We start from the raw sequence: 71990 nt of genomic DNA, 5'->3' as shown, positions 1-71990 counted from the left end.
TTGGCTTTACTCATACGTGTTTCAATAACGAGCTTTTCTATTGCTGTGCTTTTTGTAGGAGGAATGTGGTGAGAACAGAACCGGAACATATGGTACAGTTACCTCCCCTTTCTACCCCAGTATTTACACGACAAACCTACACTGCACCTACATCATTGACGCTGGATCCACGTTGATCCGACTTGTGTTCGTGGACTTTGAAGTTGAGGAAGACTATGACTATGTCCAGGCATGTACCCAAAATTTATCGAATCAATATAAATGCAAAACAAGAATGCAACGCCCATTATAGACGAACGTCACAAGAATGAGAGAGCTGAGGGTAGATCAAGTAACGAACATCAATGGTCAGTGATCATAAATATAAGCACATATGTGACGACGGGGCATTGAGCATACGCACATATGAGAAGAGGGCATTGGTATCAACGGTAGGAATCTCGAACATAGTAAGAGAAGAAAGAGTGTTTAGTGGTGTAGATGAAGAACATTTATGAGATGGTCCGTATCTGTTGGCGGATTACCCTTGAGCATGATCATATTATCATATTATCATGTAACATCTGCTATTATTCGAAGGGAAAATGCTGATGGCATCCCACATTCTAAAGTAGCAAATCGTTGGTAATTAGACGAGAGCATTCAGTAGACATCACCTGCTGCGGATGGCACTTATCACGCACACACGACGCATATTTCGACTACAAATACCACATGTCTCTCTGTGTCTGTGTGCAGATAATATATGGATATCAGATACAAACGATGAAGGTTACTGAAAGGTGGGGGCATTGTGTTAAAAGCCCTATTGTTCTCTCCTTCTGTCTCTCTCTCTCTCACACACACACATACACACACACACTTTAGTAGCTTGTTGACAGAAATTTGATAGAGATACATAATCTTTAATTTGAAAGAACATTTTCTATCAGAGGTCACTCAAAGATATTGATACACAATACCAACTTTCCTTGAGTTCAAATAACGTACTGAAATATCCTGATGGGACATTGCCTTTTAAATATGGGGTTTCCTTACACCAACCCATGTTCCCCTCGTCAAGAAGATTGATTAGAATGTCAAAGCACATAATTCCCGGTCTCGTTCTTAAGTTGATAATAACGTGACCCCATTGTCAAATATATGCTGAGGGAAACAAATAAGGGAGCACCACTTCCCGGCAGTGTTATATCCCGATTTCCTCCAATAACGCTATTTAAAGCTGATGATGACATTGTTGCTATGTTCCTTTATTTGTTTTTCTCAGTATGTTCAGACTACCACACCTACAGTGTACCTCACACGCACGTTGTTTGTAGGTATACGATGCCTCTGGAAGCCAGGTTGCCTCTCTGGATGGTGAGAAGTCTGGGTGCGTCATGCAGCCTTCCAACTACTACCGCCTGCAATTCACCAGCGATAATATCATCCCGAAACGGGGATTCAACGTCACTTGGACCAGTAAGCACATAGTTATGCACATGAATTATGTTTGAGTTCATATTTACTAACTACACTAACCAATACAACACGACAAAATGTTTGTTATATGAGCTCCGAATAGTGACTGCCCATACTATATTTATAAATGCTATGGTTGAAGAAACAGTTTTACTTTCAGCCGCTGCTGCCTTTCTGAAACACAACATCAAGGAACGCATTTATGGGACTTGTGGGTATGACGAGAATTTTGTGCGCATGTCATCATCCGGACTCTCGCTGGGTCACCTTGAGACGCTCAACTCAACCATCTTCTTTGATTGTATGCACATTTGCCGGATTGATATCTTCTGTGCAGCTATCAGTTTTGTTGGCGACACTTGCTCGTTGTTTCATAACATAGACGGTAACGACGGCCCAGAAAGTATTTTCAAGCGAATGCAGATTTGGATTTGATGATGATTGTTGTTGGGAAAAACAGATTGTAACTTTTACGATTAACAAAGATTAATTTTAACCTCACGTGGCAACGAAACCGGGAGAATGAGCTTGACCACCCGATCCTTCTTGTCGCCTCTTCGACAAGGGCGTATTAATGATCTTCACGGGTCAAATGTATTTGATTAAATTTAAAAGCTGAAAGATGGATAAGCTCCATGCAAGTTGTCATAGATGTGTTAGACGTTGAATGAAAACACCATGTTTACATGGATTTCCATTACCCCTTTCTGTCTTTGCAGTCACCACTAACACATACTCAAGCTCCAGATACGAACACAGAGGAACATACTTTGCCTTAACGTTTTGTACCTACAAACATTGAACAATAGCGGTGGACATTAACTCAACCAATGAAATAATCGATTACACACATCAAAAATACATTACCCAGTATACCTACGTTTCATAACTTGTTAAGGTTTGACTTGATGATGGGACAAGAGCAAGCCCTGAAACGTTCTATTCAAGAAGATGTAACCCAGAAAAAATATCTATGTTCATCTAACAGCATCTCCTAAAATGTCAATCAAACAACTATCTCTTTGATTTACTATATCAGTATTAACTACAGTCTTTGCTGCCTGTTGACCAGCTTTCAAAGAATTGTGAATAATTCATTTGTGAAATGTAGTTCTAATAGCTTGAGAGCAAAAGTGTTCACAAAACTCTCACATGGCTCTTTTTCCTTCTGGAGCCGATGATTCTGGAAAGGATAATCCGATTCCCTGGAAAGGCTGCATTCTTGAAGCTTGGCTGAACAGTTATCTCTCTGGCCTCGGTTGTTCAGTACTCAGTTCTCTTAACCGCGGGTTAACTCCAAATAGCCGGGTAAATCCTTGACCAGTCGTTAGTTAATCGAACGTTAAATATGCGTTGTGCATCGTCATAGGTTTACCTTGCCAAATGAACGTTTAAATCTTAGAATTTTATTCAACTTAAGATGAAAGTTGCTCAACAAACGATCATAGATTCAAATCGCCATTATTGGTTTGTATTACAAAGGGGTAAGCGCAGTAATTTGAATAGGAAAGAAATGCACGTGCGGTACGTGATGAGCGTGAACTTAGGCCAACCCTACTTGTTCTTGAGAATAGACCATCAGCAACCCATGCTTGCCATAAAAAGCGACTATGCAGGTCGTAAGAGGCGACCAACAGGTGATCAGGCTCGCTGAGTTGGTTGACATATGTCATCTTTTCCTAATTGCACAGATCGATGCTCATGTTGTTGATTACTGGCCTGTCTGGACCAGACTCGATTATTTACAGACCGCCGCCACATAGCTGGAACATTGCTGAGTGCGGCGTAAAACTAAACTCGGTCAGTCACTTGTTCTCGGTGTTTCATTTAGTGTGCATAGCCCTTTTAATACAAACGAGTAGTAGCGATTTGAAACTATAATTGTTTCTAAAACAACTTTTACCCTAAGTTTAATAAATTTCTGAGATTTAAATGTTACATTGGCAAGGTAACCTTAGAACGATTCGCAATCCATATTTCACTTTATTTGATTTACTTTATTGCTCAAAATGAAATTTCTAGGCATGTTTTCACTGGAAACAGAGCTCTACTTTTAGAAGGATACAGTTTACAGTAATGAATCTTTGAATTCCCACAAGACCTATCACTCACTTTTCACCCCTTAAATTGTCACGACTGTATGGCCGAGTCATGAAGATGCTATCAGTATCATGTGTTAATTATTTGCCAAGTCTGTCAAAAATTGTGATGCATGACCACATATCGCAACTCTTTTAAAATCAAACAATATAGATGTTGTGAAATTAATACCATTTTTTTTTGTCTGAAATCTACATTCATTGCCGATATAAACTTCATATTTTAGTAGCACTTTGTGCAAGCAGATCGAACTATTGAATAACATCGATCTATTATCCAATCATACTATTGACAGGAGTCTCATGAATAATACTGTGCAATATCATGTGAACGCCTTCACAGACGCATACTCCGGAAGGACGTCTAGAAACACTTGAAGCTGCGTCTGATTTATAGATGAAGATATGCTTATTAATCAGATAAACGTCCATTTAGTCCAATTCACAAATGCCTACAAAAAGCATAGACAGTTCTTTTCAATGTCTTCAAGGACAGAAAACATCTATTACGTGTCATAAGTCCATTATGGACCGGTACAGCGATTCGACAGAGAAATACTATTGTGCCATTGTATTCCTTATATGAACCTGTCAGTGTATAACAACAGCACTGAGATATTGTTATACAGTAAGTTAACAATGTCAAACATTATTGTGTGTTCGGTATTCAGTGTTGTACAGGGTTTCATCTTACACCGTCACCGTTACCTTTATGTGACCTAATCGTTTGGACTGCTGAACCCTTAAGCACTCTTGTAGATGAATAGGCATTTCCCGAAGGTTCGGGCGCAAACGAACACCGTCACCACCGTAGAATGCCCTAGAATAAGTCTCCCGGAAGTAAACACCGAAAACTAGGAGCAGATAAATTTCGGAAAACCAGAATGCTAAAAGTGTTGACCAGCTATTAAAACGAAATGTGACCCATCATAATAAATATTCAAAACACTAAATGTTGTGACCCAATAATAATAATTACTTAATTAATAACAAAAATATACAGAAAATACACACTCGCAACAATAGGTGATTGGTACAGAAGGAACAACAACGAAGTTTCCACATCTGTGAACAATAAATGATTGTAGCTGTTAGCAAAATCGTTAATTTAATGTGTACAGATATGTTCAAACTGATGTGTTTACATCCTGTGTGTGGCTTCCTGTGCTCGCACGCAAAGTTAGCCGGTTCAAGTTGACCAGAAATTGTTTAATAATAATTGATACTTTTCAATGTGCTGGTGTTCAGCCACAATTGGTCAGCTTTTGTTATGTTGGGAGTGTCTGACTGGAATTAAAGACAGGACATAGTATGCAGATGAGGACTGATGTTCACTGAATATCTCAAGTAGTGTGTCAAATGATTGTACAAAGATGAAATGGTATAGCATTTGTCATATGTATGTTAACAAAATAAGAAAACAAACTTACACTTAAAAACCTACCTGTAAAACTTTCAAATTCAAATATTTAAAGTTGATCTATAATTGCTGTCAAATTCGCTTTACCACCTCACCTATTCCCTAACCTACTAGAGTCGTTGGGATGAATTAGCAACTATCCTTCTCTATCCCTCTGTCCTCCACTGCTATTCGAGACTTTTCAAAGTCAAGACCGGTCCAGTCTTTGATGTTGTCTTCCCATATTGTCTTCTGTCTTCCTCGCTTTCTTCCACTTTTCACTGTTGTATGCAGGATGTTTTTTCAAAGATAAGAAGAACACGAACAATAGCATTTAAGTTTGGGCTTTTCCACGGTCGTTAGTTCTTATTATGGCCCTATTGCTGGCTGGTTGACCGTTGGTTGGTTATGTGGTCTTTGTATGAGATGTATTTTGTAGGACCATCTCACTTCCACTGCTTGGATTAGTATCTGAATGTCTGATGCAGGTGATCATTTTCTCACCAACAGATGACTGGAGTTCGGCAAAGCTTCTTGTCTTTTACCGCTCACAGCATTGACAAACGGTCTGAAGTATTAAGCTCTTAATTCAGACTGCTTCAGAAAGACAAGAAGAAGGATGCTGGAAATCGTCCCAAGAACGACTGAAGAACATATACATAGTCTGTAAATGTCAAAAGTGTGATGCATTAGGTTTCAAATGAACTGTTAAATGTTACTATACATCAAGCAGTCCTACTCTTAACACCGGAAGTTGTCTCTCGCACCTATGGCCACGAGCATCTGAATTCAGCACGTAAATAGAATGAAAGGTGGTGTCATGTTTTCAGCTTATAAATATATCTCAAGAGTAATGAAGTTTTCTTCATCTTTGCACCATTGTTGCACTGTCTGGTCCTCTCCGTGACAGGAATATCAGAGGGATTGATGGCCCTGACGGATTATGGCTCTGTACAGTTGGGAAAGGGTTGCCGTCGAGATGGAAACAATGTATAGTATATCAGTTGTCTTCACGCATGTATTTGACGAAATATTATACACGGAACTGCAAAAGAAACGGAAATTTCGAAAAAAGTGAAATCTCAGAAAGGTAAGCTTTTATGTGAATATCTTCAATAAAACAACTTGACAAAAAAGACTTGCTGTTCAGTATATATGTGTCCGAAATACATGACTAATGTACAATTATAATAGGAGTACCTTCTACAAGTAATTCCGGGTTGTTATGAGGCGTGTATTTTTGACAAAAAGTGGATACAATTAGGTTTTGATGTTGAAAATTTGAGCTGTTGTTTTCTAAATACTACTTAATAAAATTATTGAAACATAACTGCTGTCAACTTTCAGTAGTATGCATGCTTTTGCCACGACAAACATTAAATTCATCCTGGTTGGATTAAGGGCGTGAAAATTCGCCGTCCGGGTCCGGAAGCGCGGGGTCCGGTTAAGCGAGTACAATTAATGAACGTAAGTTTCGTTTCATATAACAGTCGTCCGGAAGGAGGGGTGTCCGGATATGAGGAGTCCGAGTAAACGGACCAGGTTCGACTGTACTCAGATTCGTCCAAGAAAACCGGGCGTGCAAATTTTTAAAAACTGACCCTCCGGTTGCAAAACAGATCGTCCCTGACGGGAGTTTTCAACGTTGCAATGTCCAGTTTGCAGGACAGTTTGCAAATGATTTCTATGTTTTAGGGATTGCTCAGACTGTTTAATGGTTATTGAAGCACATGTTCCGTTAAGTTCGGATCTTTGGGCATCTGCGAAATGTTTTTTTTTTTTGGATGAATTTGGCTTTGTTAATTTCCATCTGATGTTTCCAAAACGAACCCTTTTCAATGATATGGAGGTGTTTGTCTGATCAGTTGGTGCATGTTTTAAAAATACTGTCAAAATGTTCTGTTGTGTCTTCTCACCACAGATACTGTACAAGTGTGCACACATCATGGTCACACCTTTGGCGTTTGCAGCATCTTTTATAATTAAATGTAGGTATCGACACTGATGTTACAGTATCCTTCATTAGGTTTTCGTGGGGTCTTCTGACGTAGACGCAACTTGAATCTTCATTTCCAGAGAGTACCGATATCACTGGAACCTTCTCTGTTACAACTGGCCCGTGCTTTGCCTTTGATGCATAATAACCTTATAACGATATGAAAGGGAGCTGTAAAGGATACTCAGGTTTATACAAGATACCAATGTACTAGTTAGTACCGATAAAGTTTGTGAGCGGTCGACTAGTATCGAATTACCAGAAAGTTAGATTAAAAAATGTTAAAATTGACCCCGGTCTCTCCTACATATTAAAGTGCCAGTGGGTAAATTGGTGCGGGTTATTCCATTCAATGAAGGTCTCAGACCTTTCCCTTATTGGTAAAACTGTTTCATTTAGTCTCTAACATCGAAGATCAGTCACATTTGTCAAACTTGCACTAGGTTTAAAATTTTAGTTCCATCAGTGGCATTGCACATTAAACTGAACATTGCTGGCGCATTTGTAGATTTGTCTAGTAGCTACATGAAAAGCCGAACAAAAATGTAATAATCTTTATGGTTTCATTTAGTGTATTGCTGAGCCTTCCTCTCAGTTTCTGAAATAATTTCAGATTTCTATTAGCCATATACAGAACCGGGATAAATTCAAACAAGCCCGATAATAGGTGACCGGAAATGTGTATCTGTGTGAGTGTACTTCAACGACTCTTTAAACGTTTGTTTTTAACTGAGAGATGATAAATAATTGATCCACGAAAAGTATCTACTTTGCCTTGCATTTTGGTATAAATTTATATCTACATCACTACCTAGACGGGTAAGTGACTGGAAAGGCGAGGTATTTGTGTCGACACAATATTGTTTGTTTGTCTTTGTTTTCCATGCACCCAACTGATGTGCTGTGGGCGAAAAAAGCGAAAAAGGAGAAACCCTCAAAGAAAGGTAAATCAATATTTATTACATTAGTTAAAAAGTCATAGGCATAAACAATATACATATATAGTCTTAAGAATCTGCTACCCCATGCAATGCAGTTTTTTTACCATGATTTGACCAGGTTAGCTGAATCAGAAACAATACCAGTGAACGCATGTATCAGTCTGTCTGCGTGTTCAAGACCTATTATTCACATGATGTGTGATCGTTTCACATTAGCAAAGAGCTCAGCACGTACCATCTAACGCGGTTGACCATTGTCTTGGTAAGGCAATATGCATAGAACAGCTAGAACCACCACCACCTCAAGACACATGTGAATTGAGCTTACAGTTGGCCTCATGTAATGATATAACATGAAAATGCTATTCAATTACCAATGGTGTCTCGGTTTCTTGGGAAACCGGGCAACCAGCTGACAATTGACCTTTGATCTCCATAAACCGACTATTGGTTGTTTGCCTAATGTAACAATGTAACAATGTAATAAGTCATAAGCGGAATAATAAGCGTAAGAGGTGCTAGTGGGCAAATGCTTGGCTGATTTCCTTACTATAGTATGTGCTTGGCATCTAGGGAGTTTTTAGACAGAAAATAACGGAAATGTATCGTGATACATGTCGTATTATGACCTCCGTATCGTGATACGTATCGAATTGTGACCTCCATGTCGTGATAAGTATAGTATCTTAATCTCCGTATCGTAATAGGTATCCTATCGTGACCTCCGCATTGTGATACGTGTTGTATCGTGACCTCCGCATCATGATACGTATTGTATCGTGACCTCCGCATCACGATACGTATTGCATCTTGATCTCCGTATCGTGATACCTATCGTATCTTGATCTCCGCATCGTGTTAAGTATCATATCGTGAACTTCGTATCGTGACATGTATTGTATCGTGACCTCTGTATCATATCTTGACCTCCGTATCGTGATATGTATCCTTTCATGACCTCCGTATTGTGATAGTACAGTATCGTGACCGCAGGATCAAAATACGTATGTAATGTGATGTGCCCGTATTATGACATTCCGACGTCGTACACAGTTGATTTGGTGAAGTCTTGCATAATGCGCTTCATTTCATGTAATCTGCATGCGACTCAATAACACACTTCTAAAGCAAACATGAGGGTAGCCCAGAGGTTAAAGTGTTCGGTCGTCTCACCGTATGCCTGGGTTCGATTCATTACACCTGTGACGCCCATTTCTGGTGTCCTAAGCCGTGATATTTCTGGAATATTGCTTGACTATTGCTGAAGCTGCACAACACCATATTCCGTCAGTCAGTCAGCAAACATAAACTTTCAACTGCAGAGTGCGTGTAAAAATCAGTTGCATAAAAAGTAATATATATTTGATGATAGGCAAATGTCAACATTAGTACTATGGTAAAAGATAAATTGCTTTCTTCCCATATACAGATCCAACAGTAAGCTCCCAACCTATAAAAATCACCGAAACAATTGCAGGGATGTTGTCACGGTTGAAGTGACAACCTTCAAATGTAACTTCTACATCAGCATTAAAATGCTTGCGGGGATGTTGTCACCCTTGAAGTTAAGAAACAAAGAGCAATTCGTGTCAACAAAATCGAAAGCTACACAAAATACGTCAATACTGCAGACGTACATACACTCATATATGGTGTCTGAGTCGAAGACCTCCAGATGACCCAGTGATAGTCCGGATGTTGACATGCGCACTGACGTCATGTAGTACCCACAGGTGCCATGAAGGTTCCCTTTGATAGAGACAGCAGCAACTAAAAATCAGAGTATACGTACAGACAATGCGAAATTTAAATACAAGATGCACACACTAACCAGGAAGATCAACCTAGCAAAAATCTATTCCTGGCCTCTCCTGCCACGACATTGCTTATTTACTGTTAACAAAGGAGTAAAAACACACTCACCCATATCGAGATGTGTAACATATGTTCCAGGATATCCACCCCTTGTTGTTGGAGTTTTACTGGATCCACCACGTAACGCCGGCGCCATCTCAACTAAGTCGTCGTTCATGAAGTACTATGAGTGTTCCTACCCCGGTCGACCCGCGAAGGTCCAGGATAGAATAGGTCTTTAGCAACCCATGCCTGCCACAAAAGGCACCTACGCTTGTCGTAAGAAGTGCCTAATGGGATCGGGTGGTCAGGTTTATTGACTTAGTTGACACATATCATCGGTTCTCAATTGTGCAGATCGGTGCTCATGCTGTTGATCACTGGAGTGTGTGGTCCAGGCTCAATTATTTACAGACGACCGCCATATAGCTTGAAAATTGCTGAGTGCGGCATAAAACGAAACTTATTCCTTTGATGTTCATGCTGTTGATCTGGTAGAAACTCGATTATTTGTAGACCACCCCTATACAGCGGGAATATTGCTGTAAAACAAAATTGACTCACTCATTGCACCCTCATCATGTTCACACGTACATTTTACTCGCCCTTTCAAGCTTTATATGCAGTTCAGTGATTATGAACTTACTGGTCCATGTGGCGTTAAATCCACGCCTAGTTATCTGTGCATCGCTGGTGAAGTGCAGGCGGTAATAGTTAGATGGCTGCATGGCGTACCATGACTTCCAACCTTCAAGAGACACAAGGAGTTTGCCAGATGCGCTGAATGCCTGCAAATATATACTGGCATGGTAAAGTCGTGGGCATTGGCAAACATGTTCAACGACCCTGGTTATACCCTAATCATTATAATATTATGATTTTCCATAGAAAACAGTGAGTGAGTTTAGTGTTACGCCGCACTCAGCAATATTCCAGCTATATTACAGCGGGCTGTAAATATTCGAGTGTTGACCAGATAATCCAGTGATCAACACCATCAGTATCGATCTGCACAATTGGGAACCGATGACGTGTGCCAACCAAGTCAGCGAGCCTGACAACCCGATCCCTCTTACGACAAGCGTGGGCTACTGATTGCCAATATTCTAACCCGGACCTCCACGGGCAAGAGTGGTCTGAAGCAACCCATGGTTGTCGTAAGAGGCAACTAACGGGGTTCACCCGACTTTGTATTGATTCTGATGAGCTGGATACAAATCAGTGAGTAAGTGAGTGAGGGACTGAGTTTAGTTTTACGCCGCACACAGCAATTTTCCAGCTATATGGCGGTGGCCTGTAAAGAATTGAGTCTGACCCAGACTATCCAGTGATCCACAAATGAGCATCGATCTGCGCAATTGGGAACCGATGACATGTGTCAACCAAGTCAGCGAGCCTGACCACCCGATCCCGTTAGTCGCCTCTTACGACAGGTATAGTCGCCTTTCATGGCAAGCATGGGTTGCTGAAAGCCTATTATACCCCAGGGCGGCACGCATGAAAGCACTGTTTGCATCTTGTATACGCATAAATTACGCACTTGACGAGCAATTCGTGACCGAAAATGGTGCGCATTGTCACGCAATTTCACGCTACGCACTATTATTTACGTCGAGGTCAAGTTGGCGCATTGTTCACGTCTAGTGTACGGCACGCATTGTTCCAGCATCAGGAAGCAGTCGTGGTATTATTTGGTCCCCCTTTACGCCACGCTATAAAAAAGCAAGCCCCACCGCCAGCTTAACCCTCATACGTATACCTCTTTTAACATCCAATTTCGTACGAGACGGACCTCAAAGACCCAGTCATACCATATTTTCAGGAGGGAGAAAATTCCAGTATTCTTTATATAGTGTGGTGCACTTGCGCTTTGGCAACATCATCATGGAGCATCTTGTACAAACGTTTGTGTCCAAAGGGCTTGTACCGCGATGTTTAATTGATATTTTGATGTTTAGTTCGTCATTTTCATGTTTAAATCGAGAATGTTTTTAAGCTATACTACCGAAATTGTATGACTGGTGAGAGACTACATACCATTAGCATACTGTAGGCAAGCAGTTTACACTATACATTGGGAAACGTGTGTACGTGTGTGTGTGTGTGTGTGTGTGTGTGTGTGTGTGTGTGTGTGTGTGTGTGTGTGTGTGTGTGTGTGTGTGTGTTTTGCATGCATTTGCATTTTGTGTATGTGTGGTCAGTGTATGTGGAGTATGTGTGTGTGGATGTATATGCATTGTGGTGGATGTGCAATGTGTGTGTGATGGATGTGTGTGATGGATGTGTGTGTGTGTTTGTGGATGCATGTGCAGTGTATGTGTGGGGTGTGTGGATTGTCTGTGGTGGATGCATGTGTGTCGTGTGCGGGGATGTATCTGTACTGTGTGGATGTGTGCGTGTGAGGTGATGTATGCATGTGCTTCTGTGTGGTAGATGTACGCCCATTGTGTGTGGTGGATGCAATTGCATTGTGCGTGTGGATGTGCATTGGATGTGTGTGTGTGTGTGTGTGTGTGTGTGTGTGTATGTGTGTGTGTGTATGTATGTGTGTGTGCATGTGCTTTGTGTGTTTGTGACGCATGTATATGTGCAGTAATGTATATGTGCGGTTGTATTTGTATTGTGTGAAATAGTTCATCAGCAGATGATTCAAAATTTGTCAAGTAACTCATCTGAAACGTTCACAGGAACAGAATCACTATCGGAAGAACTGTCGTGAGAAAGGAAGCTATCACTTGCAGATTGAGAAGTGCTACTGACGTTCTTATACCATTTAGCAGATGGAGCGTTTTCACAGTCCGTAGTTAGAAAAATAGTCACTTACCAGGCCCAGGATATACCTCACTGTTATTAAAATATACTTGGTAATAACTCTCTACGTCTGCTATCAATAAATTTGAAGAATTAAAGATTTTGGCCTCTTAGAGGAATACGTGAAGCGAAATTAACGTGACTTTAATGTTAAAGTTTCTGTGTAGCTGAAAACCCCTATGTGGGCCCCAAAAGCCCAGTGTATATGGTTGAGGGGTAATGCATTGCCGTGGGACTGCAGGATGTTGAACACCAGAGAATAGGCTCTCAATGCAGAAAAGGACAGGTGTCTGTCGACAAGGAAGATCCAGAGACTACAGACATTACCTGAGAATTTCCCTCGTCTTGTTCCAAGAGATTGTGGAGGTGGGACCCAAGCTGGCAACCACTCTTCGATTCCTAACCGTTCGTAATTGTTGTGCAAATCTACGGTACAGCTTCAGAGTTGAAGTTAGCACAATCTGCAAGTTCGTACTAGAGGTCTTCAAAGCCATCACTGAGGTCCACAAGCACGAAGTACTCACGCGCCCCAAACTGACGAGGAGTGGAAGGAGTTTGCTGAAGGTTTTAGTTGCAGATGGAACTTCCACAACTGCCAGGGGGTTTCGGATGGCAAGCTGGATCACTCTATTACAATCACATAGGCTTTCACAGCATCGTACTCATGACAAGTGGAGATGATGTATGCAGGTTCTTGCATAATACAAGACACTATTATGGATGACAGCTTCTTTAATTCTTTGCATGTTGATTTGGGGTACAGGGGGTGCAACAGATGGAGGAACACGGTATGTATGTATATATGTATGTATGTATGTATGTATGATGTATGATGTATGTATGTATGTTTGTATGTATGTATGATGTATGTATGTATGTATGTATGTATGTATGTATGTATGTATGTATGTATGTATGTATGTATGTATGTATGTATGTATGTATGTATGTATGTATGTATGTATGTATGTATGTATGATGTATGTATGTATGATGTATGATGTATGATGTATGATGTATGTATGATGTATGATGTATGATGTATGATGTATGTATGTATGATGTATGTATGTATGATGTATGATGTATGATGTATGTATGATGTATGATGTATGATGTATGTATGTATGTATGTATGTATGTATGTATGATGTATGATGTATGATGTATGATGTATGTATGATGTATGATGTATGTATGTATGTATGTATGATGTATGATGTATGATGTATGATGTACGTATGATGTACGTATGATGTATGATGTATGATGTATGATGTATGTATGTATGTATGTATGATGTATGATGTATGATGTATGATGTATGTATGATGTATGTATGTATGATGTATGATGTATGATGTATGTATGTATGTATGTATGATGTATGATGGATGATGTATGATGTATGATGTATGTATGATGTATGTATGTATGTATGTATGTATGTATGTATGTATGTATGTATGTATGTATGTATGTATGTATGTATGATGTATGATGTATGAAGTATGATGTATGATGTATGTATGTATGTATGATGTATGATGTATGATGTATGATGTATGTATGTATGTATGTATGATGTATGATGTATGATGCATGTATGATGTATGTATGTATGTATGTATGTATGTATGTATGTATGTATGTATGTATGTATGTATGTATGATGTATGATGTATGAAGTATGATGTATGTATGTATGTATGTATGTATGATGTATGATGTATGAAGTATGATGTATGTATGTATGTATGATGTATGATGTATGATGTATGTATGATGTATGATGTATGTATGATGTATGATGTATGATGTATGATGTATGATGTATGATGTATGTATGTATGTATGTATGATGTATGATGTATGTATGTATGATGTATGATGTATGATGTATGATGTATGATGTATGTATGTATGTATGTATGATGTATGATGTATGTATGTATGTATGTATGATGTATGATGTATGATGTATGTTTGATGTATGTATGATGTATGATGTATGATGTATGTATGATGTATGATGTATGTATGTATGTATGATGTATGATGTATGATGTATGATGTATGTATGATGTATGTATGATGTATGTATGATGTATGATGTATGTATGTATGTATGTATGATGTATGATGTATGTATGATATATGTATGATGTATGATGTATGATGTATGATGTATGTATGATGTATGATGTATGTATGTATGTATGTATGATGTACGTATGATGTATGATGTATGATGTATGATGTATGATGTATGATGTGTATGATGTATGATGTATGATGTATGATGTATGATGTATGTATGTATGTATGATGTATGATGTATGTATGATGTATGATGTATGTATGTATGATGTATGATGTATGATGTATGTATGTATGTATGGGTGATGTATGATGTATGATGTATGATGTATATATGTATGTATGTATGTATGATGTATGTATGTATGATGTATGATGTATGTATGTATGTATGTGTGTATGATGTATGATGTATGATGTATGATGTACGTATGATGTATGTATGATGTATGATGTATGATGTATGATGTATGATGTATGTATGATGTATGATGTATGATGTATGATGTATGTATGTATGTATGTATGATGTATGATGTATGTATGTATGTATGTATGATGTATGATGTATGATGTATGTATGATGTATTATGTATGTATGTATGATGTATGATGTATGATGTATGTATGTATGTATGATGTATGATGTATGATGTATGATGTATGATGTATGTATGTATGTATGTATGATGTATGATGTATGTATGTATGATGTATGATGTATGATGTATGTATGATGTATGTATGATGTATGATGTATGATGAATGTATGTATGTATGATGTATGATGTATGATGTATGATGTATGATGTATGTATGTATGTATGTATGTATGTATGTATGATGTATGATGTATGTATGTATGTATGTATGATGTATGATGTATGTATGTATGATGTATGATGTATGATGTATGATGTATGTATGATGTATGATGTATGATGTATGTATGTATGATGTATGATGTATGATGTACGTATGATGTATGTATGATGTATGATGTATGATGTATGTATGTATGTATGTATGATGTATGATGTATATATGATGTATGTATGATGTATGATGTATGATGTATGTATGTATGTATGTATGTATGATGTATGATGTATGATGTATGATGTATGTAAGTATGTATGTATGTATGTATGATGTATGTTTGTATGTATGTATGATGTATGATGTATGATGTATGATGTGTGTATGTATGATGTATGATGTGTGATGTGTGATGTATGATGTATGTATGTATGTATGTATGTATGTATGTTTGTATGTATGTGTGTGCGTGTATTTATGTGTGTGCGTGCGTGCGTGAGTGCGTATGTATGCATGCATGAATTGATATATGTGTGTGTGGATGTATGTATTACTTGCCTTTGACAGAGAGAATGGTCACACCCTGTCCATAGTGACCGCAAATGTGGACCATGACGTTTCAGCAACACATGCTTTAATACATGTTAATTACTGTCATTACTATTCTCTGAACTCGCTGTGTAAAGAGAGGTATTAAAGAAAGTGATTTTGTTTACCCCACAGGTTTCCCTACAAAATATGGACGGGAATGCGAAAGCATATTTACAAGAGAAGGATCGAGTTAACGTTAAGTATATGTACAGGAGATAAAGGTATGAACACCCTCAGTGTCGGTGGTTATGACAGGTATGCCCATATCCTTTGGAAAATGGCGACATTCCAATGCTGCTGTCCACGGAACCCGGTGTAAAATCATTCTCCCTGACCCGTGAAGGTCCCGGGGTAGAATAGGCCTTCAGCAACCCCTGCTTGCCATAAAAGGCGACTCAGCTTGTCGTAAGAGGCGACTAACAGGATCGGGTGGTCAGGCTCGCTGACTTGGTTGACGCGTTTCATCGGTTCCCAATTGCGCAGATCGATGTTCATGTTGTTGATCACTGGATTGTCTGGTCCAGACTCGATTATTTACAGACCGCCGCCATATAGCTGTAATATTGCTGAATGCGGCGTAAAACTAAACTCACTCACTCACTCATTCTCCCTCTTTGTGTCTCTGGTTCTTGTCCAGTCTGTTCTTCGTGTCTTCTGTCCTGCTCTTCCTCTGGTTGTTTTCTTCTTGTTGACTGTTCGCTGTCGACTTGCTCAGTGTGGGGACTGGCGATGGACACGCGTTTATGTACATGTTCGGTCATCGCTGATTTATGTGCCATTGTGACTTGAGTGAAGTAAGCGCGCCCAGTGCGTATCCGTTTCCTGACATGCGCAGACTATTCGTGCCGCGCACAAACTATGCGAGATCTCGTCGTGCCATAATCACGTGAAGAAGTCGTGACAATACACAAGTCCTGCCCGCCGACTTCACGATACGTAGGGAGGCGTAACTAAGCGCAGTCTGCTGCGACCCTGTTACGCACAGGTCGTGATAAAGCGGGCCAATGCGTGAGACTGTGTGTAAATGCGCGAAGGGATGGAAATTCACGCGATTTGATACGCATCGTCCGCAGTGTTTCCAGTAGATTGCCCAATGTTCACGACTAGATAATGCGTACCATAATTTTGAACATTTTCTTTCCGCACAGTTTATGCATACTTCTTACGCCGAGTTTATTCGATGAATGGCACGCAAAATTGCGTATCAGTGACATAATTCCTGCAAGTGTAGGGTGGCGTTAGTTATAAGGTGAATGTTTCAATACGAATCGCCTTAATGACGACACCATTTCTGTTTCTCCGTGCCCGTTTGCCGAATTGAGATCTTGGTAAATACTTTACTATATTACATACTAGCCACATAAAGAAATTATGTACATAGAAAATTCATAAAAATAGAATGCCACTCAGTAAAAACGAGACGATGTTGATACTTTATAAGCTGAGGTATCCGATCACAACAAAATGTCAAAAGACCATGAACAATATCCTTTATGATGACGAATGGGTCTTACAGCAGGGCGTCGGAGTCGAATCCCAAACTGACGTACCTGACGATTTCTGACAATTTTGGGATGGACACAGCTCAGTCCTGGAATGGTCTTGGGCGTGGTCACTGCCGTCTGGAACCTGTGTCGAGGGTGAGTCACCCTAATCCATCTGTCCTGTTTTGACGTTGTTGCTAGGGACTCACAGAACATGGGTGGTTGGCGACGCAATTACTGGTAGTGTTTCGATAACTTTTGACCAACGCTGGAATCGTGTTGTGATGACATTGGAAGTGTGCTGCCACCTGTTGTCGATTCATTCCAGCTCGAACGATTCCAAAGGATTCCTATGACGTGCGTGTGACTTCTCACATGAATTTGTAACGTTTGAATGACCAAAGATCGAGCTTTCGACAGTGACAGCAATTTCGGAGTTTCACATGTTGTGTTCAGCTGTACGGCGTAAGTCCATAGGCTACCACCAATAACGTCACGTCGCCTGGCACGTGCATGAGCGTTTGAGTGTCTCCAATACTTGCAGTGTTTACACGGTCCTGTATTAGTGTATAAAGACACCGTGGGCCTAAATTAATATTTTCGGTGTGCACAGTTTCTTTATGTGGCTAGTATATAATATTATTCTCGTTACCTACCCTTAATTGTAACCAAGTGATCAAGAATCAATGGCCATTTTGAGCATTTTTCTTAATATAATGTATCTATCTCTTTCGCAACGTTCGCAGCGTTCGTATTCATATGTTAAGGTATGAGTTATGAGTTAGCGCCACAATAGCTTTGTGAAACGGGTACCTGTTTTGTATGTGATTTCTAAAGCATCCGGAACCTTACCTTGACTTTGTCATAACCTTCCTCAAGTTCAATGTCCACGAACACAAGGCGGATCAGCGTAGTCCCAGCGGAAATGGTGTAGATGCAATGACGTTCGTTGTCGTTGTTTGGGTAATAAGGGGAGGTAACTGAACCATTTGTCCTGTTTATGTTTCCGCCACATTCCTCCAAGGAAAAGCACAAAAACGAGGTGAGTTCAAGCACATAGTGTCAAATGTACAGACAATACGGTTTCACCCTTAATAATGCAGCGGCATGATTTCCAAGTTTCCTTTTACAACAACCCAACACAGATCCTGACATAGAAACAATGGTAAGTCTGGCATTCCGGCCGTTTGCAGGAGTACACGACTCCCCATGTTGTGTATGGTAAGTTGATTTCTTCAGAAATGTTAGCCAACAATACCAAACCTGGCTGAGAATATGGGTAGTTTGGCAAAGATTAACTTAAATAATAACATAGTACCTGGATTTGAATAATGAAATCATACATACCTCAGAGTCTTTCTTTGTCAGATTAGACAGTATAATATTAATGTTAAGATTCATTTTTTAACGTAATGTAATACACTAATACGCGCCAACGAGATAAAACTCGAATTATGCCTGATCCATCTTATTAACATGCAAATTGTTGCAAGGGCGGAAAGTAGATGAGGGTAAAAACTGGATATAGACCGGAATATTTGCATTTAGCTCAGCTTGAATGATGAATATACATAGTGTTCAAAGCGTCACACCGCAGACCCGGTTCGATTCACCAAATGGGTACAATGAGTGAAGGCCATTTCCGGTCTCTCACGCCATTGTATTGCTGGAATATTGCTGAAAGCGTAAACCATACTCACTCACTCACTCAGATCGGACAGTACAAGAGTAAAATAGAGGCACAGTAAATGTATATACTGTTATATTCCTACTGATAAAATACGAGTGATTCCCGAACCTTTTGAAGTCTGTATACGGTGTCATACTGTTTTTAGCTTTTTAAACATGTAAAAAAATCGTTTTTGTTTCCAATAGTAACTTTGCACTTACCTGTCGAGTGACGTCTATCATCAAATAGACGCAGATGTGAGTCATGAAGGATTGTATAAATGTTGATCTCATTTTCTCATCAACAGACGATTGGAGTTCTGAAAAGTTGGTTTGGTTGTACTGCTCCAAGTTTGTTCTGACAAGCGGTCTAAGAATGATGATCTCATAATGAAGTTTCTGCATGCATGGACGATTTGTTCATGTCAATAAGTGTGATGTATTATGTGCAAAATTTACTGTCTGGTGTGGTTATGAATTATGCATCCCTACTCGTAGGCCTGTCTGATCTCTTTACTCTTTGGTGTTATTGTTTGTCTCTTTATAACATGCATTGAGTGCAGGGCTGAAAGGCAGTGAATGACGACCCTTTTAACTTCTTTGAGTTTCATTTAGACGTTGTTAAGGCAAATATTAGTTTAGAGTGGGTGTGGTTTTGCGTCGTTTTCAGCAATATTCCAGCAATATTCCAGCAATATCACAACGGGGAACACCAGAGATGGTCTTCACACATTGTACCCACATTGTGAATAGAACCCGAGTCGGCGGCGTGACGAGCGAACGCTTTAACCTACTAGGCTACCCAACCGCCCCCATTAATGTTTTATTCCAAAGTGTGTGTAAAACCAGTTAGACAGAAAGTAAATTATGCTTCATGACAACAAAATATCAACCAACTTCTTTGGTTGGCATTTAGAAACTTAGGAGCAATTGTGCACTGCATATTGTCATTAGCAGGCAGACAGGCAGGCATGTGAGTGTCAGTAAACCAGACACTGAGTTTCCTCTGTGACAGAGTCTGTTTACCTCAATCAATATGATGTTTTACTGTAACGAGTAGATTATTTGCTTGTTTGTGTACACAATCAAAATTAGACTGCTGCTCACGATCCCATACTCAGGGCAGGCATACTGTCTCAAGCTCCGCGAACATTTTTACTGCGCATGCGTTATGAGCATAGCTGTTGAACCAGTTTTTGCACCGAGGGGGAAATTAGTGAATCGTTTGAACTCAGATTTCGCAGGCTTTTTTTCAGCGCGTATTTTTTTCAACTGTATAGGTTGAATTGGCATTTGTCATGATTTGTTTCGGTAAGTGCATACCAAAAGATATCAGAATCTGCAAAGTTGTGTTTTACGTTGCACGTGACATTTAAAAGCGGCGTAAACACAGTAACTAACATCATTTTCATTGCAGAAGCTTTTGCCATACTCACTGCTTTTAAATACATCTGTGGAAAGACCAAATGTATACAATACACATTATTTTCAAGCACATAGTGTCAAATGTCGTACTCGCCTTCATGCCTTGAAATTGTAAATATATATCAAATAATCATTCACTATTTATCGAAATAATTTAGATTTTTTAGATTTATTGATTCGTCAGTAGATACAAATGTACAACATACATAATGCAACAGTACCATAAGACAGAAGTTCATATGGGTAGATATTATACAGACTGGATATGTCATTAATTTTATGCGGGGAGTCTATGCAATAGTGGTGACCATTTTCTGTCAAATTGCAATATTTTATTATTCCTAAATGTAATTAACTTTTCGGTTTTGAAAATATCACTCAATAGTTTAGAAATGTGTCTAGTGATAACATTTTTTTTCGATACTTGATACATGGATGTACGTTTTACCACCAAGTATGTGGTTCATTAGGTCGGTATTATTTCCGCCATGTAAGACTATATATTTTGTCAGGGTAAAATGTTCTGTTGATTTATCTACAGTGAATTATTTCAGTTTCAATCAAAATGTTTTTACACATTCACGTTCCCAATATTTATCAATCAAATGTTCTGACGTTAACTTACAAAACGAACAAAGTTCATCGTCAAGTTATTTCATTCTCACTAATTCTTTTTTTTGTTGTTTCTTTTGATAGATTTTATTAGATTCGAATATCTTGCTGCTGGTCAATACATGAACGAATATGGCTCTACGCCGCTTTTAATAATATTCCAGCAATATCATCTTGGGAGACACTAGAAATTGGTTTCACAGTGTGGGGAAATGACCAATACGGCACCGTATTTTGTTGGCTGCCCTGCAAAGGCAGCACTCAGCGAATCTGAGATAATAGTGTACCTTATATGGTGATAATAACTCCGTGATTAGATCCAACGTAAGTCATCTAATGCAAACCTGTGATTAGATCCTACATCAGTGATCTAATGCAAAAGAAGTGGTACAATGAAGTAGGTATAAATAAGTTTGTTACACGTATCGTCTCTTTCTGGTAAAAACGTACCGATGGATTTCATTTTAAACAAAAAAGCAAACCAAATAATGTGAAATTCAGATTGCGATTCCTCATGAGTTTAGCTTGCCAACTGAAAATGTGAGTCTCAGAATTTTAGTTGAAAATTAGATAAAAGTTGTTTTAGAAACGATCATAGATTAAAATCGTTATTATTGGATTGTTTTACAAGGAGTAGGGGAAACAAATGCATGTGCGGTACTTGATGAGCGTTGACACAGACCAACCCTAATTGTTCTAGATGTTTGACTATATCCCCTTGCAATACAAACAAATAAAGCGGTTTGAAATTCACTCACTTACAGAAAACTACAATCAAACCATCAAAGCTTTGAGAAATTATTTTCACTACGAATTTCTGTCATTTAAAACATTCACTGTTTAAGAAGCACAGAAGTTTATAAATGTCACTTTTTGTTCAATTTAGAAAAACAAAACAAAAAACAAACAAACAAACAAACAAAAATACAACCAAAAGCACCTAACTTCTAGGAAACAGATCATCATATGTCACTGGTATATTTTTTATGCAGGACGTGTGAAATAAATTGTTTTATGTTGAAGAACTCTTGCTTTCTTATTTCCTTGTATACCATGTGCAGTGTAAAGGATCCCGGATCTTGCAAGCCCAGCTGGAAGTGATGTGAGTCTCTATATGCGCATGCGTACTTTGAAACGACCTGCTATAGTTCGTTAGTAGTAGGAATCACGTAACAGTTGAAAATCGAGTTTTGGATTACCAAATTTCAACCACTGAAAGGAGGAAAACAGTGTAAACTTTCTCAGAGATATATAGTAACTTCAGAGCGTCGGCCTCCGTCACATCCGAGGCAGTCCCTATGACCCGGACATTTTCGACTTGAGTGGTTTCGTCTCGTACCGTTCGTAGTGTTAAGTGACCGGTTATTCGTGTGGCTTGTGAGGTCGATTTGAACTCGAATGTTATACCATGTTCGAGTTTCTGGGCGAATGTGACAACAAAATGACAGACTTGAATGCTTACTGATACATTGGAAAATGCCAGCGGACATATGGGTCTTTAAGGGTCGTTAGCGTTCCACTTTCCTTCACGGACTGGCACATGTATGTATAACTATGGTTGTATTTGTTCATCTATTTATCACACACATATCTGTTCTTTAAAATGTATTTGTGTCTCGTGATAAACGCAACATACACTGGTATTCTCGCCTGAGAATATTATGAACTGTGTGAATACAGAGGATTGTAATACCAGTATGTCGGACGCAAAGGTACATATAGTGACATGCTTTAACGATGAGTGTGAAATAGAGTATGCTCGCATGTGTGAGGATCTGGAGACCCGAGGGGTCGGATGTGTCATGGAAGGGAGGGGGGATTATGGCATCGGATCTACCTTTATGGAGAAATTCAAGGAAATGGTGGAAAAAACTCATGTTACAATCATACATCTCTGTCCTGACATGATCAACCGTCTGACGGATCTCACTGACGTTCTCCAAGGGCACCAAAGTCAGAAATATTTATTCATTCACGTCAGATCTACGCCGAAAGAAATTCCGGAGATTTACAAGAAAGTTACTAGGATGCTGTTAGTAAACGATTCATATTACAACAAGATCATAGAGAAAGTTGTGGGGATTGTACAACAACCAATCTCTGCGTCGTCTGGTACTGAACTGATCTATACGTCTGCTACAATACTGACGTCTGCTACAAAACTGTCGTCTACTCCAGAATTGCCATCCGCTGAAAGAAAGGATGATGAATATTATTCAGATTCTGGTATTCGTGGTCATTCCGACATCCCGCTAAGAAAGCATGACAGGTTTATCCGTCACGTAGAAGATGAGCAGTGTGGAGACACTGGTGTGTATTTCTTGTCCAGCAAGATACAGTACAAGGCTCACCATCGCCTGAAATGTGAGTACACGCAGTCCATTCTGACATTCTGCTAATTATATTACCGGATCTTTAAGCTTATTACAGTGAATAAGATCATTCTAACAGCCCACACACTCCAGGAACCTGAATGCATCCAACTTCACATTACTCTCAGGCATTTTGTTGACGGTGTGTCTTGGTCTATCCAAAACCTGTTGATGTATTTCTGGTAGTAAGATGACGGTTGGGTAGAAGGAAGCTTCGTGCTCAAAACTAATTCGTCCATTTCCCATATGGGTACCCCATATGAAACCCATTTCCGGTCTTCCCCTCCGTGATATTTCTGGAATATTGCTAAGGCGGCGTAAAACCATGCTCACTCAGTCAATCAATTAGAACATTTTTACATCTAGGGGATTTCACATCTCATGGCGACGCCACACACAAACATGACGACCAAACAAGCGTTTAAGTATGTAGAAAACAAGTTCCAAAAAGCTCCTGTTTCAGAGATATATGTTTTATTTCAAGGTCAGAAACATACATGCAGTATAACACATGACGTTGGTAACTTTATGATATGACCCGAGTTTCTTCAAGCGCAACAACCTAAGTGAGTGATTGATTTAGGTTTCCGCTGCAATAATCCAGTAATACCATTAGAAATGGGCGTCATACAATGTGCACATATAAGGAATCGAACCCTGGTCTTCGGCATAATGAACGAACGCTTTAATTACAACGCCATTAAGAACCCCAACGCCCTTAAGAACGTATATATTACCCAACATAAAAGTACAATACGTCTTGTGATGGTATATTGAGAGAGTGGTTTAATTAGAAGAAACACAAAGCATTATTTTAACAGGAATATCGAGAAATACAAATTCAACATGGTGACATAGCGTGCACAGTACATAATGCAAGTGAGTTGACCTCCTTTCCTTATATGGTTTCACACGGACGGACGTGGACAGAGCCTTCAGATGAAGGGTTCTGTGTAGTCGAGGATGATGTAGAGAAGGAAGGAAGTTCACATTAATACCGTCGCCAGTGGATGGATATGTGTTTATTTCGTAAGGAGGCAGCAGGCCTGTGGCCTGTAGTACAGATACGTGTTGCTTACAGAGGGCTTGAGATAATAGCTATCAAATATAATTAATGTATTCATACACATTTTACAAAATGAATGTATTAGAAGAGAGAGGGACATTTTTAAACATTTGTCTTTTCTTGGCTACTAAAAGGGAATTTTACAGAGATTTCTTTTGATTACAGCCTTTAAGAGAAATCCTAGCATCTTTTCCTGAAGTTGGATATTCCCAGTAATTATAATAATTTAGAAGGAGGTTATATGTTAATTTATGATAAAATTGACACTTCAAACAAAATTGGTACTCGGATTCAGTCTTCAGGACAATAAAAAATGAACCAGATCTTTCTGATCGAGGAATAGTCCACCCCCTGCCCGATTGAATTAATAACTCATTTAAACTGAACAACAAAGTCGGTCGTAATTAACAATATAAACTTCAACAGTTACAGTTTCCAATATATTTGAGGCACTAAATGGTGAGGAGAATGTGTATGTGGTTGGTCATAAGGGTGTGTGGGGGTTGTGATCACCGTCAACACCCCACACAAACTCATCATCAACACACTCAACTTTACAGCTAAGCGCAGCTGTTCACTTGCGCGATATTCACGCATTTCAGCACTTTGATGCATGATCTTCGTGCATGAAGCTTATAGTTCGTTCCCCCAAGTTTGTGGAGAAATTCATGTTCTATGCAATCATATACATAAACATAACATACAGTGAGTGCTTGCAGTGAGTCTAAACTTTTGATGGGTAGTATACATAAAACACGAGTCATCCCCTCAACCTGCACCTCCACACCCTTCCCCTTTCCAGTCTCAATTTGTCTCCAAGTTTAATTCAACATTTCCTCAATTTATCAGGGTCAACCAAAAGTCACCTCAGAGAGATGTGCCGCACGGCTCAACTTTATAACAGTAGCAACAGATCAAACACAGTTCGCTGTCTTCTGACCAAAGTGCTTCCAGAAATCTTTTCAAAGAAGAACATACCTGCAATAGCTGAACTTCTGGCAGTTCCAGTCTCTGTGGTACAGAACAAAGCTCTTACTAAACTCAGGGACATCTTGTTTTCAACTAAGCCTGAAGATATTGGTCATTCTGATCTCCAGTCAGCTGAAAAGGCTCTGTTTGAACACTGTCTGACAAGGACTGGTTTCCTACAACCAGAGATCCTGTCGACGTTGATCGTCACGTACCTTCTGACGCTCGTCTATTTGGTGGTGTCACAAAGAAGTGATTACTCACCACTAGATTCCACGATAAAACGGATACAGCAATACATTTCAAAGCAAACCACAGGCAGCCCTTATATTCTTGATGACATCAGTGTTTTCGTATATGACATCCAAAAACGCATCGATGACGTCATCAAGGCAGTGACAGCAATTGGAACGAATCGGAAGCACCATTCCTCTGTAAAGAAGAAATCCTGGCCTATTCATTTTTGTGTGGTTTTGGGAACACTTCTTGAGGTAAAACGAGAACCTGACAGTAACATTTAATAAAATAATTTAAAAAGTCTTCACAATATCTTCAAGTTTAATAAACTGTGAAATTTGTTTCTTGTGTACATATTGAATATACAAAAATTGCTCTTGTGTATCAACAAGAAAGAAGCTAAAATTATGTGAGCTATAGTTTTGACACTAGGTTAACAGACAAACTGCCAGGATCTGTGTTAAAACTGATTTAAGTATTTTCATATGTCTGTTTCTCTCATAGCGTTCTTGAAAATATAATTGTAAACAACTGTCATCGATGAATTGTGTGACCCATTCATAATATGCACTTTGCGTGTTGCCTCTAAGGCACAGCTAAAAATTTCAATTCTTTGATGACGAAACGCCAACCCATTATCACATCATATTTAAACTGGGGAGTTAAGTCACACTGATGTGATCTGAAGTCTTCTAAACTGCTTTCCACTTAGCACTATGCAACTTTTGTTGCTTGAAGACTTGACCCACGCGATTCAGTGCAAAATATATCGTTAAAACATCGCTTCTTGCAACAGCTGTTTCATGGCGACCCCCAGACTGCCCTTGCGGTTCTGGGCACCCTTCCATCGCTGTTGAAACCAGGAAAATACAGTGTTAGGAACGTGTGGCAAAAAACCAAAGTGAACAAGAGAGTCATACAGATGGTCACATGTGGAATGGTTGCATACCTGAACGCTTTAGGTAGGTGTAAAGTATGGATATGAATAAATATTATTTTCTCTTGATCTTTAATGACAAGTCAGTAGTCCAAAAGCTTTAGTTTCGGTGTGATTTCAATAGTTCATCAGAACCAAACCCTGTAGAAATGTGCTCATTATAAAGGACGCATTTCAGTTGAATTATTTTAACAATTAACATGATTGGCAAGTTAGTGTAATATTACGGTCATATGGCAGCTGTCTGTAAATAATCGAGTCTGAACCTGACAATCCCATGATCAGCAGCATGGGCATAGATCTATGCAATTGGGATATGATTTGATGTGTCAGTAAGGTCAACGAACCTGACCACCCGATCCCGTTAGTCGCCGCTTACGAAAAGCATTGCTAGAGTTCAGTTCAAACCTGGATCATCATGGGTCTCTTTTACAGGAGACACAGTCGGTGAAGACATAGAAGATCGTGCCAAGTCTGCTTTCACGACTCTTCAATTCTCGCTGAAGTCCTTGGACAGAAGCATGCACGGTATGGCGAGATGTTTGATGTTCTCACAAAGTCCAGTGGTCAGACAAGGTGCAATGGCCCTGTGGAAGGATGTCAGTGATGAAACAACCGACAGTTTAATGGTGACAGAAGTTCTAAAACATCTCCAGCCAATCAGCATCAACCTCCGACACAAACGAACAACGGACCATTCCACCGACAGTACCGGTTGGAAAATAGCCTCTACTGAAATTGGTTCTGACAAGATCATGATTCATGTCAGTTTACCACCAGGTATGTAAATAAGAGATGTCAATTTTAGTTGGATTAAAGTTGGATTCACGAATAAGTAAAATATACTCACAATGTGTTTGCTCTTCGAAATGTTAGACGATCTTGCTATGTTTTGAGACAGAGAACTTGAAGCTCAAACTGAGTCAAACTTTAAGTATACCAAATTATGATAGCCTGCATTTATGTTTCAGTTTGTGTTATCGCACACTTTTATCATTTGTCTAAACAGCGGTTAAAATAATTTTTTTTATTTTCTAGGCAAACGCAGCAAACAATATCTGTTCAAGCCATCGGAATGTGGTCATCTCACAACAATCGAGATTCTGCGAGCACTGTGTACACAACCGCACATCCTGTCCATGTGGGCATACCGGATCGACCAGTTGCCCGCGTTCTACATAACTGAAGATTACAGTCAACAGAACTTTCAGGAGGTGCTTTATTACAGTGCAAAGAACGAGTCATGGTTTCAACCTCTTGAACTAATGCAGTTTCTCATACAAGCTCTGGAAGCAGTTATTGCCCTTCATGAACATGGCTATATACACAGAGATCTTACTGCTGCCAGTTTTGCATACGACAAACAAAGCAAGTCAATCAAGTTGTGCCGCTTCATATTGGCACGAAAATGTGGACGAGAAGAAACTGTTGTTGGTATGTCTATTCCGTATGTTCTACTTCATTTTTCATACACTCATAATGTGCACGAATTTCCTTCTAGCTCTGCCATTTAGTTCACATACTTCACATTTAAGTCCAATACCCCTTGACTTCTATGGAAATTCACATCCTTTCTGCGAAAGAAATTTCATGCACATTTCGACAGACAATGCTGCATTTTTTCTTGTATGAAGAATATTAAAAACATCTTAGGGTGGGATTGAATTTGTGGGTCCAGAAGACACGAGAATATTTTATATAAGGTTTTACATGTCACGACTTACCTTCTCTTTAGACAGAGAATGTTCGTCCATTCCCATGAGATGGTCTGCCCCAGAGTCTCTCAAGCAACATCATTTCTCCAGGCGGTCTGATTACTGGATGGTTGGACATCTCATCTATGAAGTCATCACACACGGTTGCCTTCCATACTCAGATCTCGAAGGGCAAAATGAGTACACCATTGAAAAATTGGTAAATATTTGGAAACTCTCATAAAAATTTGATGTACAGATGGATTTGTGTAGCGACAGCAAAGGTTGCAGATATGTATCTTCATATTGGTCATACGATCCAGTGATCTACAATGTGTTGTTGGGAAGTCAATTTCGGGTGTTCCCGGCAGCAATATTGTTGGGATGTTACTAAATGCCAGCATATATTACGGTGAAGAACACCAGAAATGGGTTTCACACAATGTACCCACGTGTGGAATCGAACCTGGTTCTTCGGCGTGACGAGCGAAGCTTAACCTCTAGGCTATCCTCTAACCTCTAGTGCCCACGGTTTTGGTGTGACTTGACAGGACTGATGTTGACTCTGATTAGTCTGTGCTTCACGGTGAATCCTTGGGGTTTTCCTCATGTATAACGATATTGTTGATGGCGAGAAGTGAGAAATAGAATTGTCCCTAGTTTGCTTAAAAAGTGTCCAAACACGAAATGGTTCTCATGTTCCAGATAAAAGAAAACAAAAAGAAGTTACTCCAAGAAAGGTGCATCCCAACATCTGTGTTTGACGTCATTCAAAGTTGCACTCGTTTTGATGACACACATCGGATGTCGGTGTGTGAAGCAAAAAGCAGACTGGAGGAGACCTACGATCGTTACGAAGACTGCAGTGGTAAAGCAAATACCATTCTTCCGATGATCAATTTCACTGTTAAGTCCCACTTAATCCCGTTGTTCATATCAGTTGTTTCATCATTGACATCCTTCCATAGGGTCATGACACCTTGTCTGACCACTGGACTTTGTGAAAACAGCAAACATCTCGCCATAACGTAAATACTTCTAACCACGTGCTTTAGTGACAATCCAAGAAGATTATGTTAGATGTAGTGTTACGTAACCCTTGCTTGGCGTAAGAGACGACAAAACGGGATCGGCCGGTCAGGCTCCCTGACTGGGTTGACACATGTCATCGCATCGATGTTCATGCTCTTGATCAACGGGTTGTCTGGTCCAGACGAGATTATTTACAGACAGTTGCCATATTTCAGCAAAGATTTAGTATAATTATAGAAATGACTTTGCCTCATTTGCCTGTTTACCCTGCTGTCTTACTTTAGTCATTGCTTTGTGTTACTGTAGAACTTCCTAGCAGGATAACTTCCGTAACACCTGACGTTTTGTTTCCCGGACTTGACAGAACATCCTTTCAACATCTCCAGAATGAAGTAGGTGACCGTGGTTTTTTTTCATTTCTGTAATTCATAATAGATGACATAAGTCATGTTTTGCTTATAAACATTACAAATCTAAAAGCTGTGCTGTTGAGGGTCGTCTACCTCGAAAGATCATCTTTTAATTTTATTTCTTGGACTTGACAGAACATCCTTTCAACCTGTCCCAAACGAAGCAGGTACGGAATCCTAGAAGCGGCATCGTCGCGCTTTGGTTAATTTTGCCTCTTTTTTTCTTCATTTTGAGAGGGCAACAACGCGATAAGTTCCCAGGTGGTGTTAGTTTCTTCAATCCCTCTAATTCATAGTATAATAACATGTTTTAATTCAATTTAAGCACAGACGTTTATTTACACCTTCTATCCACTGGCTCACGACCTATTCGATGAATAATAAGATAAATGTTTTGTGTTACAGGATCCGGATTATGGTATGTTGTGACTTTGATTGTGATATTTAGATATGAACCAACGCAGGTTTAGGTGTTTTTACATACAGAATGGCAATTAGCAATAAAGAAAGTGCATTTTAACTTATATATTGAATAGTTGTTAAAACTGTTTATAAAACAGGTAGTCTGACGATGTGCCCATATATTTCATTTTTAGGTTATCTTGAAAACCGCCAAAATAAAAAATAACACCCTATGCACGTGTATAGGGCAATTGTGTTGTGCACATGCATAACAAGCGGAGTGTTTAGGGGGGTGATAAAGAGAAATGGTGGTGCGTTCATAAAATGTCTTTCAAGAGTTTAGTAACGCTTACACATCTTATCTGGGTTGAAAGTTCAGGTTCCTCCATATCTTTTGAGACAGTTGCGAACACCTGGTATCATCCTTGTTTAATAGTACATCATGTGCTTATGATTAAGTTGGACTCGCACAGTACGAGAGTTTTAGGGATGTAATCATCGGTGGAATATACTTTACACACATAATTATCTACAGTGTGCGTCAATTAGATGATTTCACCTAAGGAACTGAACGGTCACTTGTTTTGAATTACCTGTCATGTAATTATCTGGGCCTCCTTTCACAAAGTGCTAAGGTGATCGTAAACCACAATGGTAACCTTAGTGGAATGTTAAAGAATGGGAGTTAAGGTTAACCTTAGCAAAACCTGCTTCGTGAAAGGAGGCCCTGGAATATTGCCTACCTTATCAACGTATCTTACAGAAACCTGTGCGTATTATGGCTTCCGAAATCTGGAAAATACTGCAAACATGAATGATGACCCGTATGAAGAATTTGGAGTAATAGACGGAGTATATTTCCCGGTGAGACAAGTTTTTGCATCACTTCTTCTTCCGTGTGTAGCTGGTAATAAAATTTTACTTTTTGAGTCGTTTAGTTTTACGCCGCTTTTATCAATATTCCAGCAATATCACACCCGGGGACAATGGAAATGAGCTCCACATACAGTTCCCATGACGGGAATCGAACCTGGGTCTTCGGTCAGAACGATTTAATCACTAGTGTCCGTTCGACAGAACGATCGTAAAATCAGTGTTATAGTCCAGGGTCTAGATTTTCAAAGCTCTCATAGCGATAAGATAGTCGTAAGTCCCAAACATTAGCATTAACTTACAATTATTTTAGCACTAATACAACTTCGAAAATCTAGGCCCCCCGTGTCCCGATCCACAAAAGGTGACTCTACTGTTTATCATAGGTTTAAGAATATCGTAGCGCTACGAACGCTTTCGTATGGTTGCGAGCTCTCGTAACTACATAATTTACCACGGGATTACGAATAACGCAGCGTTACGACCACTTACATTCAACGCTATGATAACTTCGTCGGAAAAACCCTGAACTATAACCCGAACCCTGAACTCTCTCTCATACGCGTATCTTACATTTAGTTATGGTAACTGTTCACAGACTTGTATGATCATCATGTATCCTCGTATTTATCCTAGCTTGTTTCAAGTCAGAAGATGGACAAACTGTTCCGACGTTTGACACAAAAAGAGGAGTCACAGTTGAACACAGAGAACATCCCAGGCATATACAGCCGTGTAGAAGTTGTGGAAAAGAATCAAACAGAATACCTGGTAAGTTTGTCACGTGGCAAGGTGGCTTCTACTCACTACATACGAATCGAAGGTTAGCTTAGTTCTTTATACGTTTGCTCGCTGGTACGGGTTCAGTTCCCCACATGGCGATTTTTACACATGCACAATAAACAACCCATAATATGAACGTTGAATACTATCAATAATATCTCACATTAACCAATTCACGCGATCTATGCTATTATATAGTTTTGGAACAGAAATCGCGTTCTACCCGGGAAGATCCGGGTTAGAAGTGAACCTCAGTAACCCATGCTGGTCGTAAGAGGCGACTAACGGAATCGGGTGGCCAGAGACACTAACTGGTTTGACACAATGGGTAGGTCAATTGGTTTGCGTTCACAGTGTAGTTTTCACTGATATTATTATATATTCAATGTCTCCTAGACCCCACACCACCCCACCACACCCCCCATCCACCCACCCCCACCACCATCCCCCACCCCACCCCCAAACGTACTGCGCACATCCAACCACAACAACATTTGTAGCAAAGGTAAATTTCAATGCACAGGTGTACGACTTTCCAACTAGAGACTGGGTGTCCCTGAGTAAGGTGATGGACGTTAGGAGCTTCGGGGTGTGGTCCGTGGAGTACATCCGCTGTTTGACTGCAGTTGCAAAGACGCTGTCTCTTCTACATCAGCGAAGTTGGGTCCATGGTAGTCTGAGTGCAGATAATATATGGATATCTGAATCTGAAGTTGAAGACGAATGCAAGGTAGCGATGTCAGCACATTAAAGCAAGTCTCTCTCTCTCTCTCCCTCTCTCTCTGGATCTCTCTATCTCGTTCTCTCTCTATATATCAATATCTCTGAACTCAGCCTAAAAGTACTAGTATTTGTACTTTACTAAGAAAGTGAAATCCCAAATATGACATATGTTGAAGACGTAACCCGCTGTGTCTGTCACAGGTATGCTTCTCAGACCTTGGGTACATGCGGAGATCATGTGACACTGACGATGGGGTGATTGCTGATACAAGTTTTGTTGTGCCCCAGGATGTACAGGTGTACAGAAGGTAGGTTCTAGACTAGATTAACTGAATGTTATTTGACAGTAAATTATCTGACAACCTTTTGGAAGAAAAGGTGAAACATGCCCGCCCAACGAAACACGTAATTTTATGACAGATATTGTTAACTGTGCTAGGAGAGCACAGTACCCATCCACTTTCTCTAAAAAAATTCATATCCAGAAATGTAAGCAGGGAACTTTCATTTTGCGGTATATTGCGATGCGAAAGCATATATTGCGATAGGTAATTTGCAATATATTGCAAGAAGTTGGGTTTTTTTCACAAAAATCACCCCTACTTATAATCGAGCAAATGTTTGATCATAAAGCAAAAAGACAACAAATTCACTGTTCTTGATTAAGCTTTGATTAACGTTTTTTTTTCATTATGACAAAATGAAAAAATGTGATCTTTTTCAACACGAAAGGCTGTCATGCACCATGGGCACTTCATGAAAACGGAAATATCCGAACATTTCCGAATGTTACTAAATTTTCCTAATGCATGTCGAAATACTGGTTTTAAATCAGCGTATTGCAATACGCATCATTTCCATATCAGGATCGGTAAATACCGGTAAACTGGTTACATTGCACAGCCCTACGGAGAAGTGTACCTTAGGTATGCAAGGCTGATGCTGGACCACCTGATTCAGACACATTATGAACCTTGGTTTTATGCTCGTTAATTTAATTATCAAATTATTTTTATGTAATTTCTGAAAAAGTCCAGATGAATTAATACAACGTTTCATGAAACTGACGTTCGACGGACTCCACACTTACCAAAAGGATGCGAACACACACACACACACACACACACACACACACACACACACACACACACACACACACACACACACACACACACACACACACACACACACACACACACATTCAGTTTTAGCAACAAGGGACAGGCAAAGATTCAACAATGGACGGATAGAGAAACAATATCACTTCCTTGTACAGTTAATGTGATGACAGACACAGCCAAATGGGACCAATAAAGGCCATAAATGTCATATATCCCAAAGCGAGCTGAATTCGACGTTCTGGTGATTTCGACGATTGCATTGCTAGCGCTATATCGAGGAAGTACGTGCGCGATCGGAGTGCACAAAGAGTTTCATCGGTAGGGCGAATGATCAGTTCCTGTCGTGAGACATTTTTTGACAATTGAAATCAAGAAATTAAGTTATGTAAAGAGCAAATAAACAACAATATTATTTACCCTTGATCGTTAATACCACTTCAGATGCAAAATCAATTGCCTGTATAACAAAAAATATCGAGCAAAATTCAACAAGATCAGTCGTCTGCAAGTGACAGGTTAGGTATGAAACAGGAAGCCACGTGATCAAAACACTCTCTTGCAGTGCGGAGGGAAAAGTATGGCTCACCGTCGAAAACACATATAAAAATACCCGGATGTGACAAGCGACTGCAGTTTCGCCGATACGATGTTATAAACGTTATTTTTGTTGGAAACACATGAAACTATTTTGTGAAATAGATGAATATACCTTTATCACTCAAGGTTAGCAAAATCAAAACTTGAAATGATATTAAGGATAAAAAATACGTTTTTGTCTTATACCGTCGAAAACCCCTAACACTGGGATACAGTAATAAGTGGAAGTGACAAAGAGGAAAAGGGTAGTTGACAAAACAATGCACTCTGCGGTAGTGCTGGCTGTCCTGAAGTTGAGACTATAACACTTCCACTCACATTCGGTGCGCGTTTTATAGGCTGTTGTATCGCTGAGACATTTATTGTTCAAGACGACATGTACCTCATTCGTACACAAAAAAGAAATATTTTGATTTGTCTTCACTAACGCATTTTGAAAAAAATATCTTCTGCCAGATCACCCCCCGAGGTTATACGGAACGGTACCTACACCTGTGCGAGTGATGTCTTCAGTTTTGGTCTGATCCTCTGGAATGGCTTCTCCAACTTTAGCTCCTACCATAATATAACGGATCTAAACAAACTCGAGAGTATTCCAAAGGATAAGGTAACTACATTGCTGAACAGCATATATTTTATACGGGCCTTGATGCACCGTCATTTATGTATTTCCACTAACCCGCCACCTCCCCAATACACACACACACAAGAGAGTATTCCGGAAGACAAAACAGCTTTATTCATATTTGTTTATTTCCTTTTTGTAAGAGGCGAATAACGGGATCGGGTGGTCAGGCTCGCTGACTTGGTGGACACATGTCATCGGTTCCTAATTGCGCAGATCGATGCTCATGTTGTTGATAAGTGCATTGTCTGGTCCAGACTCGATTATCTACAGACCACCGCCATATAGCTGGAATATTGCTGAGTACGGCGTAAAACTAAACTCGTTCACTCACTCCTTTTTGTATTGTCACTCCCGCAGTTTTGTTTTGTTCGACATTTAGCCGTTCACTAAAACTTTATCGTCGTGAGTTATAACATAGTTCACTTAATTCACTTAACTTCATTTATTCACTTAACATACATTTGTTTTGGTTTGGCTGTTGTTTGACGTCGCTATCAGCAATACTCCAGCAATATGGCGGCGGTTTGTAAATCAAGTGATCAACTGCATGAGCATCGATCTATGTAACTGGGATACGATGGTAAGTATCAACCAAGTCAGCGAGCTTGACCATCCGAACCTGTTAGGCGCATCTCACGACAAGCATGGGATACTGAAGTCTAACCCGGATCGTTACGAGCTCGTGTCAGTCGAAGTGCACTTTATTACACTATACACGGGTGTATAACGAACAGTATCTCTTAAATAAGTTGAAATGAGTGTTATTGTTACAGTTGTATGAGTACCTGACCACTACACCTGGACATAAGATTCTCCCCAAGCCTGCTAGGTGCCCTGATGCAATCTACTCCCTCATGCTACTCTGCTGGGATCCTGCACGACACGAAAGACCACAAATGACCACTGTTCTGCAGAAACTGTTGGAAGCTATGGGGTGAATATTTAGATTGTTTTAGTTTAGATCAAGGTTTGTCATTCAAATCCGCATCCGCATCCGCATTTAAGTGAGTTTATATTTTAGTCACAATAGCAATCTTTCAGTTGCATCTTAACGACTTATTCCCTCATTTAAAGGGTTTGTTTGAGCGTCATTCTAGAAGTTGTGGTATGACAAAACTAAACTTATGGGCAAAAGAAAGCGAAGACTTTTTATTTTGAATTTTGGGCAAGGTTGTTCAGCATGTTGGCTGTGTAGGAGCACGGGAATTTGCGAAACATGGAAAACGCGAATCTCGGGAATTGGTATAAGAGGGCAGCGAAGCGGTGGCCATGCATCTCAGCTGAGAGAAAACTAGTGTAATTATGCCACGGCTAACGGGGTAAGAGAGAGAGGGCCATAGCAATGAGGCAGATCGGCGCCAGCAACAGCCATAACGAGATTCTTCAACGTTGTGAAAGATTGGTGCCAACAACACATATTGCAAGGGCTCAGACCTGTGCACGTGGTGCCATCAGCAGGCTGTTCCAACGTTACAGGTAAAGATTGGCAGGACCTATGACAGGCCACGATCAGGTAGACCACGTATAACGTCCCCACAGGAAGAGTGTGATATGCCTGTTCTTCATCTGCGCAACCGGGCCATTAAGGCAACAGAGACGGCAGCAAAGGCTTTAGGACAAGTCATCAGTTGCCGCATCGTGCTACGACGCCTACGTGCAGCAGGTATGAAAGCTCGAAGTCCCCCACTTGGAATGGCATCGACTGAGGAACATCGTCGTCGCTGAAGGACACGAAATTGGCAGCGAGTGGTTTTTTCGTTTTTTTTTGTTTTTTTTTGTAGACAACAGAGTCACCATGTTCCACAATGATTGTCGGGTGCGAGCATACCGTCGCAGGGTAGAAAGACTAGCGCCGCATTGCCGCAAGTTCATCCTTTTCTAGGAAGCGGTTTGATGGTGCGGGGAGAAAGGTGTTGGAATCGATGTTCATGATTGGTCGTGATACGTGAAACGCTCAGCGATATAGAGATGACATTCTTCAACCCTTGGCAATACTATTTCTTTGCCAGCAACAACAGGCAATACATCTGCAGTACAACAGCACTACGCCCCACACAGTGCGAATTGTCCAGAAGGTCTTGAACGCCTAGAATATCCACGTTATTCCATGAGCTGCACGCTCATTGGACTAAAAGTCTATGCAGTATTTGTGGGATCACCTGAATCGCCAGGTGAGAAGACGACCATGACCCCCAACGAACCAACGAAAACTTGCAGACGCTCTCAGCAACGAGTGACATAGGATTATGAACGTGTATTGCTGCTAGAGGTAGTCACACTCGTTACTACGGATGTGTATGAGAGAGACTCGACATTATGCTGGGATTCGAACGACGGACCTTCTGTTCCGAAGTCGGACGCCTTGTCCACATGACCAAAGAGGTTAACGCCGTCAGCAAGCTGACAATGTAAGGGTGTCATCTGTGGGATGACTAAACGCCTTGCTACAATTCCATGACTGACTCTTGTTGTATCTGTGAACTGTAATACTCCTACACCTCTGTCATGACACACTACATGACATATGATCTTCATCTGTGATGGGTTTCTCTTAGACACTGTCGGTGCATTATGCCAAATCCTGGCTTCATTAAATGCACAATAACTCAAAACATTGGATGTTTGGCTTTGATTTTATCGCTCATTAATAAAAGTGTTCACTTAGTTTTGCTCACTTGTTTGGATGCTTGAAAACGGTATAAGAAACTATACCAAAACGGCGCTATTGTGAATGTAAGGAAGGTGATCAGGCATAAAGTTTGTCACCATTAAAAGGGGTGGTGGAGTAACGCACTACTTAAATCGTTTGCTGGTCAGTAATTGTTCAAATAGTTAGCATTATTCTAAGTCATGAACATGTTTTGATTCATCTACACCTACTATCATTTAAACAACCCCACCCCAAGCCCAAATTTAACATTATACGTTTTGTTTCTTTCAGAGAAGTTCCTCAGTACAGCTATCCGGATGCATACGCTAGTCCATATAATAATGGGCAACCAAGTGAAGATTATTATTATTATGAAAACAACCATCCAGATACATACACTTCTCCAGCTAATACTGGGCAACCACGTGAAGATCATTGTTATGAAAAGCCTATGCCCAAAGTGTCTGACGAAGAGAGTTTCAAGGTATCTTTCTCACTGCGTCAGTTGTCGTTCTCGGAAGAGTCCTCCTTGCAATGTGATGGACCATACTCATCCGTTGCTTCATCTTCACAGATCGGTGGTAGCACTGAGGTTTTGCTTGACAGTGACACGAGTTTAAAACCGGAAGAACAAGAAACATTGAAACGTTCAGCGAGTACCAAGAAACCCAACCTTGAACCAAAAGATTTCACAAGCAATGAACAAAGCGGAAAAGACATACAGTTACAGAAGTACCTTGCGGCATCACTCCAGGTGACATCGTCAAAGCGATCAGTTATGAACGACCCGGAATCAACCGCCTTACTGAACATGACATACGGACACATGAAATCTTTCGGAAAGCCAGGTCTTATTCCCCGATCTAAATGTCAGTCACTTTCAATCGAAAATATTTCCACGAGTAGCGAAAATGCCTGCTACGAACAGTTTAATGATTCAGATTTGAAGAAAAGGAATAGCAAACCAAACATCCCACCAAAGCCAAAAGATCTGCTTTGGAAAACATATGATGATACATCCATGAGGGGCGATCATCCATACAGGTCATGTGATGATCATACATATAAAAAGGTTTCGAAACCTTAAGTTCAGCTGCTGAATGATCTTCAGCAAACATCAGAATCACAACAACAGGCAATCTTATCCCGATAAGCCTAGCACTGTGCCACACTAACTGGTAAATACCAATGTCTCCACCTCCACCACAGCGTCCAGCAGGGCTGGGACGTGTAGGATTAAATGGAATTGAGTACCCACAGGTACTTACCGAATCGGAATCAAGTACATGTACCCGAAAATGTAAGGAATGCAGCCCTTTTGTCAGCTTTCTGAATGCAATCACAATACAGAAAACTTGAAAGTATGGCAATGAGACACTGAAACTGGCCTTAGGCTATTTAATGTACATCTGTTAACTTAAATGAATAGTAACATTACATCATTACTTGCTCTCCTCATCAAAACACAGAACTGTTCGTTCCGGTTGATATTATCACTGTGATAAATTAGCTGGTAGTAACAACCTCCTTTAACCTAAGTACCAAAGATGTAAATGCAAGAAAGCAAAAAGAAAAGTTATTTGTTCAACTTGTAGACAATAGATATTCTAAATGAACCTATAATGTTTTATAGATAGACTTTACGTAAACTTACATGGAATGATATTTATTTGATGTATTTACTGACTGGAGAATTCTATACGATATATACAGACAGGCAATCTGTAATGCAGCCGAGTTAAGGAACGTAGAAAATTGCTTCGCTCGCATCAGAGAAGACTGGTCATTTTAACGATTATACATTACAGTGTACACACTAACACAAAGCCGTGAATAACTCACTAACTGTATATGAAATATTTATTGTGATATAATCTTCATACTGCCAGAAGATTATTAAATATAGCTTTGAAATACTTGTGTTTGAATTTGTGGATAAATGATGATTCAAATGCCATTTTTTCATGTTTAAAAAAATGAAACTTATTTTTTTGTAATTCTAAATTTTTATCTAAGTGAACATGCGTATCTTCATTGGAATACATGAATGCTGACTATCATTTGTTAAACTATGACATGTATAGGAACTGAATGGAATTATATGTGAGTTAGGTGAGATGTGTGCTTCTATTTCTGATCACCTTGCGTCTTCTTGTAATTGTAACCAGTCGATCATTCTATTTGCAAATACAAATGTGCTTTTTCAATAAACGTTTATTGTTAATTCATTTGTCTTAATTAATATTTCAACCACATAGTATTACTATCATTTAACTGCAATCTCTTTAACAGTGAATTTAGGCAAAATTCAGTGTGATATTAAACCTTTTGAGGAACTATGCCATAAACGGAGTTACACAATGTCATGAACGGGTTTGTGTTTTGTGGCGTGGCACAAAATGTTTGTGCATTGAGTTGTACTGCATTCTGCAACACATAGCATGGAACCACATGTGGTTCTCTTGCCATTAGCATCAAGCTCAAATAGTATAGTCCAAACACTCAACTTAGCCGACGTGCTGTTCATTTTGCTCTTGGTAAGAGTTACATGCCCTTGCCATTACAGTTCTCTCCCTTCCAGGGATCTCGATTGATCGAAATAGGAATCGATTCCATCTGTACGGATTCGTGTACCGAGTATCAAGCTGCATGACGTACATATGGCCCAAATGCAAATCTATTTCTAATTAGCAGATAAACATCAAGTGTTGACCAATTTCCGGCTGTTATTGAGTATTTGAAGCACCAAATATACCAAATGTTATTGCCTTCCCGAGAAACTGGAAGTCAAAGGAGATTTATACAGCTTAATTATATCATACAGTTGGATGGCAAGACAACCACTTTCGGCTGCCCCATCGAAGGAATTAATTCCAGCCTCCCAGCATGCCTGGCTTACGTCCAAACTGTTACGGGACTACTGAACAGGCCAAAGGGAGCACAGTATCTGGCCCCAACGGCAACTAATACCACCAGTTTTACTTCAATATCACCGACGTCCACGTCGTACCTGGTGCAGGCAGCATCTACAGGAGACAAAATTGGATGATTTTGTTGTTCACCGACGAGTCGATATTTCATCTTGTCTTGACAGGTCAGATTGAAGGGCATAGGCGTGCAGACGGCGAGGTACACGGTATGCTGACGTCGACGTATGCATGTTCAACTTCGACAGCGTTCATTAGACAGCGTTATTGGGGATGGGGGAAATCCCAGCTCAGATAACATGCAAAGCATACCGATACTCAACTGACCACCTGTTTCCAGGACTGACCCCAGCGGGTACGCTTGAGGTTCCATGGGGAGAGGTTTACGTCAAGTTAAGAATGAGCCATTGACGCCAGCTGAATTGAGACAAGCGTTTGGTCACGCATGAGGCAACATTCATTTTAACGCTTGACCTGTGAAGATCCCGGGGTAGAATAGGTCTTCAGCAACCCGTGCTTGCCATGAAAGCCGACTATGCTTGTCGTAAGAGGCGACTAACGGGATCGGGTGGTCAGGCTTGCTGGCTTGGTTCGTCATCGGTTCCCAAATGCGCAGATCGATGCTCATGTTGTTGGTCACTGGATTGTTTATAACTGGAATATTACTGAGTGCGGTGTAAAACTAAACTCACTCACTCTTACTTTTAACGCTTAGTGTCGTCTATGCGCCGTCGTTGTCAAGCCTGTATCCACGCACGCATTGATGGGCACACACGGCACCGAATTTGTGAACTGACTTTTGACGCCACATCTCAAGGGCGTGCCAATTTGCCTTTTGTAAAATCATACAGATTCATATATTATCCAAACAGTTCAATAGTGATGAGCAGAAATCATGTTATTATCTCTTTGAATTAAAATGGCACGACATCAAATAATGCACTGTCACTTTATTCAAGTAACTTTATGGACAGATAAATTTGTAGTAAGTTTAAATCTGAAATCACCCACTCACTCTTATCACTGTGCCATTTCTTAGTCATGATATGAATAAAATAGCCGATGTGACTAAAATCGCAGCTCACTTGCTCAATCACAAGCAGCTGAAGGGATTGTGTGAATGACCTAGACAAGCGTACAGCAAGCAGGAATCCATACGATCAAACCATGGTGGCCTGACTTTTGTTGCTAGCAATCTCTTGACCGTTTATTGTGTTTATCAGCTGTAGCTTATTGTGTTACATATTTACAAACTAATTTTAAAAATATGACATAATGTAGTTCGTACTGTCCTTCGACGATAGTTCTTGATATACTATGCATGTTGCCGATGTAACATCAAATTCACACACTCACTCCCTCACTCACCTATCCATTCATCACACAGTCCACAATACCAATAATATTGCATAGCAAGGAAAGTATGTGAACAAAATGTGGTAGTCATGGGCAAATTTGCACTGCTACACGACTAACACTGCCACAGGACGTACTAGCCGCATTTAGCCATATAGAAAAATCAGATACGATTACAGCCGATTATCTCCCTTTGTCCTTATATATAAGGAAGATCATTTTAATTTTGGGGTCATGTTACAGGCTTGTAAATCTAGACTGATTTGAAGTGCAGATATGTACAGTGACCGAACTGGCTGAAATGACGAACAATAGTCTGCTACATAAGTAGTAGTAGTAGTAGTAGTAGTAGTAGTAGTAGTAGTAGTAGTAGTGGTAGTAGTTGTGGTGGTAGTAGTAGTAGTAGTAGTAGTGGTAGTAGTAGTAGTAGTAGTAGTAGTGGTGGTAGTAGTAGTAGTAGTGGCAGCAGCAGTAGTAGTAGTAGTAGTAGTTAAAATGGTTTTAAATGCACGAATAGTAGTCTACTACGTAATACTAGTTAATCCCTGTTTTGTGTGGAACTCTAAAAGTTACCAAAACATTTGCAGCAGGCTTTGATTTTGCATATACAAAGGAACTGACAAGTATGCACAATGAGGAAGGTGGCTAAATGACTATAAATACTATGAATACATGACAAATATCTACATAGTAGTAAATGATCTCACTGAGGTTTTGTATTTTGCATATACATAGGACGTGACATATATCAAATGAACACATGATAAGAAAATCTAGCAATAGCCAATGAACATGAAGACACAGGATAGGAGGCGATCGGCCGATAACCATACAGTCACAAGATAATAAAGAAAGAAAGATAATTATTTGTTAAGTTGTTACACGCTCTCAAAGGTATTTCTGACAGGTTTGACACACATTTTTGTTGAATCTTTTTCACAACAACATGGAACGTGGATTTGAAAATCATCAACAACAAGCTTTTTGACACATACAGTTTTTCGATGTGTAGAAACTGTTCTCAACTCAAGTTACAACGAGTGATACATACACTTAATACATTATACCTTCGCGTGCAAGAAACCGTTGTCTTGTACTCCAACTTGCAAAGAAGCAATAATTTGACCTGCGTGTATGGCTCGCCAGAACTGTAGTTGAGATACAGTTATCTTTAATCTTTTCCTTTAACAGTACGTTCTATGCATCACGGGGTAACACGCACACACACACACACACACACACACACACACACACACACACACACACACACACACACACACACACACGTGCGCACGCACACACACACAATTCTATGCATCGTGGGTTAACACACTCTCACACACATGCTTGCAGTATAGGTACAGTTACCTTTTCTTTCACAGTAGATTCTACGCATCGTGGGTCAACACACATACCCACTCTCTCACACAGACAAGAACACATATAGAAGATAGTGACATACAATTGACAGTAAATGTATTAGAATTAGTGATTCAGTGCAAAGTAAGATATGCGGGAAATATTTAGCAACAAATACACATTAGTCAATACTAACTCGATACAGTTTGACAGTTGGTCCATGTATATTGGATCAGGTAAATCTGAAATAGCCTTCGATATAAGGTACAAAGAATGAGGCCCTGTCATCAGAGCAGTTTCCACAGCACCACGTCATTGTCCATAGATAGGGCCGTCTAGGACTGTTGCCTCAACTATTACTGTTGTCACTTTTCCGTCGTGGAGGCGGACGCTGTGGTGGAGGTGGAGGACTTTGGGGCGAAGGTGGTCGATTGGCATTTGTTACACGATGTGACACAGTGTGTACTGTGTGTAGTTCAGTTTGGTTCGACGGTTGCTGTGATCCTGGTCTGTTCCTTGAAGGGCCTTCATTACTTGTATGTACAGAAGACTCAGGGTCCATATATATGTCATCACAACCGTATGGTTGATCATCACTTGAAGATGCAACTTGCGTATTGCGAAGCATATGCTTTGGCTTCGGAGGGAGTGGTGGCTTCTCATTTCTGTTCGGTTTCTTAACAACGTACGTTGGATCTTTAAACATTTCATACTGTGTAGCTTCGCTGTAGACGGAAATCGAGTCTTGAGGTAGAGATTCCAGGTTCGATTGGGAAACATGAGTTGACTTACCAATGCGTGGTATTTGGTTACATGCTGTGCCCTGTGTGGCGTTCTGACGAGTTGCTGATCCCGTAAGGAACGTTTGTAAGTGTATGCCTTTTCCTTCTTTCTCATTGCCTAGTAAAGGTTCTGAGTTATGGCCTGGCTTTGTAAAAGAAACTTGTGATGTCTTTTGCATTTTTGCATCTTCCTGAAGTGAACTGCATCTTCCCACTGATGATGAAAAAAAGGACGATCGCGACCCATCATGCTGTAAAGAGCACTCCTCCACTTCGTCATAGTCACCAGACCTTTTGGTCTCCAGACCTTGGGATGTCTTCGGATTTTGCCTTTCTAACTTTTTCTGACGTAATGCTGCTGTGCTGCCGCCTTCGTGTGTTGAAGGAGGAAATGACAAAGGCAACCTATCATTTTCTAAGGAGGATACCGCCACATTAGTGTGGATTTTGGTTTCCCTGGAATCACGATCAGGATAGTCATAAGGATCATCTTCACTTGATTGCCCTTCAGCATCTACATACTCATATTGATCCCGATCTTGGCGGGGACAACCTTCATCGCTGAAATTACATGCACAATGTTAACATAATGACAAATGGGCAAAGCATTTCAGGTTATTCCATCCTCTGGAATTGAATATTTAAAACGTGTGAGGTAGACAAGACTACCTATGACTGTATGATACACAAAATAGACGAATAGTAGAATATGCAAAAATGTTAATTGCAAAGTCGTTATTTGAAGAAAAAAATACCTTATGGATTCCAGTAGTTTTTGTTGAACGATAGTCATTTGCGGTCTTTCGTGTCGTTCGGGACTCCAGCAGAGAAGCATGAGGGAGTAGATTGAATCTGGACACTTCGCAGGTTTCGGAAGAATCTTATTTCCAGATGTGGTGGTCAGGTACTCATATAACTGTGAAAAGAAGATCAGAAGCTGGCTAACGTTAAACACCCATCTGGGGATCAGTCAGACAGGACTACTGATCATAACTGAGTACTGAGTTGATGGTTCTAGGTATGTTTTAGCCCTGGGTATATCAGTGTAATGTTTGTGCAAAACATGTCGTGATTTTGACATTTAACTGAAACCAACGACGATAAAAGAGTTCAGATCGACCAGACATCACAAGCAGAGCTTATTTCTGCCAACGAAACTAAGGACGGTGCATCAGAACAAATAAATGTTGTTCAGCAATGATGTTACCTTATCCTTTGGAATACTCTCGAGTGTGTTTAGATCCTTTAGATTATGGTAGGAGCTGAAGTTGAAGAAGCCATTCCAGAGGATCAGTCCAAAACTGAAGACATCACTCGCCCATGAGTAGGTACCATCTCGTATTACCTCAGGAGGTGATCTGGCAAAACCAAATGATAGATCAGTACGGATGAAGCGGCACTAAACTATCAACGAGAGCGAATATGTTACAAGGAGGTTTTAAGCTGCCTTTTATTATAGGGATATTACTGACTTGTAAACTGAATGTAAGAAGGAATGAGTTTCACGCCGCGTTTAGCAATATTTCAGCAATATCACGGCTGGGATCACCACATATGGGCTTCGCACACTGTATCCCTGTGGGGACTCAAATGTAACGTCATCCAACAGGCTATCACACTGCCCGTGAATGTGAGAAACAAGAGATTCAGTAAGGGCCACGTTGGTAAATTCAACTAACATGGTAACTATATCGAAAAGTGAATTCATGTTTCATGGCACTAAGACTCATATAGCATTGATATCCTAAAAACTGAGAACGTTTGCAATCTATAATGTAATTGAATCGACATTAAATGACAAGGTAATGAAGCCCACGACGCTACCTTCTGTACACAAGTTCATCCTGAGGTACAACAAAACTTTCATCAGCAATCACCCCATCCTCAGTGTTACATGATCTTCGTATGTATCCAAGGTCGGAGAAGTATACCTGTGACAAAAGAGAGGTTTTTTTAGGTTTGTATGGTAAAATCCTGATGAAACAGAGAGGCTGTTTTGTCAAATATCCCGTTTATTTCGTTGAACGACTATTTTATAAAAATGATAGGAAGTCCTGAGGATAGCAGCTTTGAGTGCGGGAGGAATTAGTATGTCGTTACTCCTGTTCAGTTTTCTGAAGAGAATTGAGAGGTTTACCTGGTGGAATCACCAAGCAATTGTTAATGGAGAACTGATCCATTTATGGACCAACTGATTTATTGTGTTAAGATGGGCGAGAACAGTAATGGGATTTGATTGTTCTGCTAAATTTGTAGAAGGTTATATTTGTTATGCTTGACAGTCTTAGGAAAGCCCAAAATGGTGCCAATCCTTGGAGAGTGGAGGTTCGAACACACAGTTTTCAGGTCTTGCGTTAGTGACGGGAGATAGGTTCACCGGATTGTGGCGCCTAGTCAGTCATTTGTCCGCTTCTTGTCCTCAGATCATCCTAGTAGTTTCAGTACTAAATACAAGTATTTGCTGGTGTCAACGAGATGTCTTTGAGGATATCGGAAGGTAACATGAACCTGAATATATGCTACCCTCACCTTGTAATCGCCCTTATCTTCAGCTTCAGATATCCATATATTATCTGCACTCAGACTACCATGGACCCAACTTCGCTGATGTAGAAGAGACAGCGTCTTTGCTACTACGCTCAAGCAGCGGATGTACTCCACAGACCACAGACCGAAGCTCCTAACGTCCACTGCGTTGCTCAAGGAAACACAGTGTCCAGTTGGGAAGTTGTACACCTGTTTAGTGGAATTAACCTTTCTTATTAATGGGATTGTTACATGCATATATGTATCTAAGTAATTGTAAGGAGAGGCGAAATCATAATTGTTAATCGTGTTGAGGTTCTTGAAAGGCATTTAAAAGTTGGTATGCAAGTTAAAGACAATTGTTATGCATGACAACTTCTTTATTGTATGTCAGACCGTTTCTGGGCGATTCCGTGCCCCTTCCTCAGGTCAACTTCCTTCTTCTTTTTTCTATGTCGCACACTTCTGGCCTATTTCTTTCCCCTTCGTCGTGTGAATTGACATGTACAACAAAGAAGAAGTTGTCATCCGTAATATTGCCTTTTATTTGTTCATCATGTTGTCTACGCAATTACTGGATTACGTTTTAAGATCGCAAATACGATGTTTGTATAGAAAGGATGCATTGATTATATCTGTTTTAGAGATCTGCTGATTACATGTTCTACGTAAAAGATCAAACGGTCTGAATTTGCTCTGGAAATAGTGTGCTGATAGCATCATAGTTACGTGACACGTTTACCAGATATTCTGTTTGATTCCTATTCTCAACAGTCACTTGGCCATATATTCCTGGAATGCTCTCTGTATTCAACTGTGACTCCTCTGTGTGTGTCAGGCGTCGACGTAGTACATCCATCCTCTGGTTTGGTTTCAGCTAGGAATCGTATGAGGGAATAAATAGTGATCTTGTTATCTTTGTATTTAGTCAATGGGTGATAAAATAATGGAGCGCATGCTTGCAGAAGAGATTACATGAAAGTCATAGATTAAAAAATGTAGTGGTTCTGTTAGAATAATTTCCGATAAAACATAAAATCCCCAACACAATATATATATTACTGAGTGAGGTGTAAACTCACTCACTCACTCAGTCAGATGCCATGTTTGGGTTCGAGCTGAAAGATACTCGGTGTGTATTGATGGAACATTGCAACTGTGCAGAGAGGGAAAAGCGATTCTCCTTACCAGAAAAAACACATCTTCCCTTGGTCCCAGTTCCTCATACAACGGTTCTTCTTCTGACAAATACCTTTGACTATCTTCAAAGTTTTGGTAGTCATGAACTGCAACATCTGTTGTAAAGACATGTAACATTAAAGTATTTATGACAGGCATGTGCAGATTATGGAGACATGTACAGATTATGGTTCGTCATGGGAAACTACTGTAGACAGTTATTGCTCTGAATCCCATAGATAGTACCAAGACAATGCACTTAAGGGGTATCCTGGTGGTTGTGGCACTCGCTCGTCCGCGTTTGATTGCCCACTTGGGATTAACGTGTGATATTCCCATCAAGAGTGATGTAGTCATTCTTACATTCTCATGCTCATGCGGTATACGTAATCGTTGTAGACAATGCAAGCTAATGTGGACACATGCATGGACTTGCTGGATCAGCCAAGACGTACCTGTCTCATTAACTATTTCAGGATGAGAAACAGGAGATTCAAAAATGGACTAGAACATATTTCGTATATCTTGTATATTGTTGCTAAAAGAGTAAATACAACGAGACTAAACGAATTGACCATATGTAACAACAGGGAAAAGTAAAATAAACGGAGATGTTTGGATAACAATGCATAGACGTGTTATATTTGTGGCCTCAACATATGATAGATGTCAGGAGCAACGTACCATAACCATCGTCTCTTTCTGAGTCCTGAAAAATAAAATATTAATTACTTGATACCCTGAAACATATTGTTTCACTTTAAATTTACCTTGGTTGTTTCTTGTGTTAGAAATACCAACACGATTGTCCTGTACCACCCACTGGACGTGTACACTCACTTTAAGCTCTTACTATATGTTATGTATACTTATATGGTTACATCAAAGATGAATTTCTCTTCTAACTTGGGGGAACCAACTGCAAACCTTATGGAGAAGATCTGCACAAGGGTCATACACCAACAAGCTGAAAAGCATGTTGCGTTATCGTGCGTGTGAACAGCTATGTCTTGGTGTAAAGCTTTGTAAAGAATTCGCCAAATTTAACTGAGTTTGATCATTTATTGAACTCACAACATTAATCTTTCCAACGTTACGAATTTGTTTTACAATACACCTGTTCATGTGTAAACAGTACCTTTACACAGCAGAAAATATTTTGCAAAATCTAGCTTAGAACAGTTGAACAGTGGCAACATTTACACTGGTGAGTCCAAACTTTTGAAGGATAGTATATATTAAAATATAATGTCCATAAAATATAATGCTGAAAAGACATTAATTAGTCATCACTAGAAAACAGAAAGAGTTTGGACACCTACTTCTTTAGGGAGAACCTGAAAGGATGTTCTGTCAGGTCTAGGAAACAAAACGTCCGGTGTCACGGAAGATATCTGTTCAGGCAGATCTACCGAAACAAAGTAACAAGTAATGTGCAGTGGTACAAAACAAACAGACACGATTTATGACATGATCGTGAAAATTGTATGCCTAAAACTGTTAAAACTGTAAGGGTAATCCATGTTAAACAGTTTTCGCACAAAGCTTGCTGGATACGAACTACACTTAATGTTTCAGGCATCATGCTGATTACGACTCCATCTGAAGACATCTGGTAAACGTCCTCTTTTGATCGGAATAGCTGACAAACACATGTAATAACCTTGCTACTGGTCAATACGTCCGCTGTGGGTTACCATGTCAGAAACTCAGGTAACGCAGTGGTCGGCTGAAGCAGCACTCTACAAATATTTGACACCATTTCTCACACCATAATCCGATTCCCAAACTATCATCCATCACAAATGAAATGGGACACCCAAGTGGATATAAATATATAAAATCAAGCAGAGTCAAATATCGGGTGCACCTACTTAGTCTAGATTGGAAGGGGTCATCATGGGACGATCTCATGAGATAATCTTAAAAGAGGAGGGTGTAGCAATTTGTATCTTGAAGGAATCACGATCAACCATGTTTCAAAGTACTGATTTTATATCACAAAGGATGAATATTTGAACGTGAAAACAATGAAGGCTATTTTAGTGAGTCTAAACATCGTTTAATAATTGTTATCAAAAAGAAATAAAATTGTTAGACATTTATAGAATGAGATGTTTTGCAAACAGACCAATGGTATTATATAAATGGTAGGTTGTGGGATTGTTAGTGGCTGTATCCTCAAAGGGGGTTAATATACTTTAAATTGTCCCCCTGAAAGGGTAAGGCCACGTCTTTCTAGGTATATTAAACCAAAAGCATGGGTCTATGCAGGTAGCTAAAGTACTGTAGGTCTCCATCTTCCCCAGTAAGGTGATCGACCTACATTTGCTGACGATCAGTGTCCCGTTTCTATGCTCTTTTGTTTCAAACAGAGAAATATTTTACGTCAAATGCTAGTTTCAACTATCAAAGTGTGAACTTCAAGTCGTCCTAAGAATGAGCGAATACAAACAGAAGGTGGAAGACAAATTGCTTTACCGTCGGAACTGACGTAACGATCGTATGTTTCCTCCAGTCTGCTCTTTGCTTCACACACCGACATCCGATGTGTGTCATCAAAACGAGTGCAGCTTTGAATGACGTCAAACACAGTTGTTGGGATGCACCTTTCTTGGTATAACTTCTTTCTGTTTTCTTTTATCTGGAACATTAGAAGCAACATGACTCTTTACCTTCTGAACATACGACAATGTTGATATTTATGTGACACCCAAACCTATCAAACACGCTGTTACACACGCTGATCATTTGGGGACAGTGGTAAATTATATAACTAAATTCTCATTCTTTGATATGTTTACATTGATGTTCGGTGAAATTTACCATGGTTTCTATGGCAGACTCATTTTGCAGTCCGAGATCTGAGTATGGAAGGCAGCCGTGTGTGGTGACTTCATAGATGAGATGTCCAACCATCCAGTAATCAGACCGCATGGAGAAATGATGTTGCTTGAGAGACTCTGGGGCAGACCATCTCATGGGAATGGACGAACATTCTCTGTCTGACAAGAAAATCAGCCATAACATGTAAGATCCTATATAAACATAGTCTCGTGTCTTATTACCGCCCGATCCGAAAATTCGATCCGACCCTAAGATGTTTTTAATATTCTTAACAAGAAAACTTCGACGTTTGACTGTCAAAATGTGCGTGAAATTTCTGTTGCAGAAAAGGTGTGAATTTCCAATCGGTAGTGGGCTAACAGGCAGGCCTAAAAGGAAATTCGAGCACATTATGAATGTATGAAGGTGAATAGACATACCAACAACAGTTGCTTCTCGTCCACATTTTCGCGCCAGCATAAAGCGGCACAGCTTGATTGACTTGCATTGTTTGTCGTATGCAAAACTGGAGGCTGTAAGATCTCTGTGTATATAGCCATGTTCATGAAGGGCAATAACTGCATCCAGAGCTTGCAAAAGAAACTGCATCAGCTCAAGAGGTTTAAACCAGGCTTTGCTCTTGGCACTGTAATAGAGCACCTTTTGGAAGTTCTGCTGACTGTAATCTTCAGTGATGTAGAACACAGGGAACTGGTCGATTCGGTATGCCCACATAGACAGGATGTGCGGATGTGTGGACAGATCTCTCAGAACTTCGACAGATGTGAGATGGCCACAATCTGAGGACTTGAACGGACTCTTGTTATGTTTCACGAGGACGTCCTCTAGAATATATATATATACGAACTAACGAATGTACATCGGACTGCATGGTCGTTCAAAGCTCGTCCACAATATAAGAGTTTAAAGGCACACTTGCACCTATTTCAAACAAAACATACTAGAAATCAACACTTATCATATGTAACTGTAAAGTGAGTATTCGCTTGACATTCCATCACAGCGCCATGGTGTATAAATGTACATTCTTTCTTTGTTATTGAAACCCGTGGAGATCCGGGTAAGAACTAATCTGTAGCAGCCCATGATTGTTTTAAGAGGCGTCTAAGGTTTATACATGTCATCGTACCCCATTTGCGCAGATCGATGTTCGTGTAGTTAATCACTAGATTGTCTGGCCCAGACTCGAGTATTTATATACCACTGCCGTATAGCTGGAATATTGCTGAGTGTGACGTAAAACTAAACTCACTCAATCACTCTTTGTCACATCAGTACTAAGATATGTACAACAAGCAAGAGCAAAACAGCAACCAAACTAACATCAAGAGCCACCCGATCCCGTCAGTCACCTTTTAACCAGCATTTGTTTCTAAAGATTTCATATCTTATGTTAAAGTTTAAATATACCTGCCTGATGGTAAATTGATGTGAAACATAACTTTTTCTGAACCAAGCCCAGTAGAGGCTACTTTCCAGCTTGCACTGCTTGTGGAATGGTTGGTAGGTTGCTTGTGCAAGTGGTTGGTGCTGATGGGCTGGAGATGTTTAAGAACTTCTGTCATCATTAAACTGTCAGTTGTTTCATCATTGACATCCTTCCATAGGGTCATTGCACCTTGTCTGACCACTGGACTTTGTGAGAACAGCAAACATCTCGCCATATTGTACATGCTTCTGTCCAAGGACTTTAGTGACAATCCAAGAGCCGTGAAAGCAGACTTGGCACGATCTTCTATGTCCTCGCCGACTGTATCTCCTGTTAAATATGTGACAGTAATTTAACTAAAATACTCCCTCGCGATTTGCAGTTTCAGACGGTGCTCCGTACTAGTGAATACTGCCCTACTGAAATCAAACCGAATTTTGAAATTGCTTGTTTGAAAATAAGAATATTACAATACACAAGAAAATATAAAATCGATCCATCATTTACATAATCCTTTGACATATACTTACCTAATGCATTCAGGTATGCAACCATTCCAGATGTGACCATCTGTATGACTCTCTGGTTCAGTTTGGGTTTTTGCAACACGTTCCTAACTTTTGGTTTCGCTGGCTTCAGTAGCAGCGGAAGAGTGTCCAAGGCTTCAAGAGCTGTCTGGGGATCGCCGTGAAACACCTATTGTACGAAATGGGTGGAAACAGTTTAGAAGCCAAATGGGTCACTTTACTTCACCTCCCAAATGTAATGTGATAATGAGTTAGATTTTCGCCATTGAAGAGATGGAATGTTACATTGCAACGACAGTTTATTCGATAAATATGACGCCACTGTGCCAAAAAGAATATACAGCTGTCTCTTCTCTGTTCTTATTAGTGGAGCACACATGAGATACGCTAAAAGCGAAACACTGTATAACTTTGAAACAACTAAATGTTAACATTACTCCAGGATATGTCTTTGTCTGTTAGCCTTGTGTCAAAGCTGTTAACATAATTTTAGACTAGTTTATACCCAAAGGCAACTATGTTTATTCAGTATGTGCAGTAGAAAGAAATACAATTGATAAATCCTGAAACTGAAAAACACTATGAATAGATCACAAGGTCTTGTATTACCTCAAGAAGTGTCCCCAAAACCATGGAAAAATGAACAGGCCAGGATTTCTTCTTCACAGGGGAGAGGTGCTTCCGATTCGTTCCTATTGCTGTCACAGCTTTGACGATGTCATCAATACGTTTTCGAATGTCATCAACAAAACTACGTATGTCACCAAAAGGATTAATGTTTCCCGGGTTTTTCTGTGAAATGAATTGCTTTACCCGTTTGATCGTTGTATCCAAAGATGAATGGCGGCTGTCTTGGAACACCGCTAAATAGACGAGAGTCAAAAGGTACGTGATGGTCAGATTTGGCACGAACACAGGATCTATAAAATCAGTATTTGTCAAACAGCATTCAAACAGAGCCTTTTCCGCTGTCTTAAGATCAGGACGATCAATGTCTTCGGGTTTTGTTGAAAGCAGGATGTCCCTGAGTTTAGTGAGAACTTTATTCTGTATCACAGAAACAGGAACTGCCAGAAGTTCAGCTATTGCAGGTATGTTCTTCTTTGCAAAGATTTCTGGAAGAACTTTGGTCAGAAGACAGCGAACTGTGTTTGATCTGTTACTTCTGTCATACAGTGTTCTCTTGCGGCACATCTCCCGAAGTTCAGCAGGGGTCGACCCTGATAAATGAGAGTACATATTGGAATTTTAGCGCATGACGAACAGACAAGAGGAAAACAAGTGCTTTAAATCTATCTGAAAGGCCAAATGTGTTTCCAGATATTCAGTGGATTTAATTGTATGTATTATATAAGATATTGTTAACTATAGACTTTTGCAGTGAAAACGTGCTTATGAATTTCAGCGTAAACAAAAGAGTAAATCAAATATAATGAACTAAAGATTTCATCATTTTACCTGGCCATGTGAGCATTTAGATCTCATAATTTTATCTTGGGGCGAAAGTTATTTAACAAACGATCATTGTCTCAAAACGTTATTACAGGGGGGTAAGTCCAGCAGATAGAACAGTGAAACCAATGCACCTGCAGCATGTGATCAACGTTATCTTAGACCAAGACTATTTGTTCTCGATGTTTCATGTAATATGCATATTCCCTTGAGTTTCAAGCAAATTCATCGGCACGTTTTCGCTGTATTCTATCTGAGGATATTTGTGTTACAATGTGGATTGTCTTGAATAAGTGTATATGGATGACAACTTCTGTAATACTGGAACACGACGTTTCGATACGGGTTCTTGTACCGTTTTCAAGTGTACATGATACAGGGAGAGAACAGGCGATATATATACATAAACTGATTAACAAGTGATGATAACGACAAGGGGTTAACAGTGGATACAAGGATAACATGGACGCCAGTAGTGCACAGAGCCCAGTATGAATACAAGTAAACAATGTAGTGATAATTAAGGAAGCCAGTGAGGTACACAGAGTGGATTGTTTGTACGGGAGGCTAGAGTGGTTTGATGAGCTCATCTTAAGCTGTGGGGATGGGGTGACCTTGGTCTCTGTTAATCAGGGGTCGGTATCGTTTGATGTTGATAGCTTCAGTTATTTTCCTTTTGGTAATGTCTGATTGGTTCTTTGAGAGGATGGTGTAGTCAGTCCAGTTGATTTAGTGATCGGGATGGGCCCCTATATGATCTGAAATTGCTGATTTCTGGTCCGATTTGATGGTTGATGTCTGATGTTCCTTCATTCTGGTGTAGACAGGCCTGGATGTTTCTCCTATGTATGAGTGCCCACAACTGCAGTCAATTTTGTAGATTACATCCTTGGGGTTGGTTTTTCTGGCTTGCGGGTGTTTCCTTCCATTGGCCTGTAGGAGGTTGTTGATGGTGTTAATTAGTTTATGTATATATATATCGCCTGTTCTCTCCCTGTATCATTTACACCTGAAAACGATATAAGAACCTGTATCGAAACATCGTGTTCCAGTGTGAAAGAAGTTGTCATCCCTATACACTTATTCTAGTTAGTTCCAACTTCTAAAATATGCCTCTCAAACACGTGTATTGTCTCTTCTCTTCTCTTAGTATTTCACATTTACTTCACTTTTGTTTAGATGTGCTTTGAATTTATATTCATTGTTTTTCGTTAGCAAGAAGCCACGTGTATATATTGTCGTTTCTGTCCTTGCGTTGATATTACTCCGTCTACTTGGATCACCACCTACCCAGATATACAATCCAACCACCGTGTTCTTGGGTGACCATTTAACCAGATATACAAACCAACCACCGTCTGCTTCGGTGGGGATTAACCAGGCATAGAAACCAACCACCGTCAACTTGGGTGGCCACCTAGTCAGGTGTACAATCCAACTAGTGTCTACTTGGATGGCCACCTGGTCAGATATACAAACGAACCACCGTCTGTTTGGGTGACCACCTACCCAGGCATACAATCCACCCACCGTCTACTTGGTCGGCCACCTGGTCAGGTATGCAATGCAATCACCGTCTACTTGGGTGGCCGCCAAGCCAGGTATACAGTTCATTAACCGTCTACTTGGATAGCCACCAAACCAGATGTGCAAACCAACCGTCGTCTACTCGCATGGCCACCTGGCTAGGTATGACAACACTTGCACTCATCCTCCCGTGTAACTAAAGACTCGCTAAAAACAGTGTTTGTTCATTGTGTACGAACGTGGATGGTGTGCGGGCGCAAAATGGTGATAATCTTCCTTTAAAAATAACATAAGCAATGGTCAAACTTGGTTGGTTGCTGACTCACTACCCAATGTAGCACCTTGTCACGTCGGAGACTTAATCCAAAGTGAAACGGACCGTGGTGTATGAGAAAAACAATTACTTACTACCGAATATTTGAAACTTTGTTTGATAATTACATCTGAAGCTCACAGTATCACGACAGAAAACTACGTTGCTCAATCATTTTCTTCTTCAGAAAATTGCCTTACGTTTTGTCATTCGTTGAACATCTCGTGATGATGGAACAGTAAAAACTCATCATATTTACCAGTCTTTGTTTGGGTTCCCATGAGAAGATGTTAATTAATGCAATCTAACGAATAGTTTTCATACAACCGTGGATATGATAAGGTCTGTTTGACATACCTCTACTCTGGATCGCGATTGTTTTCACTGATTGTTTTCACATGCTCACTTTATGATAAATTAAGACACATAACTATGGCCAGTGAAGGGACTGATCTATTTAAACTTTTCCTCTCATATCTACCTTTAAGGTTTTCACGAGGATGAATAATAAATATCTCATAAACGTGTGTATTAAAACAAATGTACCATGTATCTTTCAACCAATTAGGTACTCGTGTTCAACACCCAGGACACTTAGTATTGATACTATCTTTTCATATTATTCCGATCTTTAGCTGTGTACTATTTCGATTCTCATGATGTTGATCAGTGCATTGTTAAGTCCAGACTCGACTGCCATATAGGTGGATACCACTGTGTGTATCATTAAACAACAATAAACCGAACCGAACCAAACTAAAGGCACAACTTAACGATTTCAGATAAGACTGGCCGTAAACTGGGAAGTAAACCCAGCGTTTTGACTGGACCCAACTGGTGACGACACAGAGGACAGTCAGTGTATTAGATGAGTCATGTATGATATGAAACAAACAAGCCCCTGTTTCTGAAATCGATAAGGGGTAACAGAACACCAGATCTTCCATTTACTTACTTTATAGTCAGTCTGTAAACATGGGTGATTTGGTTTTTAATACATGGAGCCGATATGCTCTGTAGAAACCAAAGGTGCGACTGTGTGATAATTAGGGCAGCGTGTTTTCTAAGAAACCGCTTTTAAATTTCAGAGAATAGAGCTCGCTTCTCGGAAAGGCTGACTTTCCGTCGAGTGGTTGTAGGTTATCATATAGGATTGTGTACATGTTTCACCTTGCATTCAAAATGATAGGTGCGATATCATTGTGTACGGCGATAGCATCCAGCCTCCAACGAAAGACAGCAAGTGGTTCACAGTAAACATAAATGTCATGTTAGGTTAGCGGATACGTTGACGTCATATGTGAATACTATATATTTTTTTCATGTCGACTACTTTTTAGTCGATGCAATATTACGATTGAAGTGTAAGATTGATCTGCAGTATCCAATGATTGTAATAAGATGCGACTAACTCGCTGTCTGACCTGACACATCGTATTCCAACCAAGTAAAGCGATGCTCATGCTGTTGATCACTGTATTGTCTGGTCCAGACACTATTACTTACAGACAGCCGCCATATAGCGGGAATGTTAATGAGTGTGGCGTAAAACTAAACTCACTAACTTTCCGTCTAGGCCAGCTGTCTGTAGCGATCATCTTTTACGTTAGATCCCCATGCCATATTCTTTGATGCAACCTGGACAACTGTCACTGACTCGTTACAATTATCATGACTTTTGTATTCTTCTGTATTATTATTGTTTCACCTCTCAAGTATTTGATTGACACTGCATGCGTAATGCCTCTCTATGTTGTATACCGTTGAGGTATACTGGTTAGCATTTCCCAAATCCACTCGTGACAGATGACAGCACAAATCCTGCATGGAACCATTTGTCGGAAGTGATGTGATTCCCCAGAATTACCGGTCTAGCGTCGGGTGCTTCTGGTCTATAGCTAGTTCTAGCCTACTTTTAGTTTTAATCTTTACTGGAAGATGACCGTTTTTATATTGAGGCAGTTTGTGTTATTTGGGACATGCGAAATTAAAACCACATGGATTCTCAAAATCTCTTTACTTGAATATGTACAATCTCTGAGTTCAAACAGGGTTCAGTCCTGTTAAGACTTTAATTTTGTACTCCACTATCCCATATGACAAACGTAATTCTTTGATGCGAGGGGCATTTGCAAAGATACGTAATTAAAAAATGACAGCAAAGTTTACTGAGAGAACAACGTGTGAAACGCTGAACCAACTCATTCATAACAATGTAATTTGGCCAAGAAGATTTGATTATTCATCAGGTATATCGATGATCTATCGTTCAATAGTCCATTTACCCACATTCACTTGATATTTAGGAGACAAATGAGACCGTCTATAGCTATGTCATATTTAGAATTATGCATAAGGATTCAGAATTACATCAAAAATGTAAAAAGAAAACAGAAATGGCACCAACTCTCCACAGGGCTGAATGACAAAATGGATGATTTCAAATTTTCAGTAGGGAACTTTCCTTTCATGTCGAGCAATATTGAAAAGCTCCAGTCTTTCCTGATAAAGACATATCCAAATGAATAACAGTAATATCTTATTATCTTTTGTTACGATGTTGTGATGTCGATTAATTGTTACACTGTTATCAAGCTGGAATGGCTTCAGTCTAGAAGGTGTGTGTCAAAGCATACGTGAAAGTATCGCTTACAATGTGGGTCTTTGTTATTTTATAATGGTTTGGTTCCTTTATTTTGTGTGAGCATTTACTATCTGCTATGACACTTTTCTGTGCCTTCGTGGATTTCAGTAAACCTTACGATAACGTTTGGAAACTTCGTCTTTCATGACAACATTTCAACTATGATGCACACATTGACGTATTTAATATTATTACTCGCCCGTGAAGAACTGATATGTAGTATATCTAAGGTAATACCGCCACACGTGAACAAGTTCTTGTGGAACTACTTTCTACCTTCTATCACGTGATGTATCACATGACAAATCAAAATGGCCTCTGTCAAAGAGTCAAAGTTTTTAGTCCCGTCTGTTCGGGAACATAACATTGTTATTAGATAATTTTCGCTTTCGCTCATTTGATATCAAATCATTCACTCGTTTAATAAATACGGTATTACACGGAAGATCGTTTAGTAAGTTTTATGAATAATATCAGTGTATAGCTGTATTTAAACAGTTACTGTATACAGTGTAATGAAAAAAACACGTTCCCCATTGCAGAGTGGTGTTACACAAGGTTAACATTTGTCACTTCTTAATTTTTCAGTGTAAATGCCATACAAAATGGCATAATTAAATACAGCTTAAACTTCAGCAATGCACAAGTTGAGATTGGTACTGATACTTTTGATCAGCTTTTATATGAGTAAAGGAATTGTTAAGAGGGCTGAACAAAACTGCGCAAAGATATGAGTGTTATCTTTCGATATGTGCACGAAAAACCCTTCAGTGTGTCCATTTTCGTAGCAGGGGTGTGAAATATAGAGTTTCGTAGAAAATATACCGACTTAATGCCTTAATCTAAAACGTGGCACTCCCTTATTCGATGATTGATGGATGGTTTGGTTGGTTTATTGATGTATCAATTAACTGATTGTTTGACTGATTGATTGATTGGGTATACTCACATTTCAGGAGATGGTGAGGCTTGTATTGTATCTTGCCAGACAAAAAGTAAACACCAGTGTCTCTACATTGCTCATCTTCCACGTGACTGACAAACTCGTCACGCTCTGTCAACGGAGGGTTGGAATAAGGACTAATCCCAGTGTCCGAATATAGACAGTCGTCATCCTCTATTGTAGCAGACGACAGTTCTGCATCAGAAGGGTCCGTGAGTTCAGTAGCAGACGACGCACAGATAGGCTGGTGCACAATCACCAAAATCTTGTCTATGATCTTCTTATAGTATGAGTCATTTACTAAGAACATTTTAGTAGCTTCTTTGAAAACTACCGGAATTTCTTTCGGAGTAGATCTGACGTGAATGAATAAGTATTTCTGACTTTGGTGCCCTTGGAGAACGTCAGTGAGATCCGTCAGACGGCTGATCATGTCAGGACAGAGATGTATGATTGTAACAAGAGTTTTTTCCACCATTTCCTTGAATTTCTCCATAAAGGTAGATCCGATGCCATAATCCCCCCTCCCTTCCATGACACACCCGACCCCCCGGGTCTCAAGATCCTCACACATGCCAGCATACTCTATTTCACACTCAGCGTTCAAGCATGTCACTATATGTACCTTTGCGTCCGACATACTGGTATCGCGGTCATCTATATTCACACAATTCACAATATTCTCTGTCGAGAATAACAATATATGCTGCTTTTATCACGAGACACAAATATATTTTAATGAACAGATATGTGTGTGATAAATAGTTGATAAAATGTCACTGTGTACCTTCCTACGTGACATCTTGATAACAGAACCTGTATTCACACAGTTCACATCACATTTCTCTTGAGAATATGTGCAGTATCTGGGTTCACATTCTCCACGAGACACAAAAAGATTTGTAAATAGATCCACTAGAGAGGATATTAGACTCATACATACAGGTCTTGAGAAATCCGAAGCCACGACTCTTGGAGGTTCGTTTGTCAACTTGTACCGCTCATGTGTGTCAGTAAGTAGCCATGTCATCTGACTGTCACTATACTACACATAATTCCAGTCAACTGACGACGAGAGAGGGAGACGGAAGACTAAGCTAGTCACTCTTATGCAGCAAACAACTGACTACGAATGGGTAATACCCGAGCGACGGGTATAGATCGTCCCGGATATAACTGACCCAGAGTCGTCGGGGTGTTGTGCGCTATTGTCAGACGACCTAGTTTACGCTGCGAAGGCTGTTTACGTCAAGTAGTAAGGAAGTCAAGTGTTAAGGCCTCGTATGGAAAGGGTGGGTTGAGTTGCTTTGGGTTGCACAATATTGAAAAGAAGATAAAAGGTGGGTGCACACTTCACCCGAGTTTCAATGGTCCTTTGACAACATTCCATAGCAAAAATGAATACGCACCCAAGCACCCCTCTCTGAATCCGCCTATGAAGCATATTGTGACAACTACTACTGCCACTATTCATCACTCTTAATTGTGCAGATCGATGCTCATGCTGTTGATCGCTGGACTACTAGTTCTACTTCTGTAAATAGTTGCGTTGTTTAAAGAAAAGATTGAGAAGCTGATTGCGCATAAATACAGATACGAAGCCAAAGAACTGAAGAGCTACCGAGCAACATGAAAGGGAAGTAACTCCTGTCGCGACGGTGCACCATATGATACATATATAAGTGAACACAGACGTTTGTCCCATGTTCAGATCTACCTTTATTCCGCTCCACTTATTTCCTAGCACCACAGACATGACAGCATTTGGCGATTTTAACATATCGTGATCAAGGTTAGAACTGGTTTCCAGCAAGCCCTGATTGCCGTAAGAGGCGACTAAAATTAAAGGATCGAGTAGTTAGGCTCACTGACTTAGTTGACACATGTCATCGTATCCCGTTTGTTTAGATTGATGCTTAAGTCGTTAATTAATGAATGCTTTGCTCCAGACTCGTTTACATTCAGTCTGTTGTCAAATTGCTCAAATATTGCTGATTGAGGCAATAAACATCAAACAAAATACCTGACACACCTTTCAGCCATATGCCGAATTACACAACTTATACAAAACAATAAATTATTCTACTATAACTACTATGAAAATCTACCAGTAAAGGGCAGACAAAGCAACGAGAATATCACAAAGATTTGAAACTAGTACCTAATGATTAATATATGGCCATTTACACCAATGCCGTGATGAAACTTTATCGGTGATAACAGAAAGTTGTACAATAAATACAATAATCGATTTGATTACTTGACCATTCAGACTGGAAAGGTGAACGTACCACATAGGGTACCGCTGTGACCGTTTCAGGACAATTGTAAGTACAGTTACAAGCATTTGAATTCCCGTTTGCTTCGTTTTTTTGCCCTCTCATCGATATTGTCTGCCTTTTTCGCCTTAGATTTGCTTGTACCTTCACACCCTTCCTGTGCATCTTTCGTACGTTGTGTCGAAACTGGCACTTGGGCTTGTTCCTTGACCTTGTCCCGTTGCTGGCACTGACTGCTCATTCCGTCGCCTTTTCACGGCCGCTCTCTTCGTCCTGATACACCTCGCTGAGGGCGCTCCCACCGATGTCATTCCCATACCTGTCATGATCACATGATATATTTGCCTTGTTGGTATTACGCTGATTCTGTCCTTGACAATCCTGCTGGCACCATGCGCTTAGTGAATGAGTTACCTGCCCCTGCCCATTACACCGACAAGGCGTAGCGCCCTACGACAAGTTTCTACTAATTACGCAGAGTTATCTCCCCTTGATCATACAGATAAAAGATTTGGCAGCTCAGAGTTGACAAGTGAATTTATCCCTTAATTGGATAAACTTCATTATCACATAGTTAATTTAATATTTTACATATTCTCAATCAGTTGACAAATGCAGTGCATAAAAACGGGTTAGAGATCACCATCAACCAGGCATAAACAACCACACAGTTGATCTCTTTGATTGGCATTTTAGAAGTTGATGAACAATAATTATTATAACCTTACAATTGACCAGGACTAACGTTAACGGTACTTGGGCTACCTGCCGCCCCAACTCCTAATTGCCCTGATCGATACTCATGCTGTTGATGACTGGACTGTATGGTCCAGACTCGATTTTCTACTGACCTCCGCCATGTAGCCGGAATATTGCTGAGTGCGGCGTAAAAATAATTTCACTCACTCACTCAATATTCATCACTAGCAGATGATATCTGAATCAGTTACAGAAACCATTGATCAAATAATGTGTATCATGAGAAATATTTACCGATGAATAATTTACGGTTTTATCCTACAAAACGGACAGTTAATATTTATTTCACTCGCTACATAAATGTTTTAAGTATTAGCACGACTGTGCCCGGCACTCACTGAAGTCAATAAACATGACATCCGATAATCATCGAGTTTCCTTGTACAACTAGGATACAACTGGATGCTGGGGAAATTCAACCGGAATCCCTGAAGAGGACTGCAATACCAGTAAAACAACGTATCAGCGAACGTATCGTCTGTTCCCCACCCCGAAACCCACCCCGCGACCACAGAGGAAATATCTGTATAGAGTAGTTGAAGCAGAGAGAATGTGAACGTAGCACATGCGTGTATCTTGCCGTATATTACAAGTGTCACCTCTCATATTTTTGTTGGCTTACGTGCAGTAGTTGTGTCAAGTTTTGTTCAAAATCTCAAGTTGATCTCACTTGATGTGCATGACCGATCTCAAACCGCACCGCGAAGTTAAGACACGTATGTCACATTGACCGGGTCCAACACACCTCGCTTTGGTGCATTTTATATCCAGTGTATGCTGAACAGCAAAGCAGGCGAGTAAATAGAAGACATAGTCATGAGCGCTTACTTTTATGACATTTAACTTTTGTTCGAAATTTTAAACTTGCGTGTCTTTTGTTGTTCAAGATATTTGTTGGGTGCAAAAATACTTGTATTTGTACTTAAGAAAGTATCTAAATGGCATTATGTATTCAATATCACCTAGGTCCCGATACACAAAACGTTCGAGGCGCTGCGACAGTATTAAGCTTCCGCTAAGCTGTACAGATACGACAGGACGTATCGTTACGAACGCTTTGTGGGTAGGGATCTTATCATAAGAAGCATTGTTAAAAGTGTTTAACACGTCTTATACATAGTGAAACAGAATTTGAGTACATTCTATGGACATGTTGACATTATCCCCACTTCATATGACGCATGTACATGTATGCATACGTTCTTATGTTCCTATCTCTGTATGTCAGTGAGTGAGTGAGTTTGGCTTTCAGCAATATTGAAACAATATCACGGCGGGGAACACCAGAAATGTGCTTCACACAGTGTATCGGTGTTGGGAATCGACCCCTGGAGTGAGGGGCGAACACTTTACCTACTAGGCTACCCCACCGTCCCTCGGTATCTCAATGAGAACTGACTCTACTGGTGTGGTGTACGTAATTGTTCGTTTCAGTAGTCCGTACGTTTCACTGTCGGAATGTTTTCTATGAAAAACGGAAGAGTTCGGAGTAATGCGACCTGGCTGTAATTCCACCACAGTAGTACTGGATTTTCTGGTTCATCACCTCTTCCAAGGCCAGTAACAGTTGATGCAGCTAAAAAGCAGCATTTATGCCCTCTCCGTCGCGTGGTAAGAGTACTCATGTGTGCCCCGGAAAGAAATGCTTATAAACCGTGTGATTGACATGAAGTATCTATAGGACAGGACATGTCTGGCCTGATGTCAAATCACACTCCATTTACATAGTTCTGACCGCAATATTTCCTTCTGTTCAGTAGATTATGTTCCGGTGAATGATCAAATTTCGTATTTACGAGCTACCGGCCTTGACCTTTACATTGACATTGATGATGCAATTTTTAGAATTCAAAATGCCCGTATTGCAAACAGATTTTATTAGTATTGCTATGAAATGAACAAAGTGTATTACAACGTATATATACTCACTGAAACTGAATAAGTTCATACACACGAATTCATGAGATCCATGTAAGATCAGCTTGACCTGAGCTGCTCTACATTTGGATATCCCGAGAGGTCAAGTGGCACACGCGGAGGGCCGAGATACTTTCGTGAAACTTGGGAGCAGCGAATGTTATTAACGTTGCGTTCTTACAAAGCATGCACACATCGGAAACATTAGACGTCTTTATTTTGCTTTTTTCTTAAAGTTAGGACGTTGCTGACGTTTTCTCGACACTGTCAAACGGCAACCTTGTTCGGATCGACATGTTGACAATAATCTGACAGAGTAGCACAGCTTCACAATAATAGACCCAACCATTTGTGACACAGTCACGCAATGCATTAGTATCCACTTGATCAGGTCAGCTGGACAAGCTGTAGGATTAAAGCAGTAGGTCACCATGCGGATGTACCCAGGTTTGTAATATGAACATACACTATAGTAGTATTCCAAGCTATATATTATGGTAATGTTTGAGATCTTACAGAACGCTATCAGCAACAAGGAACAAGGACTTGACTGGAATTATTCACATTTGGACGTAACATAGCTTGAATATTGTGACGTTAAACGGCGAAAACAAACGGTCACGTAATAACATGTCCAGAACACACAAATACAGGTGGGCTCGACAGAAGCGCCAGTAAATTATTTCTGAATTTCAATGAGTTGACCTCATCAGAGCCAAGTAGCAAATTATAAACCTGCAATTCCATCTTAAAGGATACCACTCATATAACAAATGACTGAAATATGTGAACATTTTAGAAAACGTGATCAAACATGAAAAAATGTCCCAAAAGTTTGTGGCAGGTTTCATTGTTAACGCATACCGTCAGTGTGAGCGAGTCAGGGCCTCCACGCAATATATTATTAAAGGTCTCCTAGTCCCAGAAGGGGTGCATGTGTAGCCTAGTGGTTAAGTCGTACGTTCGTCACGCCTAAGACCCGAGTTCCAATATTCCCAACATGATAGATTAACGCTTAGTCTCTGAATATATATAATTTTGATAGTAACAAACTATGAAGCATATAAACTGAAAAGGAGCCTTAGACCTGACATCCTGAACCTGAGGAAATCTAGATTTTTTCATTTACGGCTTGAGCATTGCAGAGATGGCTTGGCAGGGATTGTGAGTCAGACTACCCACATGGGAACGATATGTGAAACCCATTTCTGATGTTCCTCGCTATGAATTTGCAGAAATGTGGCCGTAGCGGGGTAAAAGTAAACTCACTCATTCCAGAACAGCAGGTGTCCATACAGATGATGAAGAGGATCTGCACTCATAATCGCCCTGAGAATGAACGGATGACAGGAATATGGATATCTGCTGTCCTGTTGGCATCATTTGCCATCTGATGGATTGGGGCATACTCGACACCCTCAGGTACATCGATAAAGCGACAGTGAAGCTGAAATAAAGATCATACAGTTATATAAGTGTGGTTAGAACAAACGCAAAGTGAGTGAGTGAGTTAAGGTTTTAAGTCACACAATATTTCAGCCATATCTTAACTAAAACAAGTTATAGATTCATCAGGATTCAAAATAAGCTTATAAACACCTGTCAACGAAGGACAGTAAAGCAACTAGACTATCACAGATATATATTTTAAAACTTGTAATGAAATTTAAACCATTTTAGCCATATATGAGAGGGGGTGAGGTAGCCGAGTGGTTAAAGCGTTCGCTCGTACGCGTCACGCCGAAGACCCGAGTTCGATTCCCCACATGGGTACAATGTGTGAAGCCCATTTTCTGGTGTCCCCCGCCATGATATTGTTGGAATATTGCTAAAAGCGGCGTCAAACTAAACTCATTCACTCACTCACTCTAACTAACCATACATGACAGGACAAAATAAAAACAGGTTACAGATCGAAGGGGCATATATCTTTAAATTAGTTATATCTGCAGGTAGGTTTACTCGTTTCGACTAAACTATAGACTTAAATGACCTTGACCCAGTTATGGTTTGTTTTTCCTGCGTTATGAGCGTTATGTGTTGTAGTTTTAATCTGCCTTTTAAAGAATGTTATACTTCTGCTTCATTTAAATAATTCTTTAATTTGAAAAGTGGGGTAGCCTAGTGGTTAAAGCGTTCGCTTGTCACGCCGGAGACCCGGGTTCGATTTCCCACATGGGTACAATGTGTGAAGCCCATTTTCTGGTGTCCCCTGCCCTGATATTGCTGGAATATTGATAAAAGCGGCATAAAACTAAACTCACTCACTCACTTTAATTTGAAAGACAAACCTCTGAAGTCAACATACGATCTTGATTTCTGTTTTGTGATGGTAGTTGGGCATGTTCATGAAAGCCAGTAAATCAGCTTGATAACCAGAGACATGTTTTTTGCCTCAAATTTACACTTAACGTTTACATATGTAAATTACACGTAACCTTTCCATGCAGAATATTACATAGGCAACATACGTAAAATAACTGGCATATATCGGTAACTTGTACATTACATGTAACAGGTTACATGCCTACATAGACAACAGATGTACACATAGGCAACCTATGCAAATTAAACGAACATTTGCATGCATATATCGGCGATATATATAAATTACAAATAACGGTTACGTACGCATAAAAGCAACACATGTAAATTAAACGTACATTTTCATACATGCACAAACAACATATGTAAATTAAACGTACATTTTCATACATGCACAAACAACATATGTAAATTAAACGTACATTTTCATACATGCACAAACAACACATGTAAATTAAACGTACATTTTCATACATGCACAAACAACACATGTAAATTAAACGTACATTTTCATACATGCACAAACAACACATGTAAATTAAACGTACATTTTCATGCATGCACAAACAACACATGTAAATTAAACGTAACGTTTACATCAATATATAGGTGACGTGTACATTTTACGAAACGTTTACAGGCATATATAGGCGACAAATGTGAATTGCGCGTAAGCTCTACATGCATATGTAGGCAAAATATGTACATTAAAGGAATATTTACATGTCATAAATAGGCAAGCAATATATCCTGAACAGTCAAAGAAACTCATCTCTGTTATTTTGCCAGGTTTTTAAATAGAAGACATGAACATGAACGAATACTTTTATGAGGTTTCATTTTTTGCGTTTCTTTTTCTGTTCAGTATATGTAAATTACACTAACGTTTTCATACATATAAGGTAGTATATGTAAATTGCACATTTGCAAATGTGTGTTTCATTCGCTTAGTCATTTGATCGCTGACACCACAAAACAAGGACATCATAGAGATCTATGTTTAGCTTAAGATTACACTGATTAGCTATATACATGGCGTTATAGATCTATTTTTAGACATATGTGAGTCATACATTTCGACGTTTCTATTTTAAAAGCGTATCTGATAATTTTGTTTTGTGAAATCCTTGACCCTCAAGATCAGTTTGTCAAGTACGGTGGTAAGTGCAAAAAAAAATTGAATGGTCTAGAAAGATGTTAAGGTATTAACGTCCTACTCTCTCACTTTATACGGACACATTTACTTAAAACTTTCCATATATAATATGTTGTTTACTGTAATATGTTGTAATGCTGAAAATGTACATGTACCGGATTGAATTGCGATATTTTTATGCACACAATTATATGTCTGCGTCTTTGAAACAATGGGAAGGAAGTTGTATATATGTGACCATGCTTGTAAGCGATGAAATGTCTTAATTCAAATATAGAAGAGGAGCGCCTTTTCTTACAGATAAGTGTTCCAGGACAACGATGATCTGGCTGTCCCGCCCATGAGAATGGACATCTGTCATCACGTACTGTATCTTCGGAGGCAACGCGGAACAAAGGATTAAGCACGTTGATCAATGTGCTTACCTTCGTGGATGAACTGGAAAAGAAGGTTGAGGATGTTGACGAGCGTAGTGTACTTTCGGAGGCAATATTGAACAAAGGATTAAGCACGTTGATCAATGTGCTTACCTTCGTGGATGAACTGGAAAAGAAGGTTAAGGATGTTGACGAGCGCAGTGTACTTTCGAAGGCAACGTGGAATAGAGGATTAAGCACTTTGACACAACATACTTTACCTTCGTGAGCGAACTGGAACAGGAGGTAAAATGTCCACTGCGTGGCCCGTAGACACGTAGTCTTCCGTCACGCGTATGTCGCGTGAGGGGATATCTCGATTCTTTACTCCATGAGCCACGTGTGCCTCAAATTTCCAAAGTCGAATTGTTGCACCGTGCCTCACCACCTGACTCGCGGACGTTGATGTAATCGTGCCAGACAGGCGGCATCTTTTGGAGGTTTGGCACTCATACCTGCTTCTCGGAGACGGTTCCTGATTGTCTGGTCTGACATTCACCGGGCTCCAAACCGTTCTTGTTCTCTACAGTCGCGTAGGTGGTTTACCCGGATGTATCTGGTATGACGACTAGCTTTGTTCCTGGTCTTGGATGGTCATTTTTCGAATGGGAATGTACAAAATGATCCCACAAGCGAGGTATTGTTGGGAAGAACCTGAAAGTCCTCGCCACGACAGTGTGTTACGCCAGCTTATAATGTCCAATGGCAATATGTCTGTCGGCACCGTTGGGACGTCCCAATTTTTCATCCAGAATTTGCAAAGGTCTTGAATTTGCGCGATGCACTTGGGTCTTTTATAGTGATAGGTTGTACTCATGCTTGCACGTTAGTCACAGATACGTTGTCTAACGAGGGCCCTTCTGGTCTCTAAATTGAACAATAGGTGTAGAATTCATGTTTGTGTTTGTATGTCAAAGAACTTTGAAGCTTGTAGTTCAACAGCATACTTTGCTCTAGTAGGTAAATGACGGATTGATACACAATGCAATCTAGTAAAAATACTTAATCCGTGTGAGCGCTAAAATGAATATACAAGTACACATTACATATTGCACCTTCATATCTCACTTGTAATATTCTGAGTCAAGAAAAGAAATTGCACAAAATGTAATTTTTAAAAATAATGAATATTTTTTCTCTGATGATACATCTTTATACCCGAAATGGGATCCTTATATTTCGACTCTAGAAAATCGTTAGCAAAACGCACTCAAACCTTTCCATTCGTCGTGAAAATGACGTTAGTGCCAAATCAGGTTTTGCACGTGCAGTCGATCAAGTGATCTTCACATCAAACATTTCTTCATTTGCACGTATTTGCATTGGCCTCAAGAATTGAAACAACAGTTTTAAACCACACTTCTAACGGTACGTTAAATGCCACGATTGGAAAATGTGCAACGTGAACGTGCCGTTGGCATGTTGCAAGCAGGAAGATCAGTTATTGACGTCGCAAGAGCAATGGGATGCAGCTGTGTACTGTGAATAGAGGTAGTCTACAACAGACTGGCACAACTTCTGATCGCACAAGCTCGGGGCGTCCACGTGTGACGTCACGAGCAGAAGACCGTGAAATCGTCCTACGTCATCTACGTGATAGATTTCTGTCGGCTACCCGAACCAGGACTCAGATGTTTAGATGTCGGCTGTCCTCACAGACCAATCGAAGTCAGTTTCTGGCTGCCAATCGTCATTCGAATTTTTATTCTTGTGACTTAACATTCTGTATACCCATGTTTTAGAACGGCGGTGTAGCCTAATGGAACTGATTGTGGCACTGTCACTGTATCGAGTACATCACACAGATCTCAGCAATGCAATAATAACAATTTAACCATCTTACCATCTCTTGTTCTTTACAGTGTCCTGAAAAAAGAATGTGAAGTTTCTTTTTTGACTCAGTATAGTTATGTGTTCACTATGATATAATTTGTCACTCCTGTATTAATACATTTGGTTTATATTGACCGTATGTTTGGCTTTTATGTCATTTATCATTTGATAACCCAGATACGAGTGCCAGTGTGTCAGCTCTGACTGTTTTGGTTGGGCTGATTTGACACTTGTGCATGACAATATGATAGTCACATTAACCTTACCTGGGTATTTTTATAACTAAATAAGTATACTATGTTGGAAAGGAAAGACAATATTTGATTAATGTATATGATTATGCTACATTTTAGGCCGCCAAATTAAAATTAGAAGAATGTTCTGTGGTTATTTCAATATCATGCGTCATAAGCTACCTTGGGATATGCTACATCACCGTTGTGATATGCTTATGAAAATACTTTTGTCTCGACGTGGTGTCGCACACGATTTGGGGAACTCATATTAAATCACCTCACAATGACATTTACAGCAAGCAGGAAAATGGAACCATGGTCGTTGTCGAAATCCTTACACAATTAGCATTGGTTCCAACAATAAACATGTAATTCCCACGTAAATACACAAGCCCCTGCACTATTCCCTGAAGAGTGTGATTTTTCTGAGAAAATTGAGGCTAATATGTATAAATCATAGACACTGGACTTGTTCCCAAGGGTTCTAGTCCACATTCAAATACCTTAATACGGTTGAGAAATTGCACTTTAATTCAAACCCCTATCTGCAAGCGTGTGCGTGCGTGCGTTAGGACCTATACAAAGGGTATGTTGTATTTGTAAATCGGTGTGCCCATTCACAGACACGTTCGTGCCGCTACCGGATTTTTATGATTCGGGACACTGATTCCTTGACCTTCTGGTCATGAACCGAGGTTATTTTGTCATATCTGCCTTCCATGTCTGAACTTTTTACACCACTGTCTCTTATCAGTACCCATTTGTGAATGGTATACCTTATAAATATGTCATGTATACTCACGTGTAGTATAGTTCTGAACTAAATGTATCAAGGTTCTTTCCTCTGGGATTGGTAATAAGGTGGTAGTTCCAAACTATGTGTAATCATAGACGAGTACAAGACCCTTCACGTGCTCGCTGTGTGTTCTGGAGAATGATGACAGCGTGCCTTCATCGATAAGACGTCTTATAACGCTGCAGTCAGTTTTATGTATGATTTAATCTCAGTGAACAAGCCAGTGCTCTTTGTCTTTCGTGGTCGAGGAGAGTGGACCATGGGGGTGGGGATAATCGACTACTTTGTGGGTGTAAATACAAAGGGTACTGGTGGCAAGTTGCCGTGACATAAATCTTCCAAATTCAGTTCAAGAACCCGTGAAGGTACTGAAACTGATCTTCAGTACCCCATGCCTGTCGAAAGCGAATTACGGTCGCTAACGTTTTTGGCACGGCATCGGTTTTCAATTGCAATCGTTCATACTGTACATCACTGGATTGTCTGGTCCAGACACCATTATTTCAAGACATATAGCTGTAATATTGCTCAGTGCGATTTAAAAGTAAACTCACTAACTGAGGCAAAGATGCAACAATGCAATGTTTGTATTGTTTGCAAGCTAAACAATTAAATTATACAAAGCTTTCCAAGCAGAATAGATGCAGTAGGACGTTAAAGGCAAAATCGCGGTTAAAATTATTTGAAGTGATCTCTGGTAATCTCGGA

At 39.9% G+C, this 71990-nt stretch overlaps 2 protein-coding genes across 4 annotated transcripts; one reads left to right on the top strand and one right to left on the bottom strand.

Moving 5' to 3' along the window:
* Positions 1–22281: 22281 nt before the first annotated feature.
* Positions 22282–39978, top strand: LOC137264847 (uncharacterized). Of its 2 annotated transcripts, none has more exons than XM_067800192.1 (15): positions 22282–23624; positions 25548–26158; positions 26701–26866; positions 27277–27621; positions 27880–28275; positions 28577–28755; positions 29241–29403; positions 29874–29963; positions 31143–31243; positions 31889–32023; positions 32559–32765; positions 32960–33066; positions 34933–35083; positions 35878–36038; positions 38046–39978. In XM_067800192.1, exons 1-15 carry the CDS (start codon positions 22922–22924, stop codon positions 38839–38841), a joined length of 4311 nt encoding a protein of 1436 aa, XP_067656293.1. In that variant the 5' UTR covers positions 22282–22921; the 3' UTR covers positions 38842–39978. The 2 variants fall into 2 exon arrangements, with proteins under 2 accessions (XP_067656293.1, XP_067656292.1); XM_067800191.1 differs by having other exon boundaries at positions 29874–29972.
* A 2749-nt stretch (positions 39979–42727) lies between these two features.
* Positions 42728–60739, bottom strand: LOC137265439 (uncharacterized). Of its 2 annotated transcripts, none has more exons than XM_067800836.1 (16): positions 59572–60739; positions 53296–53906; positions 52690–52855; positions 52145–52489; positions 51150–51554; positions 50710–50888; positions 50365–50527; positions 49206–49291; positions 48568–48592; positions 47893–47999; positions 47447–47581; positions 46708–46914; positions 46003–46109; positions 45386–45536; positions 44934–45115; positions 42728–44739 (listed from the first exon to the last, which is right to left on the bottom strand). In XM_067800836.1, the coding sequence occupies exons 1-16, from the start codon at positions 60203–60205 to the stop codon at positions 43746–43748; spliced, it is 4497 nt and encodes a 1498-aa protein (XP_067656937.1). In that variant the 5' UTR covers positions 60206–60739; the 3' UTR covers positions 42728–43745. The 2 variants fall into 2 exon arrangements, with proteins under 2 accessions (XP_067656937.1, XP_067656938.1); XM_067800837.1 differs by having other exon boundaries at positions 44934–45094.
* Positions 60740–71990: the final 11251 nt, after the last annotated feature.

Source organism: Haliotis asinina, chromosome 15 (assembly GCF_037392515.1).
Source record: "Haliotis asinina isolate JCU_RB_2024 chromosome 15, JCU_Hal_asi_v2, whole genome shotgun sequence".
In the NCBI taxonomy this organism is placed as follows: Eukaryota; Metazoa; Mollusca; class Gastropoda; order Lepetellida; family Haliotidae; genus Haliotis; species Haliotis asinina.
Note: the sequence above shows the minus strand (reverse complement) of the source record. Positions and strands in the feature narration are given on the sequence as shown.

What these genes read in the sequence shown, in the direction of transcription:
- LOC137265439 (XM_067800836.1), bottom strand. Translation starts at nt 60,205, where the DNA reads ATGTCGGACGCAAAGGTACATATAGTGACATGCTTGAACGCTGAGTGT. An exon ending in TCACATCAATTTACCATCAG is followed by an intron (nt 51,555 to 52,144) that starts GCAGGTATATTT and finishes TATATATTCTAG; the next exon opens with AGGACGTCCTCGTGAAACAT. An exon ending in TTCAGGTTCTCCCTAAAGAA is followed by an intron (nt 48,593 to 49,205) that starts GTAGGTGTCCAA and finishes TTTATTTTTCAG; the next exon opens with GACTCAGAAAGAGACGATGG.
- LOC137264847 (XM_067800191.1), top strand. Translation starts at nt 22,922, where the DNA reads ATGAACTGTGTGAATACAGAGGATTGTAATACCAGTATGTCGGACGCA. An exon ending in GGCTCACCATCGCCTGAAAT is followed by an intron (nt 23,625 to 25,547) that starts GTGAGTACACGC and finishes TCAATTTATCAG; the next exon opens with GGTCAACCAAAAGTCACCTC. An exon ending in GAATGAAGTAGGTGACCGTG is followed by an intron (nt 29,973 to 31,142) that starts GTTTTTTTTCAT and finishes CGTATCTTACAG; the next exon opens with AAACCTGTGCGTATTATGGC.